At 40.2% G+C, this 62,500-nt stretch overlaps 3 protein-coding genes across 3 annotated transcripts in view; all 3 read left to right on the top strand.

The window, feature by feature from the left end:
* Positions 1–384, top strand: part of LOC143301568 (putative cytochrome P450 49a1) — a 12,011-nt gene extending 11,627 nt beyond the window's left edge. Inside the window, exon 7 of the mRNA XM_076615947.1 lies at positions 271–384. Coding sequence (XP_076472062.1) covers positions 271–384 — 114 coding nt within the window. The remainder of the gene's footprint in view (positions 1–270) is intronic.
* A 10,891-nt stretch (positions 385–11,275) lies between these two features.
* LOC143301094 (SPRY domain-containing protein 3-like) lies at positions 11,276–34,887 on the top strand. Its single transcript, XM_076615111.1, has 11 exons — positions 11,276–11,380; positions 14,756–15,032; positions 16,685–16,800; positions 18,508–18,595; positions 21,251–21,386; positions 22,183–22,368; positions 23,363–23,512; positions 24,195–24,252; positions 26,795–26,857; positions 27,762–28,003; positions 30,465–34,887. Exons 2-11 carry the CDS (start codon positions 14,857–14,859, stop codon positions 30,597–30,599), a joined length of 1,350 nt encoding a protein of 449 aa, XP_076471226.1. The 5' UTR covers positions 11,276–11,380; positions 14,756–14,856; the 3' UTR covers positions 30,600–34,887.
* Positions 34,888–51,474: 16,587 nt separating this feature from the next.
* The window catches only part of LOC143300948 (syntaxin-7-like), a 36,082-nt gene continuing 25,056 nt past the window's right edge, over positions 51,475–62,500 (top strand). Inside the window, exons 1-5 of the mRNA XM_076614895.1 lie at positions 51,475–51,586; positions 58,246–58,482; positions 59,496–59,561; positions 60,303–60,372; positions 61,534–61,618. Coding sequence (XP_076471010.1) covers positions 58,365–58,482; positions 59,496–59,561; positions 60,303–60,372; positions 61,534–61,618 — 339 coding nt within the window. The 5' untranslated portion in view covers positions 51,475–51,586; positions 58,246–58,364. The remainder of the gene's footprint in view (positions 51,587–58,245; positions 58,483–59,495; positions 59,562–60,302; positions 60,373–61,533; positions 61,619–62,500) is intronic.

Here is a 62,500-nt window from a genome sequence, read left to right as displayed (position 1 = left end):
CATTGATTCAACCTGTAATCATCATTGATTCTTTCCCCACACACCTTGCTGATTAGCCGCTTTTATCCTCATTGATTCAACCTGTAATCATCATTGATTCATTCCCCACACACCTTGCTGCTTAGCCGCTTTTATCCTCATTGATTCAACCTGTAATCATCATTGATTCTTTCCCCACACACCTTGCTGCTTAGCCGCTTTCATCCTTATTGATTCAACCTGTAATCATCACTGATTCTTTCCCCACACACCTTGCTGCTTCTGTCCCAGATCCTCCAGAGGTATCGAGTCACCTACAACGGAGGTGATCTGCCCATCAAGATGCAGATAGTCAACACGCCAGACGAACCCCTGAGCTTCCGTTTTCATGACCGATCTGCCTAAACCTCCCTCTGTGGGGCTGTTTCCCCTCTGAGCAGCAGCAGCAGCATCAGCAGCAGTAGAAGCAGTAGAAGGAGCAGTAGAAGCGGTCGTTGTTAGTTTGTTGTTGCACAAGAAGACTTAAGGAGAGAAAAGCTGAATTGGATGGAACTTGAATTAGTAGTTTTTGGTGGTTACCGAACTCTACATTAACTTGGTTGTATTTTAGAAGTGGTGTGTGTGTGTGTGTGTGTGTGTGTGTGTGTGTGTGTGTGTGTGTGTGTGTGTGTGTGTGTGTGTGTGTGTGTGTGTGACCAAGCATTTGTCAAGGTTTAACGCTGTCTAAAACATTTTGAAAAAAAGAAAAAGAAAAAAATTCTTGGGAAAATTTACAACATACCTTTTTTTGTCAAGTAAGCAGAGCTTTTTTTCCCCCACAGTTATAAATCCAATTGTTTTTTTCTGTTGTTGTGACATTCAAAACACAAGAGTGCCTGATGAACTAATTAGAAAATTATTGAAATAAGGTCACGGGAAAAGAAAACTAAATGTAGGTAAAGTGCCTGACTTTATGAAATAACACACACACACACACACACACACACACTGAGAGAGAGAGAGAGAGAGAGAGAGAGAGGGGAGGGGGTAAACATTAGACGAAGGAGAACCCACTGCCATGCAGGCCTAATTGATGAAAGTATGAACCCATAGAAATGTCGAATATTTTGAAACAAAGAAGGAGACAAAAGCATGGAAACAAAAGTTAACCCAACCGTCTTGTACACAACAAAATGTTGTCCAGAAACAATTTGAACAAGACTCAAAAAAGAACTCAAACTCTCGGAAAGCATTGCATGAAGAAAACAAAACAAACAAAACACCCCCCTCCACCCCCACCCCCCCAAAAAAAAGCAACCCCCCCCCCCCCCCCCCAAAAAAAAAACAACCAAAAAACCGTATGCAATGCTTTCCTGGTGATTTCGGTTAGTAGACACGTTTCGAAAACAGAGACTGGAGTAATAGTGTCGTTTCTGTTTATTACCTGGAGAAAATGGCATCTTTCTGTTTAATACCCGGAGAGAATGACATCTCTGTTGAATGTGTTTGGTGTATGTATCCTGAGTTAGTTAAGCTCACATTTGTCAGCACAAAAAAAAAGAAAAGAAAAAAAAGCTGTATCTGTCACTCATGCTTTCGACAGCAGACATTTTTTTTGTTAAAGTATTAATTTTCACATTTGAATATTATCGTTTAACTCTTTCCATACGAACGGCGAAAGAGACGACGTTAACAGCGTTTCACTCCAATTACCATCATCAAAATATTGCAAGCGGAAGGCTCTTATACTGAAGACGTGAATGTTGACAAAGAATACCACAATTCTGACGACGGAAGCTAAACGTTGGGTCATTCAGACACCCACTGGACATCCGAGGGGTCTGTGTAGAGGAGAAGAGAGGACTGGCCGTACTGAGTGAGTTAAAAGGCGGGAGAGGAGGGGAGAGTTGAATGATGAGTTGGGGGGGGCCTGGGAGGGGGGGGGGGGGGGGGATCTGGGTAGATGGGTAGTGGAACCAAAGGTCAATATATATTTGAAATAAACAGAAGTACAATAAAAGAAAATTGTTCTATGGATTTCGTAAAAGGCAAGTCGTTTACTCAACCGGAGAAGCAAACGATAATGAATGTAAAAAAAAGAAATGTTAAACTTAAAGCATTCCAGTGACTTGTGATGATACACTTTCGTGCAGGTGGGGCTTCAGCAAATATCAGTCAAAACTGATATGATCAACTGTAACATCACTTAAACAAATGGACTTGATTTTAGGGCAATATTCACACCGTTATGAATTAGATGGTGCATTGTCTTCAAAATACTGCTTTCTTGTGGGTTTGTGTGTGTGTGTGTTGTTTTTTTGTTTTTTGTTTTTGCTGTTGCTGCCAGAAAAGATGACTCAGCCCTGAAGTGGCGACCACCCTGGAGGCGCGGGTTCGAACCTGCTGAGGACCAGGAAAAAAATAGAAAAGGCGGCAATAGAAGGGCATTCAGGAGTCATGACCTGGGTGCGGCCCGGCCCCCTTAGAGTGTAAGGAGTTAAGGGCCGAAACACTTGACTGAGGGGGGGGCTTCTTCTCTGAAGACCTTGTACTGTCCAGCTCTCCCTAGAGTTTCTTATCACTCTGTCTTCAAAATACTGGGGGTTGGGGGTTTTTTTTTTTTTTTTTTTTTTTGCTGTTGTTATTGTTCTCTTGATGAATTTTTTTCACTTGTCTTCTTTGTAGGTTTCGTTCAAGAATATTTCCATATTTCCTTTCTCTAAGTGGGTCGCCCAAGCATTTCATGTTGTTTGAGGAAGAGTATTTTTGTTGGAGGGGGATGGGGATGGTGGTTGAGAGGGGGGGAGGGGGGGTTGAGGTGTGGATTAGGGTTCGGTGCCTGATATGTGTGTGTGTGTGTGTGTGATGGTGGTGGTGGTGGTGGTCTGTGTATGTGTGTGTGTGGTGTGGTGGAGAGAGAGAGAGAGAGAGAGAGTGTGTGTTAGTGTCTGTGTGTTTGTGTTTGTATGTGTGCGTGTGTGTGTATGTATGTGTGAGTGAGTGAATGTGTGTGTGTAAATAAATGAGTGCATGTGTGTGTGTGTGTGTGTGTGTGTGTGTGTGTGTGTGTGTTTGTGCGCGCGCGCGCGCGCGTGTGTGTGTATGTGTGTGTGTGATGGTGGGGATGGTGGTGGTCTGTGTATGTGTGTGTGTGGTGGAGAGAGAGAGAGAGAGAGAGTATGTGTGTTAGCGTCTGTGTGTTTGTGTCTGTATGTGTGTGTGTATGTTTTTGTGAGTGAGTGAATGTGTGTGGTTGTGTGTAAATGAATGAGTGCACGTGTGTGTGTGTGTGTGTGTGTGTGCGCGCGCTCGCACGCACATCGGCGCCAGAAGGCTGTAACAAGCATGCCTGGGTAGTCTGGAAAGAAAAACAGCAATGTTTCTCACAAGATTTCCGCACACCTGGTAAACGTATATCCTTGAAATATCTGTGGTATCTGCATCTGGTGGTGTTTTCTTTTCGATGATTAAAAGAGAGAGAGAAAAAAAAAATCAAGTCAATATATCATACATTTATCCCGTAGAAAATGACATCAGGAAGTTGTAACTGCACTCAGGGAAGATAAAGACTTGTAAAGACTGCGGTACCATTTTCTGTCGTAGCATGTTACTTACATTTGACTTACAGCACAAAGCAGGAACGGTTTTCAAGAGCTTGTGAAATGAAGTGGTGGTTTGGAGTAAGGTCTGTATTTTGTGCGTGTCTGTTTGTGTTGTTTGTGTGTCCGTTTGTGTTTCATGTGTCTGTCTGTGTTGTTGTGTGTCTGTGTTGTGTGTGTGTATCTGTTTGTGTTGTGTGTTTGTTTGTGGTGTTTCTGTCACGTTGTTTGCGTGTCAGTCTGTGTTGTTTATGCATATATGTGTTGTTGATGTGTCTGTTTCTGTTGTTTGTGTGTGTGTGTGTGTGTGTTGTGTTGTGTGTGTGTGTGTTGTGTTGTGTGTGTGTGTTGTGTGTGTTGTGTTGTGTTGTGTGTGTGTGTGTGTGTGTGTGTGTGTGTGTGTGTTGTGTGTGTGTGTGTGTGTATGTCGATCTGTGGTGTTTGTCTACACTTGTGTTGTGCTCATCTGTGATGAGGGATTCAAGAACGAGAATCCTTGCCCTGGGAATTGCCAGGGATGATGTGTACCTGCCTCACCCACACACGCACACTCGGAACCGCACGCACGCACACACACACACACACACACACACACACACGCACGCACGCACACTTTGTCTGTACCTTTCACATCATTCTGAATGAAACGGTTTCGATCAGCTTGGTATTTCAAATCTCGTTTGGCCCGATTTCGTTTATCTTTCTTTTATCTGAAACAAAATGCAAGTTATAGAAGAAGAAGATGGTGATGAAGAAGAAGAAGAAGATGATGATGATGAAGGAGAAGGAGAAGAAGATGGTGATGAAGAAGGAGAAAATGGAGAAGGAGAAGAAGAAGATGATGATGGTGATGAAGGAGAAGATGAAGAAGAAGGAGAAGAAGAAGGAGAGGATGAAGAAGAAGAAGAAGAAGGAGAAGAAGATGATGATGATGAAGAAGAAGAAAAAGAAGATGAAGAAGTAGGAGAAGAAGAAGAAAGCATGGGGGAAGAAAAAGAAGAAAGCAAACAGATGATTAATTTTAAGGAGGATTATATATATATATATATATATATATATATATGTGTGTGTGTGTGTGTGTGTGTGTGTGTGTGTGTAAAAGGCAAATGAAGATTTATGGATGTGTGTGTGTGCGTGTGTGTGTGTGTGTGTGTGTGTGTGTGTGTGTGAGAGAGAGAGAGAGAGAGAGAGAGAGGAGATGCCTTCTTAAAAAGATCGGTCGATATTACAGACTGATATTCTGTATACTAATTATTATTATTATTATTATTAATAGTAGTTGTAGTAGTAGTAGTATTGTCCAGCATCACAGCATTGTTGAGAGCAATTAGCTACAAAGGGGATTTGAAATATCAAGTGATCTGGAAAAAAAAAACAACAACTGAAATGCCTTCACCGTGTCGGAAAAAAAAAATTGACATGCTGCATGATATGTATATTTGGAAAGCCGACATATAAAAAAATAATAATAATAAAATAAAGAGGAATAAAAGGACCGACTGGTTCAGTCTCTGTGTCAGTGTAATTATTTGGCCTGTGAGTGAGTGAATGAGAGAGAGTAAGTTAGAGAGAGAGAGAGAGAGTATGTGTGTGTGTGTGTGTGTGTGCTTGTGTGTGTGTGTGTGTGTGTGTGTGTGTGTGTGTGTGTGTGTGTGTGTGTGTGTGTGTGTGTGCCTGCCGAAGGGCACCTGCTATATCAACAGACACAGTAAAAAAAAAAAAAACCCAACAAAACAAAACAAAACAAAACAAAAAAAAAAAACCACAAAACAACAACACAACAACAAACAAACAACGATCAACTCACACAGTTTATTCCCAAATCACATTCACATCAATGAGAAAAAAAAATCATTGACATTAGTGAATTTTTTTAATTTTATAATTTATTGACATCAGTGAGTGAAATTCATCAGTGAACCAACTAGTCAACTGTGTCGACAGAAATCTTGTTGACACGCCATCTTTCTAACTGCATACAGTCATCTGTCTGTTATGACGTCATCTTTCTAACTGCATAGTCATGTGTCTGTCGTGACGTAATCCTTCTAACTGCATACAATCATCTGTTTGTTGTGACGCCATCTTTCTAACTGCACACAGTCATCTGTCGTGACGTCATCTTTCTAACTGCATAGTCATCTGTCTGTCGTGACGTCATCTTTCTAACTGCACACAGACATCTGTCTGTTGTGACGCCATCTTTCTAACTGCACACAGTCATCTGTTTGTTGTGACGTCATCTTTCTAACTGCATACAGTCATCTGTCTGTCGTGACGTCATCTTTCTAACTACACACAGTAATCTGTCTGCTGTGACGCCATCTTTCTAACTGCACACAGTCATCAGTTTGTTGTGACGCCATCTTTCTAACTGCATACAGTTATCTGTTCGTTGTGACGTCATCTTTCTAACTGTATACAGTCATCAGTTTGTTGTGACGTCATCTTTCTAACTGCATAAAGTTATCTGTTTGTTGTGACGTCATCTTTCTAACTGCATAGTCATCAGTTTGTTGTGACGTCATCTTTCTAACTGCATACAGTCATCTGTCTGTTGTGACGTCATCTTTCTAACTGCATAGAGTCATCAGTCTGTCGTGACGTCAACTTTCTAACTGCACAGTCATCTGTTTGTTGTGACGTCATCTTTCTAACTGCACACAGTCATGTTTGTTGTGACGTCATCTTTCTAACTGCATACAGTCATCTGTTTGTTGTGACGCCATCTTTCTAACTGCATACAGTCATGTTTGTTGTGACACCATCTTTCTAACTGCATACAGTCATCTGTTCGTTGTGACGTCATCTTTCTAACTGCATACAGTCATCTGTATGTTGACACATCATCTGTCTAACTGCATACAGTCATCTGTCTGTCGTGACGTCATCATTCTAACTGCATACAGTCATCTGTTTGTTTTGACGTCATCTTTCTAACTGCACACAGTCATCTGTCGTGACGTCATCTTTCTAACTGCATACAGTCATCTGTCTGTCGTGACGTCATCTTTCTAACTGCACACAGTCATCTGTTGTGGTGGGCTTCGTGATAATATATAGCTTGATCTCATTTCCAACAAAGGCTTACGACGCGAGGTCTCAAGACTCCAGAAAAACAGAAAGGTTTAGGAAGCAAGCTGGTGCTGACGGCTTCCGGACCAGCCGGGATTATGTGTGTGTGAATGCATGCGTGTGTGTGTGTGTGTGTGTGCGTCCGTGTGTGTGTGTGCGTGTGTGTCCGTGTGTGTGTATATGCGCGCGTCCTAAGAAAGAAAGAAAAAGAAGTAGCTGCGAACTATGCGTGAATGTGAGAGGACAATAAATTGGCCCTCTCAAATGCAGCAGGAATGTGTTACCGACTGAGCTGAACTGAGTGGAAGGGCTAGGTTATCTCCCTTCGACCACTTGGCTTATACCTCTGAGCTATCGGGGACCCAAGTTGAATAATGTCTTGGAATATCTAGAACTAATTAATGAGGGGTTGTAAGCGTCCTTTGTTAATTTTCCCGCCATAGGAAGTGTAAGAATATCTTTCTTTATTCTTGTGTACCAACCTAACTTGGCCTAGTCGATATATATATATATTTTTAAAGTTTGCTTTAGGTTGGAATTAAGCGCGTTGGGTTACGCTGCTGGTCAGGCATCTGCTTGGCAGATGTGGTGTAGCGTATATGGTTTTGTCCGAACGCAGTGATGCCTCCTTGAGCTACTGAAACTGAAACTGAAACTGGAATTTCACTGAGCAAAATTTTATGTTTATTATTTTGTGAATAATAGTATTGTTGGGACTGAATCTGAGGGTACTACAGTGTGTTGAGGAAGGATGAAAATAGTACTTTGGGCATTCTCCAAGAGCTCTGGGTCACTTTGGTTCCAACCACTGGAGAGACATCATCACAGAGCAAGGGGTGCTGTGTGGAAGGGGAGAGACTGGGTGACTTAGGTTCACCGGCAGAATGTGTGTGTGTGAGGCTGACAGGCAGCGGGCACGAGCGCCTATGGGAACATCTTAGTTCTGAGGTTTTTTTGGTTTTTTTAAAAGGGTTTTGGGAGGGATTTTGTGTGTGTGTGTGTGTGTGTGTGTGTGTGTGTGTGTGTGTGTGGAAGTTCGTGCTGTGTGTAGCCAGACGAGCTAAGGGAAATAACTCCGGCTGATTGGGACTTGGAATAAACCTTGCCAACACAGAAGCACTCGGGACTCCATTTGTCCCTTTGCATAATTTTTCAGATACGAGCGGAGCCATTGAGGACCAAATAAGATCATGAAGGTGGATGAATCGTCACCCTCTCGTTTCAGAATAACCAAATAATTTCTTTATGAAACCCGGAAGCGAACAATGTGACTTGCAGACACCCCTACAAAGAGATAAGGCTATATATTTATTTTCAAACATCTGCTTCATTTCTTCCTCTTGCTAGAGCCTCAGAGAGAGAGAGAGAGAGAGACGGAGAGAGAGATGGATTAAGTACGATGACCACAACTGAAGCAGAGCATTCTTAGAAAAGAAAGAAAAATATGAAAAGGGAAAAAAAAGAAAAGTAAATGTGCAGCCTCAGACATGATAACAGCTCACCTCAAGTGGAAAACTGATAATATTATTGTGTATAAACACACTGATTACTATTGATTAAGTTATGAAAACAACTGAACAAACAAACACACAAAACTGAAAAAAAAACCCAAAAAACAACGACGACAACATAGATAAAATAAATGAAGAAACCAGTGCCGAACGAGGAGATGGTGAAAATCCATTCTGGAAAGGGAGAAAGAGGCACGGGCTAGGAGCTTAAAAAAAAAAAAAAAAAAAAAAAAAAATATATATATATATATATATATATATATATATATATATATATATATATATATATATATATATATATATATAACAAAGTTGAAAAGCAACACCTATTTTGTTAAACAAAAAAAAACAAAAAAAAATCTGAATTTTCGCTGCCACCCGGCAGCTTGGTCACAGACTGGTGGTGGTGTGTCCATCGAGATCGATGATGACCATCGATGTCATCCAGCTGGGGGATGGGGGGAGGGTGGTGGTGGGGTGGGGGGGGGGGGGGGAGGATGCTCATGAATCTATCTGTGAATGCGCAGATGGCTGAATAGTCCAATCTGCGCACGAAATGTTCGCTGACAGCTGGGGCAGACAAAGACAGGCATACCATTGTCAGGGAGCTTGTTTGCCCGTGACTTTCTGGCCTGCCTCTTCTGAACAGCTGCAGCAGTCCTGTTGGCCTCGCACAACTTGGCACCTTTGTGCACAGCAGCGCGCCATTTGTCACGGTCCACTGCAGATTCCTCCCAGGAGTCAGGGTTGATATCAAACGCTTTCAGAGAACTTTCTAGTTCTTGAAGCGCATTCTTCTGACCATCCGTGTGATCTTTCCCTTGTTCGCAGCTCTCCATAAGAAGCACTTTTTGGCAAGCAGATGGTCTGTTGGCGCCACGTTTTCACTGCCAGTCAAAGCTGGGACTCTCTTCAGGATGGTGAAGTTGTGGGACGTTGCTTTTGCGTAGCACTCTGTTTGTGGGTCACTTCTATGCCACATTGTGTTGTAGCATTCTAATGAGCATGTTGTGTGGATAGTGTTCTCTACTGCATGTCTCGTTGTTGTGACAGCCAATTTCCTACTGCTACAGTCATGTTTTTGTGGAGAAATTTTAAACTGCTATGAGTCATTAGTTGGTTAGACTAATCTTTCTTCACAGTCATTGTTGTTTGACGTCATCTTCTAACGCACACAGTCGCTTGTTGTGACAATCCTGACTTCAACTATACAGTCACTGTTGTTTGCATTTTCTGACTGGTCATAAGGTATGTGTAGTGACACCACTTTCTCTGACGTCGATGTGTGTTGGTCACGTAGGTTTCTCTGCATAAGTCACTTAGTATGTTCCATATCTGTCTAATGTAAGGCATTGTCTGCGTGGCTATCTAACTGTACAGTCACGTTGTTTTGACGTCACTTCTAACTCCAGCATATGTGCGTGACAATCATCGTCAAACTAAAAAGTCATCTGATGTGAGCATTTCTGATCATGACTCGTTTTTGTGAGCTTGGTGTAAAAAGTTGCATTGATTCTCTTTCCGAATCAAACTTACGACGCTAAAGGCTCAAGATTTCAGAGAACAAAGGTTGAAGCAGTTGGGCTGACGGCTTGCTTGACCACCGATTATGTGTTAAGCAGCGTGGTGTGATGTGTTGTGCGCCGTTTGTTCGTGTGTCCGTGGCTGCTTGCTATGGTATATGGCTGACCAAGGGAAAGAAAACAAGAAGAGTGCATCCGTATTGGGACATAATTGCAGCCCTCTCACTCACAGGCGAAGGCTTAGTGAGCGAACAAAGTGGAGGAACAGTATTCATGCCACTTGTTATATACCCTGACTATTGGCTTTGCAATTGTCTTGAATATCAGAACTACATTATGGTGGTTCGCGCCTTTGTTAATTCCGGAAGTACATATCTCTTCGGCAATAACTTGGCTAGGTGTATACATTTTTGAGGCTTTAGTTGGATCACTGGCAATATTTAGTTTATTATGGAATAATAGATGTTGACTGACTTGCGGTACTACAGTTGTTAGAAGGATGAAATAGTACATTCTTTCAAGACTCTGGGGTCACTCTTTGTTCCACACTGGAGAGTCATACAGATGATGGGTTCTGTGCAAGGGGGCTCACTTGTTAGGTCACTGGCTGATATGTGTGTGTGAGGCACAGGTGCGCACACTAGGGAACTTAGTCGAGTGTCTTTTTGGGTTTTCAAAAGGGTTTTGGAGGATGTGTGTGTGTTGTAGGATTGTGGGAGACGGCTATGTTCTACTACGTAAAGTTATCATGTTCTAAATATTCCTTCAATTGCTTATGTACACATCACTCATATATATATATATATATATATATATATATATATATATAATATATATATATAGAGAGAGAGAGAGAGAGAGAGAGATTCTTTATTTTCGAGGATCACAGATAATCACTGGCGTGCTTTTTTACGTCTGAGTCCCGCCCTGAAACAGGGTCTACACTACACAATGCTACATATAGGTCATAGCATGCACTACAAAGAGAGACAGAGACAGAGAGACTGAGAAGGTTTGGGGAGATTAAGAACGTAAAACAGAATACCAACAGCAACCGGTGTTACTTGAATAATGAATTAAAAAAACAACAACAACTATTCATTGTAATATGATGTGAAGTGTCAAAATCTGTTCAGATCGCCACACAGTCTACATATCTTTCACTCCAGTCGCTTCCACGCACACGCATTCACATAGAAAACGATAGACAGCAAGTCAGAGACAGACCTATGGACAGACTTTTTTCTTTTTCTTTCTTTCTTTCTTTCAAATCTTAAATCGGAAGCGGCGTACAGGTGTGAGCATTATCCTGATACTAATGATTTGCTGATTTCTCTGACTGCTGGGGACTTCCAAGACACATACGTGTAAGAATCACACGAGGGGTTGAAAATTCATATAACTGCAGGACGAATCAGGGGGAAGTGTGCAGCAAAGTACATTTTACATTGTATTTCTTTTGTTTATGTGCTGTTCATTATTTAAAAAAAAAAAAAATCTTATTTATCAATTTTGCATTTCCAGGAAGTTGCGAAAGAAACATAACTCTTGATAACCAAGAACAGTAACTGAGTCACAATTTACGCCATTTTGCAAGGTTCGTCATTGCTTGTGGCATCGTGTCATGTTTTGATTTATTTTCATGCCAGACAGGATAAATTCTTACAGGAGACGTCGTATCTTTTAGCATATAGGACCTTTTCAACTAGTTAAGGTAAGAGATAGTAAAAGTAGTGTCGTTCTTGTATCGTTATGTCATTTGTTTACAGTCATGCTTAGTAACAGGATACTGACAGCATCGAATGAATCTTATGCTCTGGGTGAATGAAGCTGTGGGATATAAATCTCAAAGGATCCGCTGTTTTTTGTTGTTGTTTCTTGTGTGTATTTCATGTCGTAGCTATGTGAATGATCAGTTATCAGTCAAAACAGTTACCACAGGTTAATGTGAAATTGTTCGGATTCGATGCGTGTAGAGCTAGAGAAAACCAGTGAGAATGAAAATATTAACTAAGAAGGGGGTGTGTGCCGGTGTTTACTAATAATAATATGCTATAAAAAGTAAACCTGAACCAGACGTTAGTTAATAAACCTTTCAAAAGCTGTCGGTCGCTTGTAACTGACACTTGCAAATGCAGACACAAAAAAACAACCTAATAAACCAGCCAAAATCGAATAAATTGGACTGTGTTCATCTGGATTGGAGTGAGAATGTTGTGTATCACTTTGTGTGCATAAATTTGCCACTGACCATCACAGACAAAATTAGGTCTACACAAAACTGATGGGAGCCATGTTTGATCACTTGAAAATAGATAGGCTATAAATATAAGTTATAACTTATGCTAGAACAATAGGCTTTAAGTATAACTTATGCTAGAACAAAAGTTCCCCTTTCAGTTCTGATTTTAAAGATATATATATATATATATATATATATATATATATATATATATGAATGTGATTTTATAAATTATCTGTAGATTCATTTTCATGAATTATGTAATTATTTTGCACATATTAATCAGAACTTAATGATTAACTTAATAACTGCAAAGGTAGTTGGTTGTTGCATTTGTTTTTATTCTCTCAGCTGTTTTTCAGGGGAAAGAAGAATACATTTCACTGAGAGTGATAAGCAAGACTATGAATACATCTTGCATCATATGATGAAAATACTGATTCACAGACTGACAGATCTATATCTATATATAATAGTGATTGATAGTTATTTATAAATAATATGACAGATAAATGTTCAGTTAAACCTTTTGGAGGTTGTCCTAAATGTCTGGCTTGTTCAGTTTGTTGCTTTTATTTCTCAGGAGGTATTATATTATCTTACCAGCAGTGATAGTCATTAATACATGCCCAAGCATTGTTATCATCTAGACATAGAACATAAATTTTGCTTATTTTACACTGTTGTGTATACATACTACAAGTACTGCAACTATTCATTTAGAACCTAAGGAGGAATGGGAGAATTCACTTTTTGTTTTGTTCTAATGTATATCAATGGTGTTTGCTGGTTTTTATAATCCTTGGAAGAAGTGGAGGAGGTAAAACAATGGATCCATGCAGTTGTAATTGCTTTGAGATGAATTTTTAACCCTTTGATCTCTGAGATCCATGGCAGTCAGGTACCTGGGGGTTTATGGTGATTTCTTTTTTGATCTCACAGGTCAGCTCTTCTAAAGAAAACTGTAAAATGCAAGGCAGTCACTGAGTCAGTGTACAGGAAGAATACTTCATGATTAACAAAGTTCTGGATTTTAAAAAAAAATCATGTTCAGAATGGTTAGTGAATATTTTATGAATAATATTTGTGAAATGTTTATCAGCTGTGTATCGGCCACAAATTCGAATCCTCATGGATTTTCTGTGTTAAGATTGATTTTTATGCTTAGTGATCATGCATGGACATTTGGAATGGTCTGAAACTCTGACCATAACTGGCATAAACATTCATGAATAGATTGCATCGATTTACTATTTTGAATATTTTGTGAACTTTTCAAATTCACACACTCTGTGAAAAACGTTCTTCTGTTTCATGAAGGTACCTTTGATTTTAAACCATCTTTTACCATTTTAAACTTTGTTTTAAAAGGTCCAGCAGTCACCATTTTTTCATTTATGAATCATCATTTTATCATGAAGTTGATAAAGTGGTTCATGAAGATCCATAAACTATTAGATAATACTAACACATGATGAATAGATTGGTGAAGTATGTTACTGTCTATTAGTATTAGTATTACAGTCTAAATTCTAATCTTACAAATTTTGTGAATTGATTAGGATGTAGTAACTAGTTGAATGAATCCCTAAGAATCTAAGACTAGAGTAAAAGTTTTAATAAAACTAGAAGTTTTCTTGTTGCACTGTACAACACTTCACTTTGTAATGGTTACTGACAATGTCTGGGTGCAGCCATACATTATATCAATAATAATTGATACTATTTGCACATTCTGTTGTCTGCGCATGGTACTTTTCACAATGAAAAGAAGACAAATAACTCAAACAGGTGATGCTATATATATATTTTTTTTTATAAAGCTAATTTAAGTAAGTAGAACTATTATTATTAAATTTCCTGATTTGAAAAAAACAACCAACCAACCAAATCCAAATAAAATAAAGGTAATCGTGCTTTATTTAGTAAGTTATCTGGCTGTACTCAGAAGAATATATATTTGTATTTAGTGTATTACTGAATATTCAAGATCAGTTGTCAGTAAATGTTTTTTGTACTTTTTGACTCACTTGTGTAAACAAAGTGAGTCTGTTTTAACCCGGTGTTCGGTTGTCTGTTTGTGTGTGTGTCTGTGTGTCCGTGGTAAACTTTAACATTGACATTTTCTCTGCAAATACTTTGTCAGTTGACACCAAATTAGGCATAAAAATAGAAAAAATTCAGTTCTTTCCAGTCATCTTGTTTAAAACAATATTGCACCTCTGGGGTGGGCACAAAAAAATAAAAAAATGAAGCCTAATGATATGCAAACTGCATTTACTGTTATATTTATATTTTTTGTATTCTCTAAACTTGGCACTTTGATCTGATATTCTGACACAACAACAAGAGGAGTCATTATTATCATTTTTTGTTCAAACAGGAACTTCTTTTGCTAAGCATGGAAGTTTTATTTATTTTGCAAACGTTTGGGTGCAGATAGTAAAAAAGGGAAATTACTCTGTAATTAATGCTAGGGGACTTAATTTGCTTTAAACTGATCTTTCTCATCTTAAACATTACATTTTTTTTCTTTTCTTTTCTTTTCTTTTTTCTTCTCCCAAGCTTATTTAATATTTGATATCATATTTAATACAGAGCACTATTCAACCATCTTTAAATTCTCTTTTTTTCCCTCCTAATGATTCCTTTACAGGATAAAGCGTGAAGCACAAGTGAGTCTTGAAGGCTTTGCCTCTTGTTTTTATTGGCAGGGGACTAGGAGGATGTTGAAGGGCAGAGGGAGAGGGAGAGAAACTAGCACACACACACTGACACAGAGAGAGAGGAGAGAGAGAGAGAGAGATTCTCTGTCACCTTACACAGTTACTCTGATTTCGGTTTCAGTTGTCATACCACATTTTGTGAACAACCAGACAGGACTGGAACCCGGCGGCATGACTGACTCTTGCTGAGGCGGTCTGTTGTTCTCTCCTTGCTTTGCGGCCATGGAAGATCATGCTCCTGTCAATTTTGCCAATCTCCAGCGCAATTACATGTTGGATGTGCTGCGTATGAGAAATCCCCGTATGATGAAGCGGTATGATGAGGAAAAGAGAAAGGCGGCTGTGGTGCTGCCCCGTCGCTTTGAACGCGTTGAACCTTATGGGCAGAATGTCATCAGGTAGGTGTGTTTTGGGTCTTTGGTTGCTTTTCACTTCGTCAGGTCTCCGCATTCAGCTCTTTCAAGTGTGGCCTTAAAGTTAAAACCCACCTCTTCCCAAGATAGCCTCCCTTCCCTGCCTCTTCATTGTCTTCAGTTTCTCCAGTTTTGGAGTTACGCATGTGTATGAATGATCGGTGTGAAAGAGCTTTGTTTTGTATCTGCACAAGATTCAGCTCTATATAATTTATATAAATATAAAAAATTTTTTTAATTATTAACAGCAATAATATCTGAACAATTGGATTTAATGTTCTAAAAGTATGCGTGTGATATGTGTGTGTGTGTGTATGTGTGCGCGCGCATGTGTGTGTGTGTGTGTGTGTGTGTGTGTGTGTGTGTGTGTTTCTTCTTCAGTTCTTAATGAATAGGTTAGGTATGAACATGTGATCACATGGTAAGCCATACATTCTTTTTAACAGCAAAAATTGTTGTTCTAATTAAATTAATCATCAAAGTACTACTTGTAATTTACTACTACTAGTATTAACTTAGTAGCAAGGAAGAATGGTTGGCAGGGCCATTACGTAGTGTGTTGGTGTGAAAACTGAAATAGACATGTTCATGTTGATGGTAATGATGCGAGTATTTAACTCCAGAGAAAAAATCAGTTGTTTCTTTTTTAAGCTGTTGGATACTGATCAGTTAATCAAATCATGTATTATTTATGCCATTATCACTTATTATCACTTGTCGTCACATGTACTGACTGAGATGCGAAAATATTAGAGATACATAGTAGTTAACGTACTGCTGTGTGTGATGTATTGTTTTTGAACATGAATGTGTATTTCATTGCATTTTGATAATGAAAAGTAGGAGTAAAAACTAGTGTTGCTTTGACTGAGATGAACACATGTGAGAGTGGGAACTTTTGAGTGTGAGGTAATATTTATGGTTATGAATGTGAGGTACACAGATATGAGATGTTGTGCAGTTGTGTGTGAGATAATATGAATTGTAGGTAATATATATATATATATATATATATATATAATTTTATTTTGTCATATTTTCTTTCTTTAGTTGAACATTTTTTGGCTGTTGAGTGATATGGTTATTATGTTTTTGCTTACTGAGAAGCACAAAGTGAGAGGGGTACTTTTCTGTGTAAGGCAGTATTTATGGTCCTGTGTGTTTAATGAGATGCACACATGTGAGTGAGGTAGTGTTGTGTGTGACATCAGGAAGGTGGCAGAAATGATTAAGACACTCGGCTGCCAAAAAAGAGAGTCCGTGAGGGTGTGGGTTCTGAACCCTGATGTCGCCCTTTTCTCCCAAGATTAACTGGAAATTAAAACTGGGCGTCTAGTCTTTGGAATGAGATGATAAACCGACGTCCCATGTGCGGCACGATCTTGGCGCTGTGAAAAAGAACCCATGGCAGCAAAAGTGTTGTCCTCTGGCAAAACTATGTAAAAAGGAATCCACTCTGATATACGTACGTAAATATGTAAGCATGCACTCAATGCCTGAGAAACATGTTGGGTTATGCTGCTGTCAGGCATCTGCCTAGCAGATGTGGTTTAGTGTATATTATATATTATATATGGATTTGTCTGAACGCAGCGACGCCTCCTTGAGGAACTGAAACTGAAAACTATGTGTAACAGCTACCAACCTGACAGGAATTACCACGTGGGGGTTTACATCACTCCATCCCCATTGAGTCAGGAACAGAGCTACTTTGAGGTGGAAATCCTAGATCATGGTGCTAACAGATGTATTGGTAAGTGTTAGGGTTGATGTGGTGATTGGGAGTGTGTATGTTGTTTGTTCATGTGTGTTTGCGTGCGTGTGTGTGTGTTTGCATATGTGTGTGTGTGTGTGTGTGTGTGTTACAGAGATAAGTGTGCACGTGTGCACATGAATGATGATGAGTGCATGGCATAATTTGTGTGTGTGTTTGCATGTGTGTGTGTGTGTGTGTGTACATACACAAAACTCACAATGTGTCTGTCTGATTTTACTTACGATACATTGTCATGAGGGTACACAGTGCTGTCACACATTGTATGCAGTTTATTTCTGCAGGTGCACAGAGTGTGTTATTTGGTTACCGTATTTTTCAGAATGTGTGTTTGCAGCATTTTAATAGCGCTGTAGCAAATTGTATGATATACATTCAGAGTGTCTCGACCAAAATATTTGCTTCTCATAAGCTGCATATCATTGGTTTTGCCTGTGTGACATTCTTTCTGCCCTTGGGCTGCAGCTCATGTTTAGATCTTTGAATGGGCTTTTATGTGTTGGCCATTTTAGCACTGCCACTCTCCATTCAGGCAGCCATACTCCATTTTAGGGGGTGTACATGCTGGAGATGTTAACTCACTCAGTACGGCCAGTCCTCTCTTCTCCTCTACACAGACCCCTCGGATGTCCAGTGGGTGTCTGAATGACCCAACCTTAAGCTTCCATCATCAGAATTGTGGTATTCTTTGTCAACATTCACCTCTTCAGTATAAGAGCCTTCCGCTTGCAATATTTTGATGATGGTAATTGGGGTGAAACGCTGTTAACGTCGTCTCTTTCGCCGTTCGTATGGAGAGAGTTAATGTTTCCATGACCCACCAACCACTAATCTGGATTACAGAATAAATTGAAGAAGACGTATTTCATTTCCTGTGCATAATGTGTAAGCTTGAAGGAGGTTGGAACATGAGCTGGTCTCGCCTTGGAGATGGGGGGTGGGGGTGGGGATGCGGGGGGGGGGGGGGGATTTCCATGTTTAGGAATCATAATGGCTGCCGGAAAAAGAGGGCACTAGTCAGGGGGGCAAAGGGGAGGTTACCTGCTTCCGGGAGGTTATCGGCCGTAGCTACTTTCATTTTCTCCGCATAGGCGGATAGTAGTTTGCACAGGACAGGAATCGTACCCCCTGCCGGAGTCTGCACTAGTGGGTCACAGTAAGTATGTTACTTAAACGTAATTTTAGATAGAACATTTCCTTTTAACCCACAGAGACGGGGAATTGAAGTACCCCAGACGGGCGCAATAGCCGAGTGGTTAAAGCGTTGGACTGTCAATCTCAGGGTCCCGGGTTCGAATCACGGTGACGGCGCCTGGTGGGTTAAGGGTGGAGATTTTTACGATCTCCCAGGTCAACATATGTGCAGACCTGCTAGTGCCTGAACCCCCTTCGTGTGTATATGCAAGCAGAAGATCAAATATGCACGTTAAAGATCCTGTAATCCATGTCAGCGTTCGGTGGGTTATGGAAACAAGAACATACCCAGCATGCACACCCCCGAAAACGGAGTATGGCTGCCTACATGGTGGGGTAAAAACGGTCATACACGTAAAAGCCCACTCGCGTGCATACGAGTGAACGCAGAAGAAGAAGAAGAAGTACCCCAGAACCCCAGCATTAAAATTGCAGTGTTGTAACCACTGGCTGCAGTGCTCCCGTCATGTGGTGATTGCTGTGTGTTTCCAGCTGTGGGCCTGGTGCCTTACCACTACCCGCTGAACGCCCAGCCCGGCTGGAGAGCCAACAGTGTGGGGTACCATGCTGATGACGGCAGGTGGGTGGGGTGGTTTGAGACTTTCCACTCTCTGGGGTTTCATTGTGCAGGGTCTTCTTTGAGGGGTGTCATTGTTTGGGGTGAGTGGATGACTGTGCAGGAGGAAGGTGGAGGAATAACGGTTAACATGCTTAGCTGCCAATAGAGAGAGTCTTTGAGGGTCTGGGTTCGAATCACGCTCTTGCCCTTTCTCCCAGGGTTGACTGGAAAATAAACTGAGGGTCTAGTCTTTCACATGAGACAGTTGATAGGTACAGTTTCAGTTTGAGTTTCAGTAGCTCAGGGAGGCGTCACTGCGTTCAGACAAACCCATATACGCTACACCACATCTGCCAAGCAGGTGCCTGACCAGCAGCGTAACCCAACGCGCTTAGTCAGGCCTTGAGAAAAAAGAAAAAAAGAAAAAAACATAAAGAACTACTACTACTAATAATAATATGTATAAGGCACAAAATCTTGATGAAGTCAACTATAAGCATACAAAAAAATAAAATAAAATAAATAAATAGATAAATAATAATAATATAATTGAAGAAAGAAAGAAAAGAAATAAATGGGTACACAAATGTATAAGCATGCACTCAAGGCCTGACAAGTGCGTTGGGTTATGCTGCTGTCAGGCATCTGCTGAGCAGGCATGGTGTGGCGTGTATGCATTTGTCTGAATGCAGTGACGCCTCCTTGAGAAACTGAAACTGAAACTGCAGGAATGACAGTACTGGAGAGACTAAACAGAGTATGTCTTGTCTGTCAGCAGTTCCCAGCACTGTTAGGTGTGTGTGTGTGTGTGTGTGTGTGTGCTTCACTGCTTGTGCTTGTGTTTATGTACCTAGTATGTGTTTGTGTATGTGTGTGTGTGTTTGACAGTGTGTTTTAAAACCTGCATTGTCGTCAAATAGAAAGTAAAGTGAAAGCAATTCATTTGTAATAATACACAACACCAGGTCATCTTACATGTCAACAAATTTTTTTTGCACTGGGAAACAGTAACACGTTTGAGAAGGGGAAGATTTTCCCCCAAAAGAATGTAAGGTTTTACTCACAAATAGTAGCAGTGTTGCAAGACCCTAAGTTTTTGTTGCTTATACACACACACACACACACACACACACACACACATGTTCTTTGAGTGACACAGGAGTGAAGAATCACCACATTTTGATCGCATGCTTGCTATGTATTTCTGCTGTTTATGTCTGTCTCTGTGTGGGTCAGGCATCCACTCCCTTCCATTACCTCGCCTTTTTGACTCACTTGTGTAAACAAAGTGAGTCTATGTTTTAACCCGGTGTTTGGTTGTCTGTGTGTGTGTGTCTGTGTCCATGGTAAACTTTAACATTGACATTTTCTCTGCAAATACTTTGTCAGTTGACACCAAATTAGGCATAAAAATAGGAAAAATTCAGTTCTTTCCAGTCATCTTGTTTAAAACAATATTGCACCTCTGGGATGGGCATAAAAAAATAAAAAATGAAGCCTAATTATATGCAAACTGCATTTACTGTTATATTTATATTTTTTGTATTCTCTAAACTTGGCACTTTTATCTGATATTTTGACCCAACAACAAGAGCAGTCATTATTATCATTTTTTGTTCAAACAGGAACTTCTTTTGCTAAGCATGGAAGTTTTATTTATTTTGCAAATGTTTTGGTGCAGATAGTAAAAAAGGGAAATTACTCTGTAATTAATGCTAGGGGACTTAATTTGAATCTGGTTAGGCCTTTTTTTCTTTCTTTTTTTTTTTTAATGCAAAGCTTTATAATAACAAATGCAGAACACATTTTAACGATTAGATTTTTTTTTTAATTTTTTTTTTTTTTTTAATGTATCACAAGTGAGTCTTGAAGGCCTTGCCTCTCTTGTTTGTTGTTATTTCAGCATAAGCGGTGTAGCTTACATGAATCTATCTGCGTGTCTTTATACCTCTTTGAAACAGAAACTGTTTTTTGAGCTTTATGCGCAAAATGCTGATTTCTTCAGTGTTTCTAGATTTAAACAGAATTTATTTGAAGCAGCAGCAAAACAAAAAATATCAAAGCAACAGGTGTGACATTTTTTAACCCATTCAACTCAGGTGTGACATTTTTTTAACCCATTGAACCCAAGGAAGCTTACACAGCCTCAGCGGGCTTTCCTGTCATACTGATGCATAAAAAAGCAGAAAATGCACTGTAGTTGACTGCTTTTTCCTCAGCTGGAAATACTGTAGAAGTTAGATCCTTTTGCTTGCTGTATATGCATACGTGTGAATGTGGCATAGGGTTCAGTGAGTTAATGATGTGGGGAAAAAAAAAAAAACCCAAACTTTTTTTTGGTTTTGTTTGTTTTCTGTTGATGACATTGAAATAACAACAGAACAAAGCAAAAACAAAAAGCAACAAAGAAAATCAAGAGTTCAACATTTTAGTATGGCATGGGATTTTTTTTTTTTGATTTTTTTTTTTTTTATAATCAAGTTTATGTTTTCTGTTGATGATGACATTAGAATGGAAACAAAGCAAAGCACAAAAAGAAAAAAAAAAATCAACAGTGCTTACAGCTAACACGTGCAACATTTTCAATAATGGGAGGGGGGAGGGGGGGAACACGCACCCAAAAACCCCACCTTTTTGTGGCTTTGCTGAGGACATTTGTCATGTTGTGTTGAACAGGTTGTACAAAGGGGCGGGCCACGGGACCCCCTTTGGCCCCAAGTGTCGTAAGGGGGATCGTATGGGGTGTGGGATCCGCTTTGAAGAGCGTCAGGACCAGTATGCCATTGTTTTCTTCACACGCAATGGGTCTGAGGTATGTTGGTGTGTGCGGGAAGAGTGCGCAAGTTTTTTTTATGTGCCAGTATTTTTTTTTTGCATTTTACATATGTGAATAGATTGATTCAGAATGATCAATGCCAAATGTGTTTTTTGATGAGAGCACAGGTGTTTTTCGTATGCCAGTATTTTTCATTAGTATCTTGTATATGTGTGAATAGCTTGATTCAGAATGGCCTAATGCAGAGTGTGTTTTTCTGTTTGTGTCTAAATTTGTGTTATGTGTATGGAAATGTGTGTTGGTGATGATTGTTGATAAAAAATTTCCTTATCAGTGGTATGTTATTTGTGTGTTTCTGACAAAGTTCTTCTGTAATCTTCCTGTTTGTCAGTGTCTGTCAAATGGAAATACATTCATTGATTAAGCATCTTTGTTTTGTATTTTGTCCGTCTCTTGTAAAACAAGGCATAAGAGGAGCAGACACCAAAAACTACGGTTGTTTGAATTGCATATATATGTGTGTGTATTTGTGCATTTGTAACTTTAGGTATGTGTGTTTGTGGGCATGCACCTGTGTGTGTACTTGCACAGTATGTGTGAGTGAATATGCTTGCGTCTAGGCATGCACATGTGTTTCTGTAGTGTATGAATCAGAATCAGAATCAATTTTAATGTCCACACACAGTTATGTATTTGTGTGCGTGTGCCTCTGTAAGTGTGTGCACATAAGCACGTGCCTACATGCGGGTACATTTGAATGTATATGTGAGCACACCAACACCACCACCACTATACCCTCCCATCCTGACACCCCCCCGACCCTCCCGTCCAGATTGGAAAGACCAAAGTGAAGCTGCCCCCAGGCGGCCTTCACCCTGCGGTGGGGATGCACTCGGAGGGAGAGGAGGTGCAGCTGCACCTGCACGCGGAGTGGCAGAGCGAGGAGTCCATGCAGATGGCTGTGGACCACTGCGAGGACGACTGGAAGCGCTTACACGACGTCCGCCTCTCGGGGCAGGTAGGTTTGCAGAAACAAGAGTTTTGTGTCATATACTGTACCATTGTCAGACTGATGCAAATTAGGCCTATCGGTTTGCAAAACTCTCCATTGTCTGGTTTGCTTTGTTCATCCGTTCAGTCCCTTCAGCGCATACAAAACTCTGCTGCCCGACTCGTCCTCAGAAAGAAAAGATCTGAGCACATCACTCCCCTTTTGCAACATCTCCACTGGTTCCCTGTCTCACACAGAATAAAGTACAAGATCAGCACTGTATGTTATAAATGTTTTCACAAATCTGCCCCTTCCTGTCTCTGCGGCTGCCTTCACCTCTACACTCCATCTCGCTCACTACGATCCACTCTGTTGAGAGTCCAACGCTTTAACCACTCGGCTATTGCACCCGTCTGGTGGGGGGGGGGTCTGATTCCTGTCTTACTTACTATGGCAGATTCAAAGGTCCCATCCTTCCTGCTTTCTTCTGGAATTCCTCTGTGGTCTGACTTCAAAGAGGGCACTGTACAGAAGTACAAGGGAGTTAATGTTCCAGTGGAGACCAGAAGCTGTATATGAGTTTGTTTTCCACCATCCTGTACAGAGTAGTATTTTACTGTGGACAGGAATCGCACCCCTCTGAGTCATGGTAGCTGTGTTGTATTTTACATAATTTTAGTTCGTCATTTTTCAGATATTTATGTTTTTGGGTGTTGTAGAGATTTGGCAAAAAAGTTGTTTGAAATTTTAAGTGTATAGAGTAATAGAGGTAGTTAAAGCTTTGTTTGCAGATGAGAATGTGCATTGACATTAAAGAGTGAGAGAGAGAGAGAGAGAGCATGTTCATGTAAAGCACACAATAATTTTCTTTTTGAATGAATATAAGGTGGATTTCCCATTTGCAGATACAAGTGAACGTGGGAGTTGCAACCCAAAAATGCAGAAAGAAAGAAAAAAGATAAAAAAAATACGATGTATAAATCAACAGAATTGAATTCAAGGAGATTACCCCCCCATACAGATTCTGGAGTATGCAGGCCGGGGAAGAACGATACATGACGTAGGACTTGCACAGGCTACACATCCCCTGACGACAACCAACCACTACTTTGAAATTGAGATCATTGACCCTGGGGACAGCTGCTACATTGCCATTGGAATTGCCAAACGGGTGAGTGCTGTCGCTGTTTTGAAATTCAGCTATTTTTTTTTACTTTTTAAGCCTGTGATTCAGTGTTGTTTTCAAGTTTCTGGTGTAACAGTTGTTTGTTTTGTTGAAAATTTCTCGATCAAGTCTTCTTTAGAATTTGTGAGTGTGCATGTGTGCATGCGGGGTTGTGAGAGAGAGGGGAGGGGATTGAGTAGAAGAGGGAAGGTAATTGTGTTTTCTTGTTCTTGTTTTATTGTTGTTGTTTTTTTGTTGTTGTTTTTTTCTTTGTTTTGTTTCAAAAGAGAAAAAAGCAATGTTTTCAGCTGATCTGCACAGAATCAGCAGTACAGTATGTTGTGTTTCAATATTTTCTGCAGTATCAGTATCAGTAGCTCATGGAGGCCTCACTGCTTTCGGTCAAATCCATATACGCTACACCACATCTGCCGAGCAGATGCCTGACCAGCAGCGTAACCCAACGCGCTTAGTCAGGCCTTGAGAAAAAAACAATACGATAAAATAAAATAAAATAAAATAAACTTTACGAGAGTCCTTTCAACAACGTAATAATATCAAGAAGTTTTGAACTAGCACATTGTTCTCCTCAGAACTGAGTTTCTATTGTTCTGCAGTCATGGCCCTTTCCTTATTGGTTAAAAAAAAAGTATCTATGTTTTTTTTGTTTGTTTGTTTGCTGTGACAGGACTATCCCAAACACAGACACCCCGGGTGGAACAAGGACTCCATAGCCTACCATGCAGGTTGGTGAAACAGTCTTTTTTTTTTTTTTTTTTTTGCTGCCCCATTATCTGCACCGTTTTAGTGGCATTACCCCCACGCCGCCCATTCAGATACCCCCATACACAGCCACACCCGGGTTCGTCCGTCGCAGTTCCAGCGTCGGCAGTCCACAGGGAACCACCGATGTTAGGTCGCCAGGAGGCCACACTCCAGAGGAGACCCTGCACTGCTGCTGAGTCACTTCGGTGGTGTTCAGTGGTGCCTGTTCTGTTTTAACGTACTTAGGACACCACCTACTAAGCCCCCTACTAACAACAATAATAGCTTAGTCACGGAGCCAGACTGAGTGAGCGTCCCTCCCAGAGTGGAGACCGCCACCACATCCCTCAAACAACAGCCCCCCATGAATCTGACGACATTGACAGGACTCACCCCAAGCATGAAAGTGGAGGGGTATCGAAACTGAGGTCACCATGAGAAAACAGTCTTCTTCTTGGCGTTCACCGCGACACCATCAGTCCTGTTCTGGCAATGAACGACAGACACTCCTTTCTCCAGCTGTTTGTGTAGTTTGGTTGTGAGTGGAGTGTCTTCTTCTTCTTCTTCTTTTGCGTTCGTGGGCTTCAACTCCCACGTTCACTCGTATATACGCGAGTGGGCTTTTTATGTGTATGACCGTTTTTACCCCGCCATGTAGGCAGCCATACTCCACTTTCGGGGGTGTGCATGCCGGGTATGTTCTTGTTTCCATAACCCACCGAACGCTGACATGGATTACAGGATCTTTAGTGTGCGCATTTGATCTTATGCTTGCGCATACACACGAAGGGGGTTCAGGCACTGGCAAGTCTGCACATATGTTGACCTGGGATATCGTAAAAATCTCCACCCTTTACCCCACCAGGCGCCGTCACCGTGATTCGAACCTGGGACCCTCAGATCGAAAGTCCAACGCTTTAACCATTCGGCTATGGCGCCAAGTGGAGTGTCGACAGGCCACACATCCTGGTCTTGTCTGTTCTGAACAGGGGCCAGCTTTGGAGATTGTGCTCCACTGTCTGGTGTTCCTGCCCATAGGGGCAGGCGGGAGGTTGCACCAGCTTCAGTTTTCGGTGTATGTGATATGATCATGATAATAATTTAAAAAAATCTGTGTAGTGTGTGTGTGTGTGTGTGTGTGTGTGTGTGTCCACGCGCACACATCCTATGTACAGCACGAGCACCATTGCTTGCATAATAATAATGATAATAATAATAATGATAATAATAATCATCATGATGATCATTATCATCATCATCATCATTATTATAATAATAACGATAATGATAGTATTACTTCAACTACTACTACTACATTCACTACTATTCATTCTTGGCATTCACAGCCACACTGTTGTAAGTCCAGCTCTGGTGATGAATGAATGGCATTGTCCATTCCCAAATCTTCGTGGCTCCGCTGCGAAAAAGGTTTGGTTGTGAGTGGAGTGTCGACAGGCCACACATCCTGTCTTGCCTGTTATGAACAGGGGCCAGCTGTGAAGAATGTGCTCTGCTGCCTGGTCCTCCTGCCCACAGGGGCAGGCAGTAGGTGGCACCAGCTTCAGTTTTGGCACTGCTGCTTTTAGATCCGTGCTCTCTGCGTTTAATGTGTGGACTGGTGTGATGCTCTTATGTCTGGAGTGATTTGTAATGTTTTCTTTGTTTTTTAACAGCTTACAGTATAGCAGGGTGTAATATGTAAGAACTGCGTGGATGTGTTATGTCAGTGTGATTATGTGTGTTGTGCGTGAGTGTGTGTGTGTTGTGTGTGTGTGTGTTGTGTGTGAGTGTGTGTGTGTGTATGTGTGTGTGTGTGTGTGTGTGTGTGTGTGTGTGTGTGTGTGTGTGATCCTGTATCACTTAGTATATGCATGTTTCCTATGAGAGCATCTATGTTCATGTAAAAAGATAGATTTGTGCTATAAGATATGGATGCTTACTCGAGATTTTGTTTGTAACTGGAATTTATGATCTTTTCAGTGAATCTTAGTGAGTCTGTTGCATTATCTTTGTAATCCAATGTGAGCATTTTCAAAAGTTTTATGTATTTATGTAATGATTCATTTGTGTGTTTATTTCTGTATTTGTAAAAAATGGACTAGTTTTGTTACATTTTAGACATTATAATTTGGACAGAGAAGTAAATTGTTGATGAGTTGATATACTTGGACAAGGTTTGGCTTAAAATGAATGAAACTTATATTTTGATTTTGGCTATTGTTTCTATATATATATATATATATATATATCTTTATGTTCATTAGAAATGCATACATTTATCGGTTGAAATATTTCATTACTGTGGTGAAATCATTTCACGGTAGTGGTTGTCTCTGTGTGTGGGTATGTGTGTGTTGAAATCTGCTGGATAATGTTGTTGTTGGTGGTGAAATTTGTTTCAAATTTGTTGAAATGAGAATTGCACCCATTAGCATTGAAGCGGCGTGACTGTTGCAGACATTACTGCTGCTACTGTGTAAGAAACGTTATTATCATTTATTGACATGTTTCTTTTTCTTGCAGACGATGGGAAAGTGTTCATGGGTTCAGGCATTGGTGATCCCTTTGGTCCACCCTGTTATAAAGGTAAGACTGTCGACGAGCTTTTAACACAGAAAATGTGAAGAAACGCAGCCATCAAAACAGCTTGAGGGGAAGCATTTATATGTACTGGAGAAGTTGTTTGTTTGTAATGTGTGTTGGCTTGTTAGAAAATGGTGTGCTTGGGCCACAGAATGACAATTTCATATTTCAGTACTGTTGGTAATAGACTTTGATGTATGTGTGATCTGTATTGAATAATTGTGTAATTTTGTTGTATATAACAGCTGATTAATACCATGTCAGTTTCTGTTGTGTTAGATGAGTGTGTATTCAGTGCGTATATATACAAGTTCTATGCAAGTTCTCATTCACACCCTGTAGATGCCTCTCATGTCAAACGTATACTAGTATGAGTGTTTTTTCAGTGTGTAACCAGTTGTACTTAAGTACTGAACACTGTCTAGATGCCTCTTGTGTTAGATATGTTAGAGATATATATGGCTGTTTTGAGTATAAACAGTCAGCAGTTGAATACCAGTACTCATTCACACTGGGGAAAAGTGGCAGAATGGGTGAGATGCATGTCTACCAATCCGTGAGAGTCTGGGTTTGAATTCTGGTCTTGCCCTTTCTCCCAAATTTGACTGTAAAATCAAACTGAACGTCTAGTCTTTCAGATGAGACGATGAACCTAGGTCCCTGTTGCACACTGAAGAAGAACCCATGGCAGCATAACTGTTGTCCTCTGGCAAAATTCAGTATAAGAAATCCGCTCTTGATAGGCACACAAATAATGACGCATGCACTCAAGGCCTGACTAAGCTTGTTGGGATAAGTCGGGCATCTAGTCTAGCAGATGTGGTGTAACGTACGTGGATTTGTCGGAAATCGAGTGACGCCTTCCTCGAGAGACTGAAGCTGAAGCCTAGCTCCCACGCTGCTGCAGGTGACACGATGGGCTGTGGCATCTACTTCCCTGTCGACTACTTTGAGCAGTTTGGGGCTCTACAAGCACAGGAGGAGGAGGACGACGACGACCCGTTGCACAACGACTTTTTCGGCCCCGATGACGACGACGATGATCTGGACGCCGAGGGGGGAGAGGACACGGACGAGGAGGACTACCGCGACGGTCAGCCCCGGCAGGATCAGGGTCAAGGTCAGGCCCCCAAGGCCATCATGGTGGATGTAAGCTTTCTTAGATGATTTATAAAAAAAAATTAGAAATTTCATTATTAAAAAAAAAAAAAAAATTTTAACAGTTCCATGATCAAGAAATTTCATGCAAGATTTTTTTTTTTTTATAAGAAAAAAATTACTTTTACTTTGAATTGATACTTTGAATTTAAAATTTACAAAATGTAGATCTTCTTTATATATTTGAATTAATCAAGAACATTCACTCAGCTGATGATATCTTTATAAAGTTTTGAATATACGGGTATTTATTTTATTTCAGATATTTTTTGCATTCCATTGCGTTGTAAAAATCATGATTAGTTTATCTTCCTCTGCTGTTCTTTCTTTCTTTTTTCCTTTTTCTTTCTTTTTTTTTTTTTTTTAATTTCTTTTTCACATTGTTTTGTTTCACTTCACTTGTCTGACCCTGCTGTGTGTTTTCCGTAAACTGAATCAGATACACATATAGACCTTCTTCTTCTTCTTCTTCTGCGTTCACTCGTATGCACACGAGTGGGCTTTTACGTGTATGACCGTTTTTACCCCACCATGTAGGCAGCCATACTCCGTTTTTGGGGGTGTGCATGCTGGGTATGTTCTTGTTTCCATAACCCACCGAACGCTGACATGGATTACAGGATCTTTAACGTGCGTATTTGATCTTCTGCTTGCATATACACACGAAGGGGGTTCAGGCACTAGCAGGTCTGCACATATGTTGACCTGGGAGATCGTAAAAATCTCCACCCTTTACCCACCAGGCGCCGTCACCGTGATTCGAACCCGGGACCCTCAGATTGACAGTCCAACGCTTTAACCACTCGGCTATTGCGCCCGTCACATATAGACCAAAGTACAGAGGGTAGGTTTCAGTGATGTAAGGTGGTGCATGTCGCATTGATTGATTCAGCCCTGCACACGAGCATTACCCTGACGTCAGAATTCCGTCTCATTTTGAAACGGTTTTGGTAGTCTTACACATGCATGAAACCATGAGGGAAGGGAAACTAACTCTGACAGTGTGTCTGGATGTGCGTACACGTAATATGGAGGAGAAAGGGGGGGGAAAAAAAACCCAGCCCAATATTTTTTCTGCATTTTTTCCCCTCACTTCAGTATAGCATGGAAGCCTACACTCACTTTGTTTTTCACGATCAAAGGGAAAGCAGTTATCAGATACTGATAGTGGTGCAATGCTATAACAAATAATAAACACTGTATTGGTATCAGCATTGAATTGTTTATACTTTGCTTGCTTAATGTATGTCAAGCAACACAATGGAAAGAGAACATAAGCCGTATTATGATTTCCATTAAATACATGGAAAAACCTCATATGTAACAGCTCGTTCCATCTAAATATCAAGGCATGGTACACCAAAGTACAGTCATGATACATGGATATACACACACACATACGTATAAATATATGTGTAGATGTCTTTTCTGTGATCGTGGTTTGTAGACTGCAGTATTGTCAGACACATAAATGGACTCTGCACTCATTATAGATTGTAGTATAGTCAGACACATAAATTGACTCCACACTCATTATAATTTCTGTTCTGTGGTTTGTAAATTGCAGTATATTCAGACACATAAATTGACTCCACACTCATTACAGATTGCAGTATAGTCAGACACATAAATGGACTCCACACTCATTATAGATTGCAGTATAGTCAGACACATAAATTGACTCCACACTCATTACAGATTGCAGTATAGTCAGACACATAAATTTGATTTCACACTCATTACAGATTGCAGTATAGTCAGACACATAAATTGACTCCACACTCATTATAGATTGCAGTATAGTCAGACACATAAATTGACTCCACACTCATTATAGATTGCAGTATAGTCAGACACATGAATTGACTCCACAGTCATTTTATACTGCAATATAGTCAGACACATAAATTGACTCCACACTTATTATAGATTGCAGTATAGTCAGACACATAAATTTGATTTCACACTCATTATAGATTGCAGTATTGTCCGACACATAAATTTGACTGCACACTCATTATAGATTGCAGTATAGTCAGACACATGAGTTGAATCCACACTCATATATTGCAGTATAGTCGGACACATAAATTTGACTCCACACTCATTATAGTTTCTGTTTTGTGGTTTGTAGATTGCAGTATAGTCAGACACATAAATTGACTCCACACTCATTATAGTTTCTGTTTTGTGGTTTGTAGATTGCAGTATAGTCAGACACATAAATTGACTCCACACTCATTATAGTTTCTGTTTTGTGGTTTGTAGATTGCAGTATAGTCAGACACATAAATTGACTCCGCACTCATTATAGTTTCTGTTTCTGGAGTTAGCTTTAAAGGACTGTGGTTTGTGTGTGTGTGTGTGTGTGTGTTTATCGACAGCCATGCTCTACGTTCAGGGGTGTAGGTGCGTTTTCCAGTGACACTGTGGATTTGTGTGTCAAAAACAGGTGTTCTTCACCCGGAACGGCAAGACGGTGGGCAAGCGCAAGGTTCCCATCCCCAAGGGGGGATTCTACCCCACCGTGGGCATGCTGAGCAGTTGTGAGCGAGTTCGGGTGGATCTGCACCCGGTGACGGGATGACCGTGTGGGTGGCGGTAGCCGTCTTGGGGGTGTGGTGGTGCCAGGTCTGGCTGCCCTGCTCTCATGCAGCGGCTGTCTGCCTCTGTTGTTCTTGTGGTGGTGTTTTTTTTTCTGGCCCGGTGTTTTGGCTTGATACTGATGTGTGATTTGACTCAGGGTGTGGGTGAGGAGAAGAAGAAACCTTTGGTCCTTTTGTTGTTTGTTTTTGTTTTTTTTTGTTTGTGTTTTATTTTCCTTTGGTTCATATTCTTTTTGAATGTAATTTTGTTTTATAATGAGGATATGAACAAAGTAATCTGCGGCATAAGTGTAGGAAAAAAAAAAAGGTGTACAGTTTGATCACCTATGAAAGGTATGATTGAATTTTTGATTTGTCATTTGGCAACTGTCTGGTAGATTTATATATTGAGCTGTTGGTAAACATTTTGTCCAATGTATAGTTTGTTCCAGTATTTTTAGAGAGAACGCACTGTTGATTATCACATGTAGCTTTTAAATCAGCGTGTGTTTTAAGAATCATTGAACAACAACAGAAAGATCTGAAGATGTACCCTGTAATGAAATATTAATTGAAGATTAAGAATGAGAATGTCGGGACGAAGATTCCCGAATGATCCAAAGTGCCGTTAAACATAAGTTTGAAAAAGAAAGATAAAACTTGCCTACTGTTCACATAATCAGACATATTTTGATATGTATGTACAAAGGAAACATTTGTAGTAAGGAAGGAAGAGCAAGGTGGGAATCCCTGATGGCTGAGGTTGGTGTAAGTTGCAGTCGTCGTTCAGAAAGATTCCACCTGTAGGTGAATCTGTCAGCACATGGGGTCCTTGTTTTCATCGTCAATGACCAAACCTTGTGCAGTGTAAAGTGGTGGTGTGGAATAGTTGAGTGGCGGGTTTTGTGTGTTTTTTTTTTTTTTTTTGAGACAGAAATTATTTGAGAAATCAGAGCTATGCTGTTTCTATGTAAAACCTCTTGGGTTTGTGAGTTATTATGAAAACAGTAATAATAATAATAATGGATTCTTATATAGCACACTATCCAGAAATCTGCTCTAGGTGCTTTACAAAAACGCTTTCGTTAACATAAAACATATCTATGTTACATACACACACCAAATGTGACTACACACACACACACACACACACACACACACACACTGCATACATACATTTTAACATACATGTGTATCTAACAGCTACCCTAACACATACGCACACATAGGCAGGCACAAATTTACATAAACACACGCACACACAACAGTAACAATATATCCTCGCTTTCCAGTTTTAAAGCCACCTCTACTGTGCATGTGACTAAATAAATCTAAAACATCGCTCTTATGAAAAGAGATCACATCACACTCAACAGGAGGAAATTCAGAACAAAACAAACTTTGAGCATAACGTGTGGGCGAAGAATGATTGATAGATATAATATACCAGCACAACAGTGAAGGAAGAGCTTTCAAACCTCTGATCTAAGGATGGGTGCTACCTGCTTGCCTGCCTGCCAAGTTTGTATCTTCCTCAGAACACTGTCCAACTGTCCTGGTACTGTATGACGTTGGAAAATGCTTGAGATGTAAATACGCAAGTCTGTCCCATCCTCTGCAGGATTATTCCTTGTTGCAAGGAAATACTTGCAAAACATTTGCCACTGTAAGACTTCAGTAAAGGCTTCATATGTAAATATGCAGATCTGTTGTATATCCTGTGCAGAATTGTTCCTTTGGCAAGGAAATACATGGAAATACATTTAATCACTGCATGGGTCATGGATTCAGATGCAATTTTTGTTATCTATCCTCTGCAGTATTATTCTTTCAGCAAGGAAATGCATACAAGTACTACAGCACGTGTCACCAGATTCAGGTGTAAGAGTGGAAAATTGTCGTAATCCTTCAGCAAGGAAATAATTTTTTTTTTTTTTTTTTTTTTTTTTTTTACATTCTGTGGAAGGTTTGCCACTCAGCTGTACTTCTCCCTCTTCTTCTGGTGCCTTGTACAAGTTGCTGACCTGAGTTGCAGATTTGAGATCTCTGCTTGAGTTTTTTGGTGTTCTATTCTTGTACCTCTGTGTTGCTGTCATGTTACATGGCTTGTATTTCTGTTGGTGTAAAAATTGTATCTGTGGTTGTTGTTGTTGTTTTTGTTGTTGTTGTTGTTTTAATTTTGTTTATGATGGCTGTAAATATGTAAATAATCGTTGCGTTTCTGACAGACTCGGTCCTTGCATCTTTACATGGGTCATGTCAGCAATATCAGTGAATTCTGACGTGACGGTGTGAGGGTGTGGGATTTTGTTTTTTTAATGACGAAAAGCGATGTCAAGAGGACGGAAGGAAACTGACAAACTGGAGCAGAGAGGTCGTGCTTTTGTGACTGGAAAGCAGCTGATCAGTTCTATTTTGGATCCCACAGTTGAGTTGAAAACACTCCCAGAAAGGAGTTCAGTTCTGTACCACTTGAGTGCAGTTTTGACTGCCCCGTGAGAATATTGCCTCAGTTTTTAACAAGTTATTTTAGAGCATTTGTGGATATATACTATATGTTGTTTTCTCCTTAGTGTAATATCACTTGTGATGGAAATATAAAAAAAAAGTGAAAACTATTACATGTTTAAATCTATTTTATCTACAGAAAGATAAGGCTGTATATATAGGGTAGTGAGGACAGAGATGTGCATAGTTTGCAGACATTGTGTGGAAAGTAGTGGTCTTGAGAGAATGTTGCTCACCAGGTGCTTGTGGTTCTCTGTTCAGAATTACTGCTGCTGTTACCAGCAACTTTGATGATCATACTGACTTTTCGACACTGCAGACAGTGGTGGAACAGCCGGCATCCATCTTGAGACCAGTATTGTGTGTGAGAACATTATGGTTTAATGTGATTATCAGGTTGATATGCATTGCTTTAACTAGTTATATTTATGAAAAAAAAATTCTTTTGGTTAGTGATTGTCATTCAAGTTGTGAGGTGATTCAGTGTGTTATAAATGTTTGGATGTATTGATGTGTATCAAGAAAATCGCTTTCATGATTGGTCACAAGGGAGACATATATATAAGCCTATAGTTCATTCAGATGAATGAGCAAAACTGTGTCCTGTGTAAATGATTTTTTTGCAGTCTTCAGAGCTTATTCTCACTGGATATCTGTTCACCTTGGAACCGTTTCAGCTAGCTCAAACCAGGCAGTGAAAATGAAATAAAAAGAAATATTTTGGAACACACTGTTCGAAACACTGTCAGAAAATATAACAAGGAGGCAGGAGGCAAACCCCCCCCCCCAGATTTTTCAGTGACTTCAAAAGGATTTGCTGCAGTTTTGAAGGTCCTCACAAGGAAACTGCGCTGCGAATACGAAGCAGTAAATGATAGCTGTTGTATCATGGGGAGATTTCTACGTCTTGTCATCCTTGGCTGGAAGCTACAGAGAAAAAGTCCAGTGCATCCATAACAAGGGTTGTTCTGAAGGTCATGTTGAACGGATTGTCGGCTTGTCAGCCCTAGAACAGCCCTTTTGCACTCAGCTTGGCTGTCGAAAAGCATGATTTGATTGGCTTCGCTTCCGAGAACAAAAATTCAACTTTGTTCTTTCACAGTCATCCAAGTGCACTTCTCTCTCCACACAAAAGTTTTGGCAGCTTTAGCCAGTAGTCTCTTTAAAATACAGTTTGTTTGCAGTTAGATAATCAAATAAATGATGGGCTGATTGACTGGCAAACACTGTTCCTGTTGTCCACTGGATCAGCTGTGCTGATATTCACACACAGTCAGGAGAGAGATTCAAGATAGCTGTGCTGATATTCACACACAGTCAGGAGAGAGATTCAAGATAGCTGTGCTGATATTCACACACAGTCAGCAGAGAGATTCAAGATAGCTGTGCTGATATTCACACACAGTCAGGAGAGAGATTCAAGATAGCTGTGCTGATATTCACACAAAGTCAGGAGATAGATTCAAGATAGCTGTGCTGATATTCACACACAGTCAGCAGAGAGATTCAAGATAGCTGTGCTGATATTCACACACAGTCAGGAGAGAGATTCAAGATAGCTGTGCTGATATTCACACACAGTCAGGAGAGAGATTCAAGATAGCTGTGCTGATATTCATACAAAGTCAGGAGAGAGATTCAAGATAGCTGTGCTGATATTCACACACAGTCAGGAGAGAGATTCAAGATGATTTATTCATATAGGCCAAGGCCCCTTATGAAGGAGTATGTGAATATAATAACAATGAAAAAAAACATAATACAACATATGTTGAAAACTTGATAAAATGAAAACTGGCCTAGCTACGAAACATACTGCCGAAGAATCAGTATTCTCATAACGTAATGGTTTCTCCGACTTTGAAAGCTTTATATAAATACAACGCAAGGTTTCTAACACTAAGACTCTGCCCATCAGGAGAGAGAGAAAAAAAGAGAGTTGCGCAAAGTTGTACTCCGTGTCAGAAGAGAGAGAGAGAGAGGGAGCTCTCATATCTCAGCCAGCCTACCATACCAGCTTCAGCCAAGAGTTAGAGATGCCAGCTATTACGATTTCGTCATATTTTGTTACGCTTGATCACTGTTAAAAATTGTTCCGACGAGTTCATTTTTGACTACATAGTATGGTCACAAGAGACTGCACAGTGGAAAACAGACCTAATGTAGCAAATACAAACAGCCTCCGGTAGCAGTTACACCATGTTGCAGGTAGGACGAAGTGTTAGTATGCCTTGTGGATAAAACGTACGTTAGCTGATGTGGCTCAGAGTCTGAGTGTTCCTGCCAGATTCAGAATGTTCCTACCCAATTTTCTGATGATTCCTACAGACACTTGATAGGGGTTGGCATCTCTGGTCAGATGAGCATTGTGCAATGGTCTTGGGCTGTAATATACAGCTTGTCCCCAGACCTGAACCTTCTTCTTTTTCTTGTTCTTCTTCCGCGTTCCCTATATTGGGTGTGATGCGTATGCCTGGTCTTCTCCTGTGTTTGTGACTCTGCAGGAGGTCTGCCCGCCGGCCTCAGCTGGCACGTTCTGACTTAGAGCAGCTCATGGTTTTTGTCGAGTTTTCCTTCTCTTAGACAATTGCCTGTTATTGCTTACAAACTCCATCTGTCCAGCTATTTAACCCATAGCTGGGGGTCTGGTTTGTGGGCATCAGGGCATGTCCACACACACCGGTGGGCCTGTATGTGGTACATTTGGGGAGCCGGGGGGGGGCAGGACCTCCTCCATCATGATTGGTCTAGTCTGTGACCCTCCTTGAGTGGAGAGGCTGAGATCTAGTTTTGTTATCGCGCCAGTCATCCGCGTTAGTGATGACAAGTCATGTCCATCCTGTGCCCGTGTCCCACTGAAGGAACACCCACATTGATGTGGTGTGTAGGTGCGACTACGGAATTCACTCTTCCCCCAGAGAGGAAGAGATCTTGGCAGGACAGACCTGAATCTGAAAGCTTTCCTCCCTGAGAGCTTCAACATCCCAGGAGGGAACAGCTGGAAAACACACAGGACCAGGGTGAAGCAAGGGAAACCCTCAACAGATTTGTTCTTTCATGTTGTTCACACTGATCCTGGGTTTACAGGCCTGGTGGGTTGGTGGCCCAGTGGTATCACGTCTGTCTAGGAAGGGAAAGAATCCGAGGGCACGGGATCAAATCCCACTCGAGTGGTGGTCTGGATGCTAGTCAATCGGATGAGATGATTAACCGAGGTCCTGTGTGCAGCACGCTCTTTGCGCACTGAAAAATAACCCATGGCGACATCAGTGTTGTCCTTTGGTAAAATTCTCTCGGATTGGTCCACAAAGTCACAAGCATGCACTTGAGGCCTGACTTGCGCATCAGGTTGCTCTGCTAGTCATGCATCTGCCTAGAGTATGTGGTGTTGTGTGTATGAATTTTTGTCAGAGCGCAGTGAGGCTTCCTTGAGAAACTGAAACTGTGTTGGGCAAAAACATGTTCTTTTGAGTGTTGATGTTCAGCAAATTGTTGACCATACTTGAACGTTGGGAGTTGGAAACAGGAAAAAGTCTCTTCGGTTTCTCAAGTCCAGTAGAACAGTCTTCCATCATCAGTACCAACACACGTCCGATTTGATGGAATGATTTGGACCAATAATTTTGAATCGGTCAAAGTCTCTGAGCCAAAAAGAAGACATCATTCCCGCTGTGTGCATATAAGTAGCATAAGCGCTGAATGTTCCTTTGATAAGAGTTCAAAACCTGTCCTGCAAACAGAAAATGACAGACAGACTGAGGAGACAATCCCTTGTAAGAAGCGTATTACTGGCTTTTTTCCTGACTTGCCATGAAGACTGAATGAAATTGGGATATATACACGATAGTCAGTCGTGTCCGACTATGACCATCAGAACAGCAGAGGAGGCAACTGCTGTTCCGACTATTTGGGCTAGAATTTGATTATAGTGGAGAGTGTCTTGCCCAAGTTACATCCCCACTCTCTTGGCCAAGAGGGTTTTAGGACAGTCGGCGTTGGGATGGTTCCCAAAGGCCAACTAGCCCACAAGGCTGCAGCACTAAGAACCAGTGCAATTTTGCCTCCTAGTTTGAGAGTCATAGTCCTTCACAAAAGACTAAATTGGGATAGCTTCCAGTCAACAAACGAGTGGTGTGCTGGACAGAGGAGACAACACAGAACATGAGTGAGGGGAGTGAGTAGACAGGAATTATCTTTGTATTTGTATTTCTTTTTTGTCACGACAGATTTCTTTGTGTGAAATTCGGGCTGCTCTCCCCAGGGAGAGCACGTCGCTACACTACAGCGCCACCCATTTTTTTGTATTTTTTCCTGCGTGCGGTTTTATTTGCTTTTCCTATCAAAGTGGATTTTTCTACAGAATTTTGCCAGGAACAATCCTTTTGTTGCCGTGGGTTCTTTTACGTGCGCTAAGTGCATGCTGCACACGGGACCTCGGTTTATCGTCTCATCCAAATGACTAGCGTCTACACCACCACTCAAGGTCTAGTGGAGGGAGAGAAAATACCGGCGGCTCAGCCATGATTCGAACCAGCGCGCTCAGATTCTCGCGTTTCCTAGGCGGACGCGTTACCGCTAGGCCATCACTCTAGCAATAAATCTTTACAGGACTATTGTTCATGGAAATAAGGATTGTGGTGGTTGTTTTTGTTGTCTGTGTTTCAATTTGTGGTTGGTTGGTTTTTTTTGTTTTTTTTTTGTCTTTTCAATTTGTATTCTTAGCTAGCCAGGCATCTTGGCACTGTACAGATTATTCTTTTTTGAAAGCTGTCATATATGCTTGTGGGTTAAATTTTTTTTTTTTTTTTTATGTCAGAGTGAAATGATTGCATGCTTCCACGGATTTGTGGGAAATTTAATGATGCTTAGTTTTGTTGTTTTGTATTTAATGTTTTGTTTCTGTAATAGTTGATTAGTTCTGCATATTTGTGGAAAAATTGAACGACGCTTGTGTTTTGCATTTTCGTTCTTTTTTGGTTGTTTTTGTTTCTGTGATTGATAGTTGATATGTGGAAAATATAATGATGCCTGGGTTTGTTTTTCTTTTTTTTTCTTTTTTGTTTGGTTTCTGTTAGCAGTTGATTTGTTCCACACATTTGTGGAAATTTTGATAATGTTTTGTTTTTGTTTTTTTTAATTTTGTTTCTGTAATGGTTGATTTTATTCACAGGTATGTAAAAAATGTCATGATGCTTAGTTTTGTTGTTGTTTTTCCATGACTGTGGATTATTGATCTTATGACAGCGTGTATGTGGACCTTTAAAGTGTAATATAAACATTGCTGCTGTTTTATATTTTAGAGACAAATGTTGAGAAGCAATATTGACTATATGGATTGAGACTTTTTATGTCATCATATTTATTTGGGGTTTCTTTTATTTTTGTTTTTATTTATTTGTTCTTGTTTTTTTGTTGTTTTTTACTGTATTTGTGTTTATTGCCCTTGAACATAATCTGTTTTGTTTTCTGTGTAAGTGATTTTTGTGCTTGAAGGTATATTTCTTTCACTTTAACAACCCTGTATGCTTCACAAAAGATGTAAACAGAAATTCTTATTTTGATTGTCGTGTAGTCTTCGTCTTCATCAGTCACATCTTCAGCATGGCTTTTGTCAACATTTCAATCATAGAGTGGTGAGTGGGCTTGAAACTGTTGAGGAAAGGTTTAACTTTGATCAGGGCATGAAATGGGTTTGTCAGAAGTTGGAATGTTGCCATATGGAAAGAACCAGCACAAAGGCTTCAGTATCCGGGGAAAAAAGCCATCACAGAGAGTTCAATATCCATGTGACAGCGGTGATGTCTTGGTGTTGTTCAGTGTGATGGGAGAGTTACTTAATGAGATGGGTCGGAGAATTTGATTTCGAGCTCATTGGTTTATCGTCTGGGCAGTGCAAATGATTGGCTGTGAGTTACACTGTGTTCAGATTTGTTTCTAAAAGCTTGTGCTTTGTTTTTGTTTGTTTGTTTGTGGTTTTTGTTGGTGATGTTTTTCGTATTTGTTTTCCACAGTCATGGTATGGTGGTGCTGGCGATCTGGTGCATGCTGTGTGAAAGTGGGTGTGGGTGGTTCGCGAGCTGATCTGTTCAACATTGTTGTTTTGAGAATTAGAACTAAGAGTGCTTTGAACAGAATGTTTTTCTTTCTTTTCTGCATTGGCCTGCAAGTCCTGCATTCATTTTTTAAATTTTTTTTTATACATGAATGGCATTTTTTTGTGTATTACTGGTTGTGTTGGGGTTTTTTTTTGTATGTTTGTTTTGCCACTCCGCCATTAAGGCAGCCATACTTTGTTGTTGTTTTTTAGGGGTGGTGGGTGGGGGTGGGGGTGTGGAGTATGTATGCTGGGTGCGTTCACGTTTCCTTAAGTCACCGAACACTGTTGTTGATTACAGGATTTTTTAACATGAGATTTTCAATATGTGTGTACACATGAAAGAAACAACGGAGGTAGCAGGTCTGCACATAAGTTGACCTGTGAGACTGGATAAACCAATATCCACCCTTTATCCACCAGGCGCTGTCAGCAGAATTGAACCCAGGCCCCATGGAATGAAAGTCCGAGGCTTTAACCTTTCAACTGTTGTGCCCATGTGAGCCGAATTGCAAAATAAGAAGCACAAAAGTTTTTGGTGCGACCTGTCACAGGAAATTGCATTACTGTGTTTAAAAATCAGAGCGTGTATTGGACGATTTCTCTTTTCAACCTGATTTTCAGATGAAGGGGAATGTCTCGTGTACCTGTTTCATGGTTAGGATTCCTGAGTAGTACTAGGACTGGGGGTTCTGGGTCAGAGACTTGCTGATAAAACGTCAGCTCATGTAGAGTTCGTGAGCAGCACTGACCCCCCACCCCCCCACCCCCCACATTCCTGTTTTGTCATTCTGGTTTTGTGACATTGTGTTCACACAGCAGAAGCTTAGCAACAGTTCCCTTTGTCAGTTTCACATGAAGTTTTGTCATTAACTGCTCATTCTACTTGTCTTGGAGGGATACAAGATAGGTTGAGGAATGCGACTCCTAGAAAGAAAAAAAGAACAACAATACATTTCACAAAGTAGAGTGTCACAAAATATAACGCATAAAGTATTAGATTATTATATAGCTAACATGCTTTTGTGTGGCTGATTTTTTTCTTATTGTTTTTTGTCGGCTTCTATGGGACTGGTATTTACAGTCTTTCAGCCTTTGTACGGCCTTGTGTCAGCTAGGTGTTGAGCAAAAAAGATAAATAAGAAACATATGACTAATCCATGTGAGAGTTTTGATGTTGCAGGATAAGAGAAAACACTTAAGAGCACATGCGCATTGAGTTTAACCTTTCTTAGAAAAATGTGCTCTACAAATGCCATTCATCGATAATATCATCAACATTGATGATAATATTATTAATATTACTATTATTACTTCTGTTATTGTTTGTTTTTATTTCTTTTTATCACAACAGATTTCTCTGTGTGAAATTCGGGCTGCTATCCCCAGGAAGAGCGCGTCGCTATAATACAGTGCCACCCATTTTTTTGTGGGTTTTTTTCTGCGTGCAGTTGTATTTGTTTTTTCTTTTGAAGTGGATTTTTCTACAGAATTTTGCCAGGAACAACCCTTTTGTTGCCGTGGGTTCTTTTACGTGTGCTAAGTGCATGCTGCACACGGGACCTCGGTTTTTCGTCTCATTCGAATGACTAGCGTCCAGACCACCACTCAAGGTCTAGTGGAGGAGGAGAAAACATCGGCGGCTGAGCCGTGATTCGAACCAGCGCACTCAGATTCTCTCGCTTCCTAGGCGGACGCGTTACCTCTAGGCCATCACTCGACATTATTATTACTGTTGTAATTATGTCCAGGAGCTGTGAAGTTTGATTTGTTATATTTAGCCTTGGGGATGGTGGGATGGCATTATATACAAGATTATTTGGTGACAGGAGGCAGGGGTGTCACCAGAAACAGGACATGAATTTTGGTTTTTATTACTTGAATGAAAAGATTAAAGAAAAAGTTGTGTTACTTAAATGATAGTGGCGGTGGCAATGTATAGATACATGTATGTATGTGAGAGAGAGAGAGAGAGAGAGAGAGCATATTGCTCTGTTTTTATGTTGAACCAGACTTGACAGGTTGCTTACATTTGTATTATTGAAGAAAATATGTGCTGAGTTATTCTGATGGTGAAATGAGAAGAAATCCTCCTCTTTTTTTTTTTTTGTGCTTGCTTTGCCATCCGGGTTGATAACATGTTTCATTGCAGACATTTCATTTGTATATCCACCTTCTTTCTAATGTCCTTTCATCTCCCTCCTCCCCCCCCCCACCCCGCCCAGGCAACCCCCACCCACCCCCATATTATCCTTAATACCAGTTTGGAAAGTGCTGAGGATTTTTTTTTAAAAATAATTAGAGACCATATGGTAGGGACCAGGGTTATAATGTTGTGGCTTGAGAATAGTGCTAGGGAAAGATTTTTTCTTTTTTTTTTTTGTCATCATTTTTTCAGAGAATTACAAATTGTTCTTTTACACCTCCTCAAAGAAAAGGTGCTGTTTTTTGTTTGTTTGCTTTGTTTTTGAATGCAGCAGGTGCGGTGTTGCATATATGGATTTGCCCACACACTCTGACGCCTCCTTGGAAGAAACTGTAACTATTCTTGTGGAACAGGAGTAGTTGTGTGACGTTGAGAGATTTGGTGAAAGGATGTAGATGAGCTGAAAAAGCCTTTTGTCTTCTGTCGGCTGTATTTCTTCGTGATACTTGGTCTTCGTTTTATTTTTGGTGGGGATGGCTGTATCATTTGTTTGCTTATTTATTTGCTTGTTTATTGTTTGGGATGGCTATACCCCCCCACCTCCCTCCCGTGGGGATGCTGGGGGTCTTTAAGTGTCAGTAGCATCCCCGCCTTCAGGAAATTCTGTGCTAGAAATTTCCTTTTCTGTCACTCTCTTTGTTTCTGCCTTTTTTCCTATCTTCACTGTCGTCTCCTTTTTCTGCCTTCCCAGTCCATTCCCCTTTCTTTTTTTCAAGCAAGCCTTGACACTTTTTTTTTTTTCTCTTTTCCGCAGTCTATGATGTACTATCTTTGCTGTTATTTGCTCTGGCGATTAGGTAGTGAGATGGTAACACTGGGGTGGGCTCTAGCTTCCCATTCTGCAGTGTTATTTGCCTATATGGCTGTTATATGTATTTTTTGTTTGGCTTTGAAGTAATGTTGTTGTTTTTTCCTGTTTTTTACATTTTTTTGTAATCTGGGGATGATATAAGCGGAAAGGCTGGCGTCCTCAGCATGGCCTCGTCTTATTTGCCATAAGGAGCTAAATGGTTGGGATACTGTATCATGTCATGTGTTTTGTGGGTTTGTCTTAGTGGGGTTTTTTTTGCAGATGGGACAGTTTTGTGTTGACGTGGTTGAGCATTTGTATGGTTTGACAGTCCTGATATGGCCCCGTGCGGTCGGCTGGACTGTAAGCAACAAGAATAAGGATGGTTGTACCATTTGTTTGCTTATTTGTTTGCTTGTTTATTGATTGGGACGATGATTGTCTTTTCTTCTGTTTTGCTGTCCTTTTTTGTTTCCCCTTTTTTTACTTTTTAACTGTACTGTTTGTTTGTTTGTTCCGTTATTTATTCTTAATTTGCCACTGTCTTTTTTTCTCAAATTTTTTTTCTTGTGTCTTTCTGGTATTTGTGTCTGGCTGGAGTGGTTACAAGGCCTTTTTTTATTTATTTATTTTTTAATTTAAAAAAAAAAATTTTTTACAAAGCCTCCTGTGCCCATTTACACGCAACTGTATGATGATCTAGTTTTTTGTGGTTTCTGGTGTGTTTTTTTGTTTTTTCTCTCTCTCTCTCTCTCTCTCTCTCTTGTCAGTTGTGACAGCTGATTGTGTGTCACGGTTCATGACAGAGGAAGGATCTCTGGATCTGGTGGGATGGCCATCAAAGAGAGAGAACATCTTTGAAGTGTCTCTAGACAGGAAAGGTTGTTGGGTTTGTGTGTGTGTGTGTGTGTTTCATTGGAAGGTATTCGGAAAGCTGAAGGAGCAAAATTCTGTGAATAGAACTGTATTTGGAAAAAAAAAAATGTTGCTCCTCACTTGTTGTTGTTGTTGTTATTGATGGCAGTAATAGCTAAGTTGCAGAACCCAACTGAGCGAAAATCCCCTCCAGAGTGGAGACCGTTCCCATGTGTTGTTGTTCTTACTGATAGTAGTGATAGCTAGGTCACAGAGCCCGAGTGAGTGAGTATCCCCTCAAAGAGTGGAGACCGCCACTATTTGTCGTCGTCGTCGTCGTCGTCATTCACGACAATAATCGCTTAGTCCCGTAGCCTGACACAGTCTCTAGAGAAGGAGACCCCCACCACATGTTGTTGTTGCTGTTGTTGATTTGATCTTCATGTTGTGTTTAGTGATCTCTTGGTGAATGTTTTCTACTGCCTGTGTTTGTGTGTCGGTTGCACTTGTGTATGCATTCGACATTTATTCCATCACCTTATATTTGCCCCTTGAATTTGCGTCTTGATTTTAAGGAAGTAGAATAGCAAAGATATGAAATGATCCCGTGGTGGGGGGAGATGGAACTGCCTTGGTAGAAAGTACCGTTTTAGTTGGAGGCTGAAATATGTCTGGCAGAGTCTGTGGGACCTCATAGAAGGAAAAAAACAAAAACAAAAAAAACCTCTGTGTTCTCCATGTACGTCTGCTTCGTGGACAGTGGTAAGAAATGTTCCCCTTATTAAGTAGAAGGTGGTCAGGGTGTCATCCTGATTCCCCTGTTCCTGATTCACCTTCCATCGTTGGTGATCACCAGCTTGCCTGTTCTCAGTTCACTTGGGTATTCATTTCATGTGTGTCCGTGCATGCACACATGTTTACGCACCAGAAAATCATCACTTTCTTCATTTCTGCCCCGGTCTCCGTGTTAGCAGGGGGGGTTTTTTTGGTGTTTTTTTTTTTTTTATTGGTAATAATGAAACAGCAAACAAAGCTTTATCTTAAACTGAATTGTATAAGAATTTGCCTGAAAGTCACTACCATGAATGCGTTCATAATATTTAGCCCTGTCTCAAGACCGGTTGAAAATTTAAAAGTGTTCATAGAAGCTGGTAGTGATATATATGTACATAGGCCAACAAACTTTTACACTTTTCCATATCTGGATTGTGTGTACATGTGTGTGCATGAGAACAAGAACAAGAACAAATGGTTTAATTGCATATGGGCCTGTGACCCGTTGCAAGCATAACATATGTACAGAAACCTACAGAAAGGCGCAAAAATAAGTAGATAAATAATAGACAGATAGATAAATCTTTTGTCCTCACTTTTTCAGTTAGAGATCATCCTTGTGAAGACACTCAAATAAGGCAACAGCAAAATATGATTAATGATTGCCATTCCTTAACTAGTTGTTGGTACACAATTATGATTTATTATGTCTCTGCGCCAGAAAAAGAAACTTTGAAAGATTTAGTTGACTGCCGAGTCCACCATACAAAATACTTGCACATTGTTGATCTCGCATCAAACATGAGTTGGAACTATTTATACAGCATTTCAACCAAAGGTCACTGTAGTTTGGGCATTCAAACAGTACATGGAATTCATCTTCACAGTCATCCAAACAAAGAGGGCAACCCACTTGACCAACATTCACCATGGTCAGCATGTGTTGCCCTTATCAAGATGACATGTGAGTTATGTTGTTTAGGGTTTGGATTTTCATCCCTTGGTTTGGAGTGAACTCCCCTGACATAGCCTTATGGGGTAAACTGGGCCATCAGACAGATTGAACTGGACTGGATTTTAGTTCCTGAACAAAGAATGTGTGTACAGAGAGAGACAGTCGCTTAGCTTCATGGTCTGAGAACTATTGGAATAAGGATTGAAGATTTGTTTATTGAATGATCAATAGCTGAATAGAGTAATTCATGTTCACTTAATTCATAAAAAATTGTATTGAACTATCCAGTGCTGTGTGTGGGTTATTACAGAAGATGGGAGTTTGAGGCTGATGGTTGATGTCATGAACATCACTTAGTTACCTTGTGTTGTTGCAAACCAGTCACTTGTTTCAATGGACACAGCAAAATGGAAGAAAGTGGACCATTTTTGTTATTGGTTACATCTCTAAACTACACACAAGATGCAACACAGCAGCGTTGAGTTAGCCGTAGCATGTATTAGAAACGGTGAGCAAGTCTGCTTCATCATGCCTAGCACAGCGTTAAATGTTGAACATGGGTTCCATTTTGTCGCACACCAAATCAAGTTACTACACCAAGCCTCATGTTTTTGCTGTCAGTCGTAAAACAAAAATCTGTTGAGCTGCTGGGGTTACAGGATCTGAATGAACAAAGGGTTGTCACAAACTTTTTTTTTTTTTTTTTTTTACAGTATGGAGGGTTAGAAAATCCATGATTTTTAGTTGTTGGAGTATAAAGGAGAAGGGGGAAATGAGATTGGTCTGTACCAAAGCTGGCTGCTCAGTCAGCCTTCCACTGACACAGTCAAAACTTCGTTGCCCAACGGGCAAGTGGGGAGTGCATTTCTGCTTGTTTACCAGAAGGTTTAGTTGTCCTGGACAATCAGACTGCAGGGTGTTTCGAGTCTTAATGTGTGACACCACCCACCTGGTCAAAACTGGCTCTGTGCAATGCATTTTAACAATCTGTTGGCTGATGCCCAGAAAATCAGGTTGTTCAGGACTTGGATCTTGCTGCTTGTTTGGTGAATTGCTTTAATATTCAGCTGTGGGTCATATAATGAACAATTCTTTGGGTACTTGTTCGTGTGCAGAGTTATCAGACCTAGACAACTGGATTGTGTCCCCTGTAGTTTGGGTCCAGGTGGAATCAGAGTGTAAACAAGGCCCTGAATCCGGATTGTTGTTGTGCTTTTAACATCCATGTTTGTGCTCTGTGTTTGTGTTGATGTGTAGACGCTTTTCTTACATATTAACAATGTCCGACTTTCTCCCTCACCCATTATTTTATGACAGTTGTTGTTATTATTGTTTGGAATAAGGTGAACAGGACTTACTCTGAAATACAGGGGATGGAAAAAGATTGACAGAATTTGAAGAATTTTTTTTACAGTAACTCATGAACAAATGTATCCATGGTTTGAGTTGTCCCAGGAGTTGATGAGAACTTGTGTGACAAACATGTTCGATTGCCTGACCTGCAGTGAACTTGAGATGTTTTTGTTACATGTAACTGGAATTGAATGTTGACAGTGTGTACAAATGGTTACGTGCAAATGGCTCTGTGATACTACAATTCAACACGTACCGTTACTTACATGTCTCAAAAAGAGAAATTAATAAAGAAAAATGATTTGCCAATGAAGTGTGTTTATGTTCTGTAACTCGTGGTTTGGTGGCTTTGTTTGTTTCTTTCTTTACATAATTTTCAGTTTTGAAACAAACAAAAATAAGAATGTGCAGTAACTAAAAATCACATAGACTGAACAGTTTTTGAGTTGCTCTCGGGTCTTAAGTGTTCACACTGTTATGTGTGCTTGTTTTGCTTGAACCTGATGGAGGGATACTGGTTCTATTTCATCAGTCCCATGAAAATATCATTGAAGATAATGTTGATTATACACCAGCAGATAGGATCACAAAAATATCAGTATCTCTGGTATGTATTCGCAAAAAAAAAAAAAAAAAAGAGAGAGAGTACAAGTTCAGTGCATCACCAGGTTGTTGAATTGCTTCAGTTGTGGTATGTGTGTTTATGCGATCTGGAAGTTATAACCCAACTGTGAATGGAAACTTAAAACTGAGGAATCTGCATGACAAATATGTCCAAATGGTGAGCAAAGCTGAATGATTACTTGCTTATACACATTGTTACAACTCAACTCTTTTTTTTTTAATTTGAAAGGGCTCATATCTGCAAGAACTTCTCCTTAAAAAGTTATCTGAAATCCTTACAAAAATGTCATTCACAAGGTACCTATTTATGCTTGAGTATCCAATGTCATGCACTAGGTACCTGCTTGTCCTTGAGTATCCAATGTCATGCACTAGGTACCTACTTGTCCTTGAGTATCCAATGTCATGCACTAGGTACCTACTTGTCCTTGAGTATCCAATGTCATGCACTAGGTACCTACTTGTCCTTGAGTATCCAATGTCATGCACTAGGTACCTGCTTGTCCTTGAGTATCCAATGTCATGCACTAGGTACCTACTTGTCCTTTAGTATCCAGTGTCATGCACTAGGTACCTACTTGTCCTTTAGTATCCAATGTCATGCACTGTACCTACTTGTCCTTGAGTATCCAATGTCATGCACTAGGTACCTGCTTGTCCTTGAGTATCCAGTGTCATGCACTAGGTACCTGCTTGTCCTTGAGTATCCAGTGTCATGCACTGTACATACTTGTCCTTGAGTATCCAATGTCATGCACTGTACCTACATATGCTTGAGTATCCAATGTCATGCACTAGGTACCTACTTGTCCTTTAGTATCCAATGTCATGCACTAGGTACCTGCTTGTCCTTTAGTATCCAATGTCATGCACCGTACCTACTTGTCCTTGAGTATCCAATGTCATGCACTGTACCTACTTGTCCTTGAGTATCCAATGTCATGCACTGTACCTACTTGTCCTTGAGTATCCAGTGTCATGCACTAAGTACCTACTTGTCCTTGAGTATCCAATGTCATGCACTAGGTACCTACTTGTCCTTTAGTATCCAATGTCATGCACTAGGTACCTGCTTGTCCTTGAGTATCCAATGTCATGCACTAGGTACCTACTTGTCCTTGAGTATCCAATGTCATGCACTAGGTACCTGCTTGTCCTTGAGTATCCAATGTCATGCACTAAGTACCTACTTGTCCTTGAGTATCCAGTGTCATGCACTGTACATACTTGTCCTTGAGTATCCAATGTCATGCGCTGTACCTACATATGCTTGAGTATCCAATGTCATGCACTAGGTACCTACTTGTCCTTTAGTATCCAATGTCATGCACTAGGTACCTGCTTGTCCTTTAGTATCCAATGTCATGCACCGTACCTACTTGTCCTTGAGTATCCAATGTCATGCACTGTACCTACTTGTCCTTGAGTATCCAATGTCATGCACTAAGTACCTACTTGTCCTTGAGTATCCAGTGTCATGCACTAAGTACCTACTTGTCCTTGAGTATCCAATGTCATGCACTAAGGTTCTACTTGTCCTTTAGTATCCAGTGTCATGCACTAGGTACCTACTTGTCCTTGAGTATCCAGTGTCATGCACTGTACCTACTTGTCCTTGAGTATCCAATGTCATGCACTAAGTACCTACCTGTCCTTGAGTATCCAGTGTCATGCACTAAGTACCTACTTGTCCTTGAGTATCCAATGTCATGCACTAAGTACCTACTTGTCCTTGAGTATCCAATGTCATGCACTAGGTACCTACTTGTGCTCGAGCATGATTTCAACTGAAAAGGGAATGAGAGAAACATTCACAATGCAGTGAAAGCAGATGAGCATGAAAGTAGTTATCACTGATGTAACCTATTCAACCGATGGCTGCCACTTTGCGATTGCATGCTTTCTCTATAGCCTTTCATTTGGCATCTTTTGAAGAGCTTTCTCAAAGTCACCGTTTTGACAATAGTTTTAGTTAGTTGTGATTCCGTAAACAAACTACTGATCTATTGCAAATTTGTCTGAAAGCAGGAATGTGTTAGTCTCTAAGTTCAGAGTTGGCTCATGTGCCACAACAGGTGACACTCAAAATATGTAACTGCAAGAAAGACGCCTTGCTTTGCAATGCTTTTTCATATTTTCTTCTTATTTTTCATTCCTGTCTGTACCACATGCCTTTCTTTCTTTTCTTTTGCATTTGTGGGCTGCAACTCCCACGTTCACTTGTATATATGTGAGTGGGCTTTTACGTGTATGACCGTTTTTACCCCGCCATGTAGGCAGCCATACTCCGCTTTCGGGGGTGTGCATGCTGGGTGTGTTTATTCTTGTTTCCATAACCCACCGAACGCTGACATGGATTACAGGATCTTTAATGTGCGTATTTGATCTTCTGCTTGCGTATACACACGAAGGGGGTTCAGGCACTGGCAGGTCTGCACGTATGTTGACCTGGGAGATCGTAAAAATCTCCACCCTTTACCCACCAAGCGCCGTCACCGACCGTGATTCGAACCCGGGACCCTCAGATTGAAAGTCCAACGCTTTAACCACTCAGCTATTGTGCCCATCATTCCATGCTCTCAATTTCTCTCGCTTCCTCGGCAGACATATTGCCACTAAGCCATCACTCCACACAAAGACTTGAGGTCTCTTTACGTCAAATGTTTTCTGTTACACACGTCATAACCTTTTGAAAGCGAAACTGAAATGAGTTTTGGGTGGTTAGGTAATACAATACGATACAATAACCAGCATGAAGCATCACCAGACAGGCCCTGACATGGAACTCCCACTGAGGGAAATAATAATGATGATACAATAATATTTTATTTTTATATAGCGCTATAATACAAGCATAAGCAAGCTCTAAGCGCTTTACAATCCAGTACCTAAAGTGAAACAAGAAAGCAAATAAAAAGTAGTAGAAACATAAAACAGAATCATTAATATTATAGAAGCACAATGCATAAAACTCATAAAATAACATACTATCAGTACTACATCTGTTACACTCCAACACTCACACTAACACACACGCACAGACACGCACATGATTAAATGGCTGAGACGACAGCAGTTTTCACTTAAAATACTTGTAAAAAGAAACATAATTGTAACCTACATACCGCAGATTTGGTAAAAATTGTAAAATAAAATTTTGAATACAAAAGGTAAAAGGGGTAAAAATCGGGTCATTTTCTCTTTTGAACCATACCACTACCATCCATCTACCCACCCCCATTCTCTCTACTCTCCCGTCACACACACTCACATTGCCATGGGCCTGGGACAACAGCACTATTTGAGTTATGACAAGTTTTTTTGTTTTTGTTTTTGTTTTTTAAGAGATAAGTTTTAGGATTTGCTTTAAAGGTAGATAGATGAGTTGTTTGTCTGAGAGCAACAGGAAGAGAATTCCAAGTTGTTGGCCGAAGACGGAAAATGGCCTCTTTCCACAGGACTTTAGCAAGTATCAGGGAACAGTTAGCTGGGAGGAATCAAGAGATCTCATTGTTCTGTTTGGCAAGTTAAGAGGGAAGAGAAAAAGAGACCGACCAAGAAACACCTGGTGAAGAGATCAACAAGCTGACACCAAAAAGATGGGGCCTAACTGGAACCAGACAGAGTCAAGGACACAGGACAGGGGACGATGAAGGTCTTTTATTGACAAATTGTCCCCCCACTGACGAGCAATGAAAGACCGAAATTGATAAATGCATTGTAGCCTTGTTCGTACAGTCAGTTTCCACAAGGTTCATGCACCCATCACAGGAAGTCACTGCCAAGTTTATTGAAGACTGGCAGCAGGACAGAAGCTCCATCATGCCTTCATTTTTTTTTTTTTTTTTCTCTTTTGATATTGAAATTTGATTTGTTGATAACATGAATATCTGGACAGGTCTTACCGTGTCTTCTGAATTCAGTTCCTCTGCCACCTGTGGTGGCAGTTTATATTTCAGCTTCCAGGAGCTATCAAAACATACAGACTGATCTATATATGCCACTCCACATCTGCTGTTGTTGTTGTTTTTTGTGTGTGTGTGTGTTTTTGTTGTTTTTTTTTGTGGTGGTTGTTTTTTCAGTGAACAGATGCTTGACCTGTGAGCAGATGCTTGACCTGTGAGCAGATGCTTGACCTTCAGTGAGCAGATGCTTGACCTTCCAATAGATTCAAAGAACATGTCAGGCCTTGAGGGCCAACCACAGATTTGATTATAACATTATCATGATAAAATGAAATAGGAGTTTTTAAACAAAGCAAACATGTAAATAGGCGGTGACGTTGTTAAGGTTTACAAACTTGCACACATGTTCATTTGCACATACACACTCATATACATGCAGAGAACATATGAGCACATTCTGCAGATCCCATTAAGTGTGAACTATACTTATCCCCTTCTCATTAAAAAATGAAGAAAAAACAAAACAAAAACAAAACGTTTTGATCTTTGGAGCTTTCCACTCAGTTTGAAAACAACCTGGGATTAAAGGAAAAAAAGATTTTGAATGAAGAACGAGAAGAACGAGCAGAGAAGGGCTGGAAGTTATCTGCCAGTGCCCATGGACTTTGATTTTTGATTTTTGATTTATTCATAAGTCCGTGGCTACTGCCTCAAACACAGTCAAACTGACAGTTGGTGCATAACATGGTGAATATTTTGAAGGTTTGAGGTAAAACGACACTTTTTAAGGGGACGTCACTCTCAAGTGCGTCAGCCCATGGTCAGTGTCATATGACCAGACAGAACGAAAACAAAGTATTTCGTTGACAAATTTGACATCACGCATGCGTTGTGCATTTCTTCAATCAACACGATCGCAGCCAAGGTAAGTGAGGTCCCAAAAAGGGACCTTTGATTTGATTCACTATAACCTGTTTCCGAACTCGGACAATGATTAAAAGTGAGAAAGACAGGAGGCCCCACCGCTTCACTTGTAAGTGTAACCAAATGAATACCTAATAACTTAAACCGTCATTATAACTGAAACGGGAATGTATCATTAGGCATAACATATACCATGTGGTGTTCAGACATTGTGGTAAAAAGTGAGAAACATGATACCAGTAAGTATAACCTAATCGCTAATGAACACGAAACGGTCAAATAGTCAAAAAGACAAAAGTTGAGGACCAGACATTGCCGGACAAAGTGAAGGAAAAACAGACCAAGACAGATGAGGAGTGACTGCAACCCGACAATGTAAAACAGACTGTAAATAATTTTAAAAACTTTAAGTTTTCCTGTGATTGTGTTCTTTTATATAGTAATGTAGATAGCCTCTCCAATAAGATAGAGGAAATCAAGATAAGAGTAGGGGAAATAAAACCGCATGTTATTGGACTCAAAGAAACAGTTCCAAAAAACCAGAACAATAGATTCAATTTCAAAATGCACTGTAATATTCCAAATTATGATATATTTACTAATAACAATGAAAAGAGAGGTGTGGCCCTGTATGTACACAAATCTTTAAAAAGCGCACAAATGTCCTACATTAACAAATTTTACTTTTGAAGAAAGTGTATGGTGAAAATTTGAAAGTGCAAATGATGAGAGAGTTTTAATGGGGTGTATATACAGAAGTCCACATTCATCAGAACAAAACACAGAAAGATTATTTGAACTCTTAAAGTCAAAAGAAATAACAAAATTCAATAAAGTATGTATTATGGGAGATTTTAATTATGCAGCTATACAGTGGGATGGTACTTGGACAGGCCCTTCAGACAATAGATTTATTGAATGCTTACATGATGCATTCCTGATAAAAAAAGGTGTCAAAACCAACAAGAACTAGACCAGGTAAAAAACCCAGTGTTGTGGATCTGGTAATAGAAAATGAAAACAATTTAGTATCAGATAACAACTACCTAGATCCCCTGGGAAAGAGTGACCATGATATGTTGGTTTTTCAGTTCAACATTTCATTGGTGAAGGAAAAAGCAGAAAAAAAGTATAATTTTGACTTAAAAATGGAACAAACCCTCATGGATGAACAATAAAATAACGAGAATCATCAGAAAGAAACATAAATTGTATAAACGTTTCTTAAGAACTAAGTCAGGTCACTCCTATCTATGCTACATCAAAGAAAGGAACAAATGCTGCAAAATCATTTTTTAAAAAGCTAAAAAAGATTATGAAAGAAATTTAGGCAAAAAATGTAAGCAAAGTCCTAAAATATTTTGGAAATATGTGCAAGAAAAAAACGAAACTTAGTACAGGAATAGGGGTATTGAAAAAAAGAAGATGGAAGCTTAGCAGAAAACGATTTAGAAAAAGCAGAAACATTTAATAAATTCTTTGCAAATGTATATACTAATGAGACCTTGACAAATTTACCCGACCTTGGAGAAAGCTCCAGGTCAGGAAACATTAATATTTGTGACTTAAGTCAAGAGTCACTCCATTGGCAGTAGAAAAAAAGTTGCATGCCTTAGACCCCTACAAAGCACAAGGACCAGACAAAATACCCTTAAGAATATTAAATTAATTGAGCAGAGAGTTAGCTCTTCCTTTGAGTATGATTTATAATAAATCACTTGAGTCTGCTTCCCTACCAAAAGACTGGAAAATGGCTGAGGTAACAGCCATATATAAAAAAGGGTCAAAACATGAACCAGGAAACTACAGACCAGTGAGCTTGACTTGTATTGTGTGTAAGATTTTGGAGTCCTTTATCAGGGATGTAATAGTATCACACATGACAACAAACAATCTGTATGCAGACTGTCAACATGGTTTTAGAAAGAGAAGATCGTGTACAACACAGCTCTTAGAAGTAATTGAAGATCTCACAAAAATGATAGATATGGGTAAACCTGTAGACATAATTTATTTAGACTTTAGAAAGGCATTTGACTCGGTACCACATCAAAGACTTTTATTAAAATTAGCTTCGTATGGTATTACTGGAAGTATACTGAACTGGACAGAAAACTTCTTGTCAGAAAGAACACAGGTAGTTAGAATTGGAGAAAAAATGTCAACAAATGAAAATGTTGTTAGTGGTATACCACAAGGTAGCATACGTGGCCCAGTGCTATTTACAATATACATAAATGACCTTCCTGAAAGTGTAGAAAGCAAATGCAAAATATTTGCTGATGATACTAAAATTTATGGCAATGCACAAAATAATACTACACTACAAAAGGACTTATATAAGTTACAAGACTGGACTGATAGATGGAATCTATATTTTAACGTATCAAAGTGTAAAGTAATGCACATGGGAAGAAAAAATCCAGAAAACAAATACCATATGACAGTAGAAGACACCATACAGGACATTGAAAAATGTCAAAGTGAGAAAGACCTTGGCATAATTTTTGATAATAAACTGTCTTTTGACATACATATACAGAATATAATAAATAAAGCCAACCAGATGATAGGGATAATTAAGAGAACATTTACCTATTTAGATAAAGATATATATTTCTTAAACTGTATAAAGCATTAGTTAGATCACAAGTGGAATATGGTAATATTGTGTGGCACCCATACCTTAAGAGACAATCTATAGCTATAGAAAGGGTACAAAGAAGAGCAACTAAGATATTAAAAGAATGCAAATCTGTGAGCTATCAACAGAGACTTATATACTTAAATCTGCATTCATTAAAGGGAAGAAGGCAAAGAGGGGATTTAACAGAAACATACAAAATGTTAAACTGCTATAATGAAGTCAATGTGAATAATGTTTTTAGAATGTCAGATTATGAGAATACAAGAAATTCAATGATGAAAATTTGTAAAGAGCACTGTAATACTAACCTAAGGAAAAATTCATTAGCTAATAGAATTGCACATATATGGAATGCACTACCATTAGAAACTAAACTTGCACAAAATACTAATGTGTTCAAAAATCTCCTTGACATGAACATCAGTTTAAAAGAAAAATTTACTGACTTTGATGAGTGATTTACAGCACATGTAAAAGAAAACATATATGTATCCCACAAATAAAAGACCGATATTGAAGGGGACATAAAAAAGGGCATGAGGCCTAGGCAGTCAAATGCCAGTCCCTACACTACTACTACTACTACTAAAATAAAATAAAATAAAATAAACGGCCAAAGAAAAATGAGAAACAGGAAACTATGACCAGGTGTATTTTCTGAACACGTGTGGAGTACAGACACTGTAATAAAGAGTGAGAAACATTTTGCCAGTAAGCATACCATAATCTGACTTATCACTAAGTTATATATATATGATAGTCAGTCGTGTCCGACTATGACCATCAGAACAACAGAGGAGGCAACTGCTGTTCCGACTATTTGGGCTAGAATTTGATTATAGTGGAGAGTGTCTTGCCCAAGTACATCCCCACTCTCTAGGCCAAGAGGGTTTTAGGACAGTCGGTGTTGGGGATGGTTCCCAAAGGCCAACTAGCCCCCAAGGCTGCAGCACAAAGAGCCAGTGCAATTTTGCCTCCAAGTTTGAGAGTCATAGTCCTTCACAAAAGACTAAGCTGTAAATGGTTTCCCATTGACTGGAGAAACCATTGATAATACAGCTCTCACTTTGCTGTTGGCCCAAATGTAAACTTATGTCAATCTGTGATATAAGCCGACCATATGAATACTTAAATGAACAAAAATATTTGGCAAAACAGTGTCAGTAAACTTTTACAACTTGTTCTGCCAAGATGTATTTAGGTTAATATTTTTCACTATTTGATCTTTCAGTCAGTCATATTTTTGTGTGTGTTGGAGTGGACTGTAGGCAGAGAGGTTGTGTGGTGTGAGTAACAAGACTGGATGCACAATTAATTACCAGTCAGATGAAAAATGTTGTGTTATTTTTTCTGAACACATGTGTATTTAACTCTGTTACTGATACGTCATATGTGCTTGAAGTTGGAACTTTAAAAACCAGAGCATGGAGGCACAAACTGGTGAGCATGTTTGTTGACCTGGTGGACTGGAAGTGTCTCCTGCATCAGACAACAATATACTGTCAGGATTTGAACCACAGACCTCAGTGGGTTGCAGGCCTGTGGGACACACAGTCAACACCCTAACCATTGGGCCGTCATGCTGTCATAGTTAGAGTTAACTGATACAGTAACGGTGAAAGTATCACCTTTTTGAACTGGTACAGTGATAGTGATACTGTGTTACTGATAGTGTCACCTTTGTGTCACTGTCAGGCATGTTTGAATCTATCCTAGTCTTTTGTTATTATATATATATATATATATATATATATATAAAAGAAAGAAAGAAAAGACTTGTTTTTCTTTTTAAACAGAAACGTCTATTAACAGTAAATGTAAAGGGTAATGAATGGCAGGATAAGGAAACTGCACTATTTTCTGTTTAATATTCTATTGTATTTCTATTGTATTCTCTTTCGTTAATCTTTGTCACAACAGATAATTTCATCTGTGTGAACTCCAGACTGCTCTCCACAAAGAGAGTACATTGCTACAAATACAACACCACTCCCTGTTTCTTGTTGGTATTGCTTTTAAAGTTTTATGCTTTTTCTTCTGCCTGCAGGTGTGTGGTTTTTTGTTTTGTTTTTGTTTTTTTTTCCTGTCAAAGTGATTTTAAGCAACAGAGTTGTGCCAGGGACAACCCTTTTGTTGCCACGGGTTCTTCTTTTACATGCGCTGAGTGCATGCTGCGCAAGGGACCTTGGGATCTGATCCAAAGGACTAGCATCCAGAGCACTAGTCAGGGTCTAGCAGAGGGGGGGAGAAAATACTGCTGAGTGTGGGACTTGATCCTGTGCACTCAGATTTTCTTGCTTTCCAGCTGGACGCATTACCACTAGGCCACCACTCACTCCACTGTTGATATTCGCCTCCAAACAAGTTTTATAACAAACACCCATTGTTTGATGATATGCCCTAAGGTTAGGAATGTTTTGTACAGGCTTTCACTGTTCAGTGTGCCCTGAACATGTTTTCTACAAACATTCACTGTTTAAATTTAATCAAATTAATGTGCCCTAAAATTACTAATTAGTAAAAATGGTTTCTACCTTCCCTGTTTAATGTGCCCCCAGAATATTTTCTACAGACATTCCCAGTTTAATGTGCCCCAAAAGTATTTTCTACTGACATTCCCTGTTTAATGTGCCCTAAAATGTTATCTACAGACATTCCCTGTTTAATGTGTCCTAAAAATGTTTTCTCTCCAGACATTCCCGGTTTAATGTGCCCTTAAAATGTTTTCTACAGACATTCCCTGTTTAATGTGCCATAAAATGTTTTCTACAGACATGCCCTGTTTTATGTGCCCTAAAAATGTTTCCTTCAGCCAGTCCCTGTTTTATGTGCCCTAAAAATGTTTCCTTCAGACAGTCCGCGTTTAATGTGCCCTGAAAATGTTTTCTCCAGACATTCACTGTTTAATGTGCCTTGAAAATATTTTCTACGGACATTCCCTGTTAAATGTGCCCTAAAAATGTTTTCTCCAGACATTCCCTGTTTAATGTGCCCCAATAATGTTTTCTGTCCAGACATTCCCTGTTTAATGTGCCCTAAAAATGTTTTCTGTCCAGACATTCCCTGTTTAATGTGCCCTGAACATGTTTTCTTTAGACATTCCCTGTTTAATGTGCCATAAAATGTTTTCTACGGACATTCCCTGTTTAATGTGCCCTTAAAATGTTTTTTCCAGGCATTCCCTGTTTAATGTGCCCTAAAATGTTTCCTCCAGACAGTCCCTGTTTAATGTGCCCTGAAAATGTTTTCTCCACACATTCACTGTTTAACCCCATGACTGCTGTATGCTCGCCAGTGACAGGTTGTCGCCTCACTCAGTCAGTGGTAGTGGTACAAGACTGAGCCTCCAGATCAGTGTGTCTGTCATCACTCTCTATCTTCTGGGGGCTGCACTACTTTTGTGAACAAAATTAATGATGCCATTGGTAGGTGTACAAAAACTTTTAGAAAGTAGTAACTGCACTTCAGATTTGTGCCACATTGATCTTGTTGTATTTTTGTATTTGTATTTGCATTTCTTTTTATCACAACAGATTTCTCTGTGTGAAATTCAGGCTGCTCTCCCCAGTGAGAGCACGTCGCTACACTACAGCGCCACCCTTTTTTTTGTATTTTTTCCTGCGTGCGGTTTTATTTTATTTGCTTTTCCTATCGAAGTGGATTTTTCTACAGAATTTTGCCAGGAACAATCCTTTTGTTGCTGTGGGTTCTTTTACGTGCGCTAAGTACATGCTGCACACGGGACCTCGGTTTATCATCTCATCCGAATGACTAGCGTCCAGACCAGTGGAGGGGTCTAGTGGAGGGGGAGAAAATATCGGCGGCTGAGCCGTGATTCGAACCTGCGCACTCAGATTCTCTCGTTTTACTAGGCGGACACGTTAGCTCTAGGCCATCACTCCACATAAGTCACATGTTTCACCAAGGAGTGAATTGGTTATTGTGCTTTGAAAATAGTGTTTTTTTTCCCCAGACATTCACTTTTTTGTGTGTGGTGAAAATGTTTCATACAGACTCTGCTGTTCCTATGAGCTGTCCACTCCCGCCAGTCTCACAGATCATCGCCTGAAGAAGCAGAGAGAGCAGGGAGCCAGGAAGGAGAAGTTTGAGCTTTGCACCGACCAAGACCAGGATGTCGCGTGGGTACGGAGCTGTGCGTGAATACCACGATGACCCAGAGCAGGGAGCCCCTCAGCGGTACCGCGACAACCCTTTTGGGGATCAGTCGTCCAGAGGGTACCAGTCGCGAGGTGAGACAGGTCATCGCCATTCTGAATATCGGCTGTGATGTTTTTGGGTTTTTTTGCTGCCCCATCATCTGCACCATTTCAGTGGCATTACTCCCATGCCGCTCATTTAGATTCCCCCATACACAGCCACACCCGGGTTCGTCCGTCACAGTTCCAGCGTCGGCAGTCCACAGGGAACCGTCGATGTTAGGTCGCCAAGAGGCCACACACCACAGGAGACCCTGCAATGCTGCTGAGTCACTTCAGTGGTGTTCAGTGGTGCCTGTTCTGTTTTAATGTACTTAGGACACCACCTACTAAGCCCCCTACTAACGACAATAATGGCTTAGTTGCGGAGCCAGACTGAGTGAGCGTCCCTCTCAGAGTGGAGACCGCCACCACGTTCCTCAAACAACAGCCCCCCATGAATCTGTCAACACTGACGGCATTGACAGGACTCACCCCAAGCACGGAAGTAGAGGGGCATGCTGTGATGTATTTTGTGGTTGATTTTGAATGAAATTTTACCCCCGAAAATGTATTTTCTGCCTATGGTGGGGTGTAAATGGGTGGGTTTTTACGTGTATGACGGTTTACACATAAAAACCCACTCATTTACATAAAAGAGAACATGGGAGTTGCAGCCCATGAACGAAGAAGAAGAAGAAATGATTTTTTTTTTTTTTAACTTGAAAAAAAGTTGTTTTTGAACGACCGTTTTTCTTTTGGCAATATGTATTTGAAAGATTAATTTTCTCTGTTATAGGTAATAGCCAGATCCATCCAGAGTTGGCATTTGAAAATCTGTTGCTCAAGTGCAAATTGAACTGTTATCTTTTAACCTGTTCAATGCCAGAGAATTTTTTTAGATTAAAAAAAAAAAAAGGTGAATTTTGAGAGAGAGTAAGAGAGAAGGAGAGAGAGATATATATATAGAGAGAAAGTTATATTTCTTGCAAACAGTGACGAATGAAATGATTTCTGTTGTTATAATTATAATCATCATTATCACTCTTTGTGTCATGGTTTTGCAGGGTCTTCGTCAGCTGAGGAGCTGTGCGACCAGATAAGGAATAATATCTTTCAGATCAATAATGGAGGTGAGATTTTCATTCACAATGCTGCTTTAAATGTTTTCACCATGGTAAACAACCATAGTTATTTATCGTCTTTAATTTTAGATATCTGAAATAACTTTTGATTTTGACACAATTATGTGACCTGGTTGGAGACATAATTTGACAAAAAACAAGAACGCCAGAGAATCGACAGACAGACAGAAAATACGAAAAAAAACTTAGCTGTATGAAGAGCACAGGAACAGGAGTCATGATGGCTGTGGGAAAAAGATGGCGCTAGCCAGCGGGACAAAGGGGAGGTTACCTACTTCCGGGAGGTTATCGGCCGTAGTTGCTTTCGTTTTCTCTGCATAGGCGGATAGTAGTTTGCACAGGACAGGAATGTCAGACCCCTGCCGGAGTCTGCACTAGTTGGGTCATGGTAAGTATGTTATTTAAATGTAATTTTAGATAGAAAATTTCCTTTGATTTTGCCACATGGGAATAATCTTTACAATTGACAAATATATTCGGGATCAATAATGGAAGTGATGTTTTTTTTTATCTGCTTCTGTTTTTTTTCAAGAGATGAGGTATTTGTAAAAGCTGTAATGAAACTTGCTGAAAAAACATATTGTTTGTCATGAAAGTTGCACAGCATGCTTGAAAAAAAACTTTTGTATAATTAATATGTACATGTCACAAGTTGCAGTCTGTGAGTGAAGGAGAAGAAGAAATTGTAATTGTTATAATTGTAATATTTTTTTTTTATGTTTGTTTCAGCCAACAGCATTGACCGTGCACTCAAAAGTATCGGTACCAGCAGAGACACGCCACAGATCCGTGACAGAATGTGAGTGTGTGTGTGGGTGGGTGTGTATGTGTGTGTGTGTGTGTGTGTGTGGGCGTGTATTTGTGTGTGTATGTGTGAATATATTATGTGTGTTTGGAGTGGAATGTTGACATATATGGTATCATCATATTAAAAAAAAAAATGACACATACAAAATTCATATACAAATTAAAAAAATTCTGTATTAATTCTTTTTATTTCATAGTTGTTTTATTTGTCTATCGATGTAAGTTCTAACTATCTGTTCATGTAGCTGTCTATCTGTGTCTGTCTGTCAAAATGTATTTATCTGTATTTTTGTGTCATTGTTCATCTATTTATTAACTTTCTGTATATTGCATTATCATTATGATATTAATATTATTTGTATATATGTAGTATCTATCAAAATTGTTTGTCTCTGTCAGTGTCTGTTTATTCCACGAACAAAAAAAAGTAACGTAAATATCTATTCCCACATCTCTGTTCGTCTGCCTGTCTGTTCATCCATGTGTCTGTTGGTATAACTGTCATATCAGTATTATCTTTTCATCCATCATCCATCTATCTGTTATCTGGACAGAATACGAAGTGATAGATCATGGTGTGGGAAAGTGTAAAGACGGGTGCAATAGCCGAATGGTTAAAGCGCTGGACTTTCAATCTGAGGGTCCTGGGTTCGAATCTCGGTGCACCTGGTGGGTAAATGGTGGAGATTTTTCCGATCTCCAAGGCCAACATATGTGCAGACCTGCTAGTGCCTGAACCCCCTTCGTGTGTATGCGCACGCAGAAGATCAAATACGCACGTTAAAGATCCTGTAATCCATGTCAGCGTTCGGTGGGTTATGGAAACAAGAATATACCCAGCATGCACACCCCCGAAAACGAAAATGTTACATGTCTGTCTGAGTGTGTATGCGTGTGCGTCTGAAATCTGATTGAATGACACAGGAAACGAATGGTGAGCGCCCAGTGGCAGCCGTCAGTCGGCTCTACCCAGGTAGGCAGCCTGTGGTGCAAATGTCCCCGTGTATGTAAAGCGCTTAGAGCTTGGTCTCTGACCAAGGATAGGCGCTATATAAGTATCCACATCAATCAATCAATCAATCAGAGTGCACAAAATGACAATCGAAAGGAAGCAATGAAGCAATGCTCACTCTACCGTTGTTGTGTGTCACAGCCACGAAACCTCCACCAACACAAACAGCGTCGTCAAGGCTACCACCAGACTGATTCGCAGCGCCAACGCCTTGAAGGGAGACAGAGTAAGTGCTCCCTGGGGATCTAACTCTCAGCGGACCCGCTGTTTTCAGTAGAAGAGCTTTTGATTTTAGGGGGGGGGGTGGAGGGAAATCAGTGGGAAAAAAATTTTTGATGCCTTAATTTTATTTTCATCCACTGCGTTTCAAGCCCAGTTTAGTTTTTCGTTTTGAAGCCCGGTTCAGTTTTAACTATGCCGTGACATCACTTTTGCTTTAGTCCCCATCTTGTTATTTTCAAAGGGCAGTCACTGTCGAGAGTGATGAATCGCGGCGACGTTTTTGTTGTAGAAAGCATTGCAGATAGGTGGAGATGGGAATGGTTGTCAAAAGCTGAAAGTAGATGAGGAAGAGGACTGCCTTGGAACTCACTTCAGAAAGATACAAAACGTGAGTGTGAAAGAATCAATAGACAGACAGAAAATACAAAAAAGAAACTTAGCCGTATGAAGAGCACAGGATCAGGAGTCAAGATGACTGCTGGAAAAAGAGGAAGCTAGTCAGGGATACTTCCGGGAGGTTATTGGCCGTAGCTACTTTCGTTTTCTCCGCATAGGTGGGTAGTAGTTTGCACAGGACAGGAATCGGACTCCTTGCTGGAGTCTGCACTAGTGGGTCAAGGTAAGTATGTTAGTTAAACATGATTTTAGGGAAAAAAATTTCTATTTCAATTTTGTTTTGCCCCTTCAACCCACGTGGGGCCCAAGGCAGCCCCTGGATCACGGCTGGTTTTCAGAGGAAACTCTCCTGGACAGTTTAATTCCCCAGCCTGAAGTGCTGCCTACACTTCCTGCTGGCTGTCGGTTCTTCGTGATTCGTTGTGTGTGTGTATGTGTGATTCGTTGTGTGTGTGTGTGATTCGTTGTGTGTGTGTGTGTGTGTTTCAGT

The sequence above is a fragment of the Babylonia areolata genome, chromosome 27 (assembly GCF_041734735.1).
Source record: "Babylonia areolata isolate BAREFJ2019XMU chromosome 27, ASM4173473v1, whole genome shotgun sequence".
In the NCBI taxonomy this organism is placed as follows: Eukaryota; Metazoa; Mollusca; class Gastropoda; order Neogastropoda; family Buccinidae; genus Babylonia; species Babylonia areolata.
The sequence above is the reverse complement of the archived record's forward strand: the minus strand, read 5'-3'. Positions and strand labels throughout refer to the sequence as shown.

Coding starts and splice junctions, on each gene's coding strand:
- LOC143301094 (XM_076615111.1), top strand. CDS start 14,857: ATGGAAGATCATGCTCCTGTCAATTTTGCCAATCTCCAGCGCAATTAC. Junction 15,033..16,684: donor TATGGGCAGAATGTCATCAG/GTAGGTGTGTTT, acceptor TATGTGTAACAG/CTACCAACCTGACAGGAATT. Junction 16,801..18,507: donor TGGTGCTAACAGATGTATTG/GTAAGTGTTAGG, acceptor GTGTGTTTCCAG/CTGTGGGCCTGGTGCCTTAC.